The sequence below is a fragment of the Octopus sinensis genome, linkage group LG18, assembly GCF_006345805.1.
Source record: "Octopus sinensis linkage group LG18, ASM634580v1, whole genome shotgun sequence".
In the NCBI taxonomy this organism is placed as follows: domain Eukaryota; kingdom Metazoa; phylum Mollusca; class Cephalopoda; order Octopoda; family Octopodidae; genus Octopus; species Octopus sinensis.
The window spans coordinates 40,544,885-40,616,973 of record NC_043014.1 but is presented as its reverse complement, the minus strand read 5'-3'; the positions used below and the strand labels follow the sequence as shown (position 1 = coordinate 40,616,973).

General features: G+C 36.1%; 3 protein-coding genes across 4 annotated transcripts in view; 2 read left to right on the top strand and 1 right to left on the bottom strand.

Moving 5' to 3' along the window:
• The window catches only part of LOC115221199 (serine/arginine repetitive matrix protein 1), a 200,128-nt gene extending 198,054 nt beyond the window's left edge, over positions 1-2,074 (top strand). Inside the window, exon 8 of the mRNA XM_029791359.2 lies at positions 2,020-2,074. Coding sequence (XP_029647219.1) covers positions 2,020-2,069 — 50 coding nt within the window. The 3' untranslated portion in view covers positions 2,070-2,074. The remainder of the gene's footprint in view (positions 1-2,019) is intronic.
• Positions 2,075-16,343: 14,269 nt separating this feature from the next.
• On the bottom strand, positions 16,344-32,918 carry LOC115221253 (DNA replication complex GINS protein PSF2-like). The gene is made up of 5 exons (XM_029791403.2): positions 32,482-32,918; positions 27,803-27,917; positions 23,001-23,100; positions 21,420-21,546; positions 16,344-16,514 (listed from the first exon to the last, which is right to left on the bottom strand). Exons 1-5 carry the CDS (start codon positions 32,590-32,592, stop codon positions 16,389-16,391), a joined length of 579 nt encoding a protein of 192 aa, XP_029647263.2. The 5' UTR covers positions 32,593-32,918; the 3' UTR covers positions 16,344-16,388.
• Positions 32,919-32,991: 73 nt separating this feature from the next.
• LOC115221477 (transmembrane protein 143) lies at positions 32,992-65,165 on the top strand. 2 transcript variants are annotated; one of them, XM_029791668.2, is made up of 7 exons: positions 32,992-33,215; positions 33,671-33,910; positions 42,194-42,372; positions 48,065-48,224; positions 53,760-53,954; positions 62,528-63,128; positions 64,842-65,165. In XM_029791668.2, exons 2-7 carry the CDS (start codon positions 33,788-33,790, stop codon positions 65,081-65,083), a joined length of 1,500 nt encoding a protein of 499 aa, XP_029647528.1. In that variant the 5' UTR covers positions 32,992-33,215; positions 33,671-33,787; the 3' UTR covers positions 65,084-65,165. The 2 variants fall into 2 exon arrangements, with proteins under 2 accessions (XP_029647528.1, XP_036366801.1); XM_036510908.1 differs by lacking the exons at positions 32,992-33,215; positions 33,671-33,910 and adding an exon at positions 34,080-34,282.
• Positions 65,166-72,089: the final 6,924 nt, after the last annotated feature.

Genomic DNA, 72,089 nt, shown 5'->3' with positions numbered 1-72,089 from the left:
TGCCCTTCCTAACACCAACCACTCAGCAGAATGGACTTAGTGCTTTTTATGTGACATAGGCACAGGTGAGGTGAGTAATACCATAGAAACAGGGTAACTAGCCTTATGAGTTGTACGGCTCAGGAATTATTTTTTATAAAAAAAAGTATTTTTGATAATATTGATTTCAAATTTTGGAACAAGGCCAGCAATTTCAGGGGAGAGATAAGGCAATTATATTAAACCCTGTGTTCAACTGGTACTAGTTTTTTCAAACCCAAAAGGATGAAAGGCAAAGTTGACCTCAGCAGAATTTGAACTTAGAACATGAAGAGGGGTGAAATGCCAGTTCACTGCTCTAACCATTTTTAGTGATTATCACCATCATCATCATTTAACATCCATTTTCCATACTGGCATTGGTTGCTCATTTTGACAGGAATGAGCTGGCAGAAACATTAGCACGCCGGGCGAAATGCATAGCCGTATTTCGTCTGTCGTTACGTTGTGAGTTCAAATTCCACCAAGGTCAACTTTGCCTTTCATCCTTTCGGGGTCGATAAATTAAGTACCAGTTATGCACTGGGTTGATGTAATCGACTTAATACCTATGTCTGTCTTTGTTTGTCCCCTCTATGTTTAGCCCCTTGTGGGTAATAACGAAATAGGAACTGACCATATGAAGAGCTGCCTTGGCCCCGTGTCTGTTTTGACATGATTTCTACAACTGGGTGCTCTTCCTAATGCCAACCAATTTACAGAGTGTACTGGGTGTTTTTACACAACACCAATGTGGATGCATTTATGTGGCACCAGTACAGTGCTTTTTGCATGACACCAACATGCATGAGATCTCAAGGTTAGGAATGCTCAGCTGGAGGGGCATGCACAGGACAGCCTGAGTGCAAGGACAACCAAGGACAAAACTACTAACCACACAGCCATGCCTGCACTTATTTAACATAAATAAAATCATAAATGCGCTCTTTTAAAGCCTAGCCAGGCTCATGGGCCCGGTTTCCCGGTTTCTATGGCATATGTGTTCCCCAGCAAGACGGGATGCCAGTCCATTGCAGCGTTACTCATTTTTGCCAGCTGAGTGGACTAGAGCAACGTGAAATGAATTGTTTTTGTCAAGAACACAACACGTCGCCTAGTCCAGGAATTGAAACCACAATCTTATGATCATGATGCTGACACCCTAACCACTAAGCCATGTGCCGCCACAAATAAATGCACCCTTTTAAAGCCTAGCCAGGCTCATGGGCACAGCTTCCCGGTTTCTATGGTATATGTGTTCCCCCAGCTGGACAGGATGCCGGTCCATCGCAACGTTACTCATTTTTGCCATCGGAGTGGACTAGAGCAACGTGAAAGGAAGTGTTTTGCTCAAGAACACAACACATCGCCCGGTCCAGGAATCGAAACCACAATCTTAAGATTATGATGCTGACACCCTAACCACTAAGCCACGCACCTCCACGCTTATTTAACATAAAGAATTAATTTTAATTGAATTACAATTTTATTTTCAAACAAAAATCAAGTGTCTTTATGTTTTTAAATAATATACCTTTTAATATGAAAGGCAATTAGATCTTAAATTTGATAAATTAACATGGTCCAAGGTTCAGTCTCACTGCATGGCCCCTTGGGAAAGTGTGAGAAAGTGTCTTCTACTATAGCCTCAGGCTGACCAAAGCCTAGTAAATGGATTTGGTAGACAGAAACTGGAAGAAGCCTATCATATGTGTGTGTGTCTTTGTGTCCACTTTCACTGCTTGACAACTGGTGTTGGTGTATTTACATCCCTGTAACTTAGCAGTTTGGCAAAAGTAGCTGATAGAATAAGTACTAGGCTCTAAAAAAATAAGTACTAGGGTTGATACATTCGACTAAAATGGCAGCATCTAATGGCTGAAATATATAAGATAAAAAAGACCCTAATTTTGGATCTTTATAATTCATTCTCTGTACAATAGTTTCTTTCACTTTAATAAACTAAATAATTCTTCTTTTTTCTTCTTCGTTTTTTTTCAGAGAAACAAAGGTTGTTGAAAGAAAACATCCTGCATTCAAAAGACAACTGAATCCCCAAAATGACCATGGTGCCAAGCAAGTTGTACTAATATGTATATATATATATGTATATATATATATAATATCTAAGTTCTTCATCTTGCTTTTTTTTATAAAAGAAAATATAGTTATTCAAATTCTTCAGTTCTAAAACCTTTCTTCGACCTTCAATCTGTCAAAAAGAATCTTATCTATCTTCAGCTTTTTTTCATACTCTCTCTTAAAATTGTTCTCTCTTAATGTGAATATTGTTCGGCCACATGGATATTAGTAGCATTTGCAAGTGAATATTGGTATTATTCTTGTAGTATATGTAAACCCAAGTTGAAGTCAGTAGCATAGAGATATATGATCAAACTTTTCTTCCCTCTTCTATCAGTAAATTCCAAATCAGCCAATTGCAAACACATATGTGTGTGTAAGTCTGTGTCTGTGTTTGTTGTGTATGCAAGCGTGTGAGTGCATGTTGATGTGGGTCAGAGCATGCAAACAAGATAGTCTATGTGTATAATGTGTGTGTACATATATTTAATATATATATGTTGCCCGCTCTGGGATCTTTCTTTCCTCTCTCTTCCTTCTTTATGTTTCCGACGAAGAGCTCCGCTCGAAACGTCATACCTCCCTGCTTCCTTTTCCTGAGCGCCTATTAATAATAATACTGTAATTGTTCCATTGTTGTTGTTTTTTTGTTTCCCGTTTGGATTAAAATTATATATAATATAATATATATATATAATATTTGGCATATATTATATGTACTATGTATATGATACTATGTATATGTACTATGTATATGATATATATATATGTATGTATATTAAATATATATATGTATGTATGTATATATGTGTATGGATATGTACATATATATGCATATATATATATATACATGTATTTGTAAATAGAAAATAGTAAAAGATTACTATACATGCATATGTATGTATAGTAATCTATACGTAATATATATATATGTATGTATATATGATATATATGTAATATATATATATCTGATTTATATATATATATATATATATATATATATATATATATATATATATATATACATATATATATATATATATATATACCTATATGTGTGTGTTGATTGTACATATGTATGCATGTACATATATGAGTGTATAACGTATATAAGTAGTATATATACATACATATATATGGATATATATATATATACACACACACACATATGTAATATGTATATATATGTGAGATATGTGTGTGTGCATGCCTCTATTTGTATGTATGTATGTATGTATGTATGTATGTATGTATGTATGTATGTATGTATGTATGTATGTGTGTGTGTGTGTATGTATATCTTCTTTGACATGTTAAACACTGTCACTTGTTTGTACTTAGTAAACAAAGCGTAGCTGTTCCTACTGATGATTTTGTCATCCCTATATTATTTTTTTGTCTGAGCCTCTCTTTTCTACATTTTACACCTTACTGAATCATCAAACGAAAATGGGAAATATTACAGTAGAAATGACAAATATTTATTGAACATCCATATCATAGACTATGTTTATAACATGTATATTTTATATGCATATCTTATGATTCTATTAAAACATATATATATATATATATATATATATATATATATATATATATATAATGTATATATCAAATAAGTATATAAAATAATATATAACTATATACATATATATATATATATATATATATGTAATAGTATATAATATTATATATAATGTATACATAGTGTATTTATATATATAATATACATAATATCATATATGTTATGTATACATATATGTAAATATATATATACACACACAGATATATGTATATGTATATATATATATGTGTGTGTGTATATATATATATATGTATATATATATATATATATGGAACACATAAAATTAATTGACAGAACTTGTAAACAGATATCTCTATCGCAATTAGAAATTCATTCGTATAAAAGTTCTTTCTTGAATTTAGTCCCTATTAGGAATTTTGAATTCTTAATGTCATATATGCAAATAATTGTATAACTGGAACTAACTTGCATAAGTTTGTATATCTTAACTGATGTACAAATATTTTTCAAATATTTTTTCAAAATTATAACGATGAACATTGATGACGACTTATTTTTCAGTGTTTGTACCCAATGCAAGACACCACAATACAAATCGTTCTCTTCTTGTATCTATATACTGTTAGTAATAATTTATTATGCAAAGCAGCATATGATATCTAATTTAAATATCAAAATGTCTGAGATGAGTTTTTGCCATAAAACTCAAGTATTTTGAAATAGATCGCAACTTTAGAAATGAAATTTTTTTTTTTTCCTCAATATTTATATCTCACTATATTTTTATTAGCTTATCTCTGATCATCATCCTGTTTGTGCACATAGCACCAAACTAGGTTTATACGAGATTCAAAATCTGGTCTGAATCTAGCCTGGTGCTATGAATGAGATACTCGATGACAATCTGAGATGAAACTTCTCAAAACATGGTGTAGATGTAAATATTACATTTCTTTTCATCTCTAAAGATGAAGTCAATAGTCCAAACAAATTTATGATATCTAATTTGTTATGAAATTCATAATCTCTTTTGATCATTGGATTAACAAGTTATTAAAAAAAAAATGCCAAAAAAAAAATGATCTCTGGCGATGGATTTTATTTATTTATTTTATTTTTTGGCTTTCTTTTGGTTTATTTAAAAGTTACCTTGTTAATAGTGCAAACAACACTATTTTCTTTCAGCTGAGGCAGCTATATGGTGTTAAACTGTGATATAACTAGATCTGAAAAAAAAGTGTGTGCACATAAGAGTTATGTACATGTCTATACATGCAGTTAAAAACTCTCTCCAGTTATATGTTTAATAAACATGAAGATGTCGTTAAACTGGAATGGAGAATATTTATAGAAATAATATCTAACATATGTAAATATCTTGGTGAGATATATTATATTATATTTATATATTCAGAATTTCAAAACTCTATTAAATTCTATTTTTTTGTTTGTTTGTTTGTTTGTTTTGATTTAACCTTGTTTCACTTTCAATTTCCTCCTGACTTACTTAACTGATCATTTCTCTAATGGTTTGAGTATCAGCCTAATCTATAAAGATACTGATATTGTAGTTCTGTTTTGTTGATATTTTGATGAGATTCTGAATACAAAGTAATCTATGAGGCTAAATGAAAATCAATAGCAGCAGCTAATAGATTGTAACACAACTTAGACTGATTAACCAGCAAATAGATTTTTCAACAGAAATATCTTAAACTTTATAAAAATAATGTATGAAATATATACATATTATTTGCACACTTTTCAATGATGTTGAAATTATTTCAGGAAAAAGTAAAACTAAGGCATTGTAATTAAACATAAGTGTAGAACAGTTACATTAGACCGACATTCAGTTTCATAAAACTGAAACATGGAACATGGACGTTAAATGATGATGTTGATGATGATGATGATGATGATGATGATGATGATGATGATGATGATGATGAATTAAGCAATCGGCAAATTGCAAGTCACATGCAGATGTCTTGTGTTCAGTGTGCATTATGCAATTTTAATTACAAATATACACCACTTCAGTTTTGGGGGTTTTTTTTTTTCCAATTATTTAGAATCATCATATGCAGCTCTTTATAGCACATAACAAGTGCACACACACACACACACACACATGCACACACACACACACATATGCATACACACGCATTCATGCACACACACACGCACGCACATATGCATGCACGTACACACGCATACGAGTACACACATGCATAGTAAAACTTTTCTTCTTAGGAAATAGAATCTAAGCAGGAATTTTAAAACTGCCTTATAATTTTATTATCCCACTTCACAGGGGCAAAATAATAATAATAATAATAATAATAACAATAATAAAAATAATAAAATAATAATAATAATAATAAAAAAAAATTAGATAACAGTATTGACTCTGTGGTTTTATTAGTGACTGTTAGCTGTTGATATATGTCAGCGAGTGAATGTTGTAATAAGTTCAATTTCAACCCATTAGTTATTTGATCTTTAAGCAACTAATTAGTTGGTTATGGCAGCATATTTGTAGCTGTTATTGTTACTGTTATTGTTTATTATCATAAATGACTAATTAAAACTGGCTGTGTCCCCAGATTTCTCAAACCGGAGAAATCATTAACAAAGTTGCTGTTTCCATAAAATAAATTCTGTTTTGTGTCCTTATTCTCAACATAAACATTTACTAAATTTAATAATTAAAAAAAAAATGCAAAGAAGAGTAAATATTCTTGTCTTTGATACAGTGAAGGACAACAACAACAACAACAACATCAGGTTAATGAGAATGAGCTGAAAACCCTAATTAAAATTAGGTGAAAAGTTAGACATTTCAAAGAACATTGATTATAAATTAGAATGATAAATTATATGAAAAAAAATTGTTTTATAGTAATAACGAAATATGTTTTACAATTTTTAATCTTTAAAAAAAACCAAATGGAAGAAATTTGTGATATAAATTCAATGCAAAACAGAAAGAAATTGTTAAATGGAAGAAAGAAGAATATGTTTTGGAAAAAAAAAAAAATTATGTTTGAAGGAAAAGGAAATTTAACAAGAAGGAAGTTCTTGATTTACAAAAATGATTTCTGAAAAGCTCAACGTTTTTTTTTTTTAATAAAGAACACTAAAGCTGAAGATATATAATATTGCTGAAAATTTGATTAAAAAGTGGAACAATCAATGTTATCTATAATGATGACTAAATACATGAAGTTTGACAGCATCAATTTCTCTATATAATTATCCACAGATTTAAAAAGGACATTTCTTTCTTTTTTTTTTTGTATTTTTTGTTTTTGTTATTGCGAAGTCTATTTTAACAGGCTTTCATAAAAAATTTTTTGTTGTTCTGCGAGAATTATTGACTCTAACATAATGTCATCACTACTTGACCTTATAAAACACTATTAATGAAAGTGACATGTTGCAATATTGGTAGACACTTCAGCCAGATGCTATGGTACCTTGTGGCTCTTAAATTCAAATCTTACAAAACTGGAAATACAATTATACAATTACATTGATGAAAATATCAGAAAGTGAATGTATGCAACTACGGCACAAATGAAAAAAAAAAAATTAAAAATCAAAAATTAAAAAAATAAAATATTTTAAAAAATACTTTATCTGTGTGACATTTCTAAAGATATTGATGATTGAAAAAAATTCTAAAAATTAAAAAGTGCTGTAGTAAAAAACAGATTAAAATAAAAAAAAATATTAAAAATTCATATTAAAAAAATATGATTGGGTTTAATAAACTGTTTCCATTTAACCCTTTCTCTTGGTAAACTAAATCAATATATTAAATATCACTGGACTAATTCACATATATCCGGAAATGGAAGACTGTTTCTTCTGACCCAGTGCTGGTGGATAACATTTTTATTATGAAAGAGAAAAAAGTCCATGTTTTAAAGAATGGGGACACAGATTTAATGATTTTGTAAATTCTTGCTAATTTTACTCAATACCTGTTTTGAAATGATTTCTTTTAATAATCAAGGCCAGGTATTTTTGCTGTCTTATGGAAATATATGTGTAAACAAAAATTAGTCTTATGAGAAAATAAATTTATTACATTACAGGTTTTTTGTATCATTGTTCATATTATATATATATATATATAGCTTATATATTAGTACTATTCTAGTCTAATAAACCAAGATGTTTTTATAAAACAAAAACCAGTTGGGCTTTGAATGAAATTGGTTTTTACTTCATGAATTTTAAATATTTTCTTTGTAAGTAAATGAAGAAGAAAAGTTCTTTATTGTAAAATGGCAAAAAAAAAAAAAAAAGAAATCAAGAATAAAGATTCTGAAAATTGTATTATGATATGGTTTTATAAAGAAATAATATGTATTAATGTCAAAGTTTATAAGAAAGTACATGGGAGATGTTTTGAACTACTGCTGCACAATAATATTTGTTCCCTGTGCTGATATTTCTATGAAATTGCTTGCGCTTTTAATGTATATTTAACTATTATGAACATGTTAATATATATATATATATATATATTAGAAGGTTTGGAGGTGAGGTATAGGTATTATATATTAGAAAAAATAAGGTACTCAGAAATCTGGATGTTTGTACATTTACAGATTTTTATTAATATGTCACATGTTTTATAAATCATATATTAGCGCTTGCATCTACTCTAGTAGATTCTTCAGAAGAATCTACTAAAGTAGATGCAAGCGCTAATATATGATTTATAAAAACATGTGACATATTGATAAAAATCTGTAAATGTACAACCATCCAGATTTTTTAGAACCTTATCTTTTCTAATATATATATATATATTATATATATATATATATACATACACATACATATATACATACATACATGTGTGTGTGTCATATATATGCCAGCAAAAATGTTTTTAAATGATATTTGCAATCATTTTTTATTTTGCAATGTTTTATAAATTTATAGTAGAAATATATAAATATATATAAATTTGAAATTAAAGATGAAACTTTATTTTAGGCAAAACAATAGGGTGATATCAAAATATTCAAATACTAAGAGTGAGTGTGGTACCTTTCGGGTGTATGTGTTTAATGAAATTAACTACTATCCCCTTCAAGGAAACCTGAGTACAACTATCACTCATACTCATCTATTTTGACTTTTAAAGTTCTTTTATCAATACACTTCTCCCTCCTCACTGTAATGGATTTTCTGATCTTCTAAAGTGCATTTGTAGGGGCATTTTTAAATATATCAGTCAAAAATGTATATGATTTAAAACAAATACATGTATTTGTCTTTTTTTTTTTTTTTTTGATGAAGTATGTTATAGCAAAAATAATAATAATTACAAGTACTATCATCATTATTGTTGTTCTTTTGTTTCCAGACTTTATTATTATTATTATTATTATTACTATCATTTGATGAAATTTCTCAGCTTATTTTGCTGGGTATGATGGAAAGTGTCAGCTGTCAATAGCCAAGAGACGAAGGTGACACTTGTTTATAATCATGCTTCAAAAACTTTGCAGAGAACTCTTACAGTTTAATGCAATGCTGATTTTTTTGCACGTGTTCTACTTTCACATTTGTATCAATCTTTCAGAGCCATGTTGGTTGAGTGCTAATACTTCAAACACAACAATCACTATTGGTATCCTGTCCACTCCCTTCATTGCCCACAACCAGCATATATCCCACTTCAATTCATCATAGATAAACAGCACATGACCTTGCAGGTGAGGCCCAGTTAGAATTTTCTTCTGGTCGAGTAACCCATCCTGCTCAAAAGGTTCCTGAATAAGGGCTGTTTAAGGATGTTGAACAAAACATCCATGTTTCCAGAGGTGAATTATCCAAACCCCAAAGAATTCCTCTCAACACATGGCTATGATGCTCCCCCACTACTTCTGCTCGTGATCAGAGATGCACATATCGTCAGCCACTAAGGGACATGCTCAACTGGTTAAGGTCAAACAACTGACTAGCATATCTGTGGTATTGGGCAGAGTATTTGCTGTAGCCCATCTTTTATACCGAGACAAAACAATGTACATGATAACACTTCCAATCAGTTAAGATCAAAAGCTACGAGAGCCACTGTCTGGTACTGCATCAGGGCATTTTATTATTATTATTATTATTATTATTATTGAAGTAAGATGCCAGAATAATTAGGGTATAAGGAAAAAAAGATGTTTTGTGATATTTGTCCTGGCTCTTAAATCTTACCAAAGTCAACTTTGCAATCTCATCCTTCGGCAGCTGTAGAAACCATTACTTGTCTTAAGATGGTTCTCTGATAGATGATTATCTCTTACAGAAATAATAGAAATATTAAAATTACTAAGTCTCTATAAAAGAGATTATGGCAGTGTTTACTGGAAATTAATTGTTATCGCCATATTAATATGGCATTCTTGTTCGAAGGTTATAATGGATACAGATCGTGTATTAATAGCTATCTTGATGGCGGTGGCCTCATGGAGCTGACCATGGCAGCGATTATTCTTATATATATGATGATGATGATGATGATATAAGAATGCCATATTAATATGGCGATAACAATTAATTTCTTACAGAAATAAAATGGAGGAATAAGGAGAGAATAAAATACTAAGGTAGTAGGATATAAAAATAAATATTAAATAAGTCTATGGTACAGATACAATGAATGATATATGCAAATGTTCTCAATGAATTAAAATTTTCATTTTTCAACAAGAAATATCTAGTTGCAGTCAGTGACACGGAAGGGGAGATAATTTCAATAAAGCTATATTTAGAAAATTTGTGTTGACAAACGGAAAATCTAACATTTATTTATAACAAGAATGAACATATTTCGGTATAATTTGACGTTGTTGACAAAGAGTAGACAACACAATATCTACTTCATCAATAAACGTAGGTGTTTATGTGTAGGAAAAGATATAATGAATAATTTGGTGCACCAGTTATTTACAATTACGTAAAAAAAAAGTAGCATGAGTTATTTCCCTTAACTCAATTTTTGAATTATATATTACGTTTTTAATTTAATTGACGTTAAGTCACAAAGTAACTCAAGAGTTTCATGCATTGGTCTCCATAAGACTTTTTTTTCTTTTCTATATCATAAAAATATAGTAAATTGATCTAAGTCAATAAAATAAATTTACATAGAATAGAAGTTTGAAAAGAGGCGGCGAGCTGGCAGAAACGTTAGCACGCTGGGCGAAATGCGTAGCCGTATTTCGTCTGCCGTTATGTTCTGAGTTCAAATTCCGCCGAGGTCGACTTTGCCTTTCATCTTTTCGGGGTCGATTAAATAAGTACCAGTTACGCACTGGAGTCGATATAATCGACTTAATCCGTCTATTTGTCCTTGCTTGTCTCCTCTGTGTTTAGCCCCTTGTGGGTGGTAAAGAAATAGGTATTTCGTCTGCTGCCATGTTCTGAGTTCAAATTCCGCCGAGGTCGACTTTGCCTTTCATCCTTTTGGGCTCGATTAAATAAGTACCAGTTACGCACTGGAGTCGATATAATCGACTTAATTCCTTTGTCTGTCCTTGTTTGTCTCCTCTGTGTTTAGCCCCTTGTGGGTAGTAAAGAAATAGGTATTTCGTCTGTCTTTACGTTCTGAGTTCAAATTACACCGAGGTCGACTTTGCCTTTCATCCTTTTGGGGTCGATTAAATAAGTACCAGTTACGCACTGAGGTCGATATAATCGACTTAATTCCTTTGTCTGTCCTTGTTTGTCCCCTCTGTGTGTAGCCCCTTGTGGGCTGTAAAGAAATAAGAAGTTTGAAAAGAAGTGCATGTTTTTCTGGAATGAAGTTTAAGTTGTGACTGACGATCAATTGCTGTGGTAGTTAAAATAAATAAACAGAAATGATGAGATACAAAATATATTTGAAAAAAAGTTAAGATACTTAGGAAAGAAAACAAAAGAGACATTTTAACTACTTAGCATTCGGATTTCCTTGTCAAGTGTATTGTTTATTTATTCACATTGTTTTGGATTAATCATAAACTATCTTGCAGTTTCAAGATTTCAATGGTGCGTTTGAGTATTTTTAGCATGACATTGTGGGCTAGGTGTGAGAGGTTGGATGTGGTCATTTTAACATAAAACTGGCAGAATATTTTGCCAGATATGACCGGATTAAATAATAAAGGGTTAAACAATTTGATTAAGAGAGAATTATTGTTTATTAAATTAACACTCAACAGTCGTGGCCAAAAGATTGGAACATATTTTTTTTTTAAATTAAAATTGTTATGCCCAAGTACAAATCTATTCAAATATGTACAACGTATATATATATATATATATATATATATGAGCATTTGATATAAAAATTCTAATTTTCAGACCAATGTTCTAAATTTTTGGCCAAGTGTGGTAAGTAGCTTGCTTACCAACCACATGGTTCCAGGTTCAGTCCCACTGCATGGCACTTTGGGCAAGTGTCTTCTACTATAGCCTCGGGCCGACCAAAACCCTGTGAGTGGATTTGGTAGACCGTCGTGTATATGTATATACATATGTGTGTGTGTGTGTGTGTGTGTTTGTCCCCCCCACCAACATCACTTGACAACCGATGCTGGTGTGTTTAGGTCCCCGTAACTTAGCGGTTCAGCAAAAGACCGCAATAGAATAAATACTAGGTTTACAAAGAATAAGTCCTGGGGTCGATTTGCTCGACTAAAGGCGGTGCTCCAGCATGGCCGCAGTCAAATGACTGAAACAAGTAAAAGAGTAACCACATTGCAAATTAAATATAACTTTGGGCATTTAATATAAAAATTAATTTTCAGACCAATGTTTCAACTTTTGACCATGACTATAAGCTAGTGAGGTTTTAGGGGTTAGCTTTTTAAAATTCTAAGGCAGTGGTTCTAATATTTTTGTTCCAAATTCCAAGGAAATGTTTGATTAATTTTTGTACTCTCCTGCTATAAAGAGTATGATGAAGTGGTACCCATTCAGTGGAGTGTTGTCATTTCAGTCATGAGTGGCTGTGTGGTAAGTAGCTTGCTAACCAACCACATGGTTCCGGGTTCAGTCCCACTGCGTGGCATCTTGGGCAACTTTCTTCTGCTATAGCCCCGGGCCGACCAATGCCTTGTGAGTGGATTTGGTAGACGGAAACTGAAAGAAGCCTGTCGTATATATGTATATATATATATGTGTGTGTTTGTGTGTTTGTCCCCCTAGCATTGCTTGACAACCGATGCTGGTGTGTTTACGTCCCCGTCACTTAGCCGTTCGGCAAAAGAGACCAATAGAATAAGTACTGGGCTTACAAAAAAGAATAAGTCCCGGGGCCGATTTGCTCGACTAAAGGCGGTGCTCCAGCTTGGCCGCAGTCAAATGACTGAAACAAGTAAAAGAGTAACCACATTGCAAATTAAATATAACTTTGGGCATTTAATATAAAAATTAATTTTCAGACCAATGTTTCAACTTTTGGCCATGACTGTAAGCTAGTGAGGTTTTAGGGGTTAGCTTTTTAAAATTCTAAGGCAGTGGTTCTAATATTTTTGTTCCAAATTCCAAGAAAATGCTTGATTAATTTTTGTACTCTCCTGCTATAAAAAGTATGATGAAGTGGTACCCATTCAGTGGAGAGTGTTGTCATTTCAGTCATTTATACACCAATCTCTATCCCACCCACACTTTCAGGTCCTTGGATCCTCGCCACCCTTCTGTTCACCTCAGACTTTGATAGTCCACTGAGATACCTCATTGTTGTTATTTTCATCTCTTCCCAACAGCCACATTATGTGGGTGTTGGACAGGAGGGTGTATTTCACCTCTCCTTTTCATAATTTTTATGAACTGGATTGACATATGTAGTCATTGTGGAAGTGGTATCACAATTGGTAGGTGTAGGATTGGTCAGCTGATATTTGCAGATGACATGGTTGTTCCTTCTCAAGCCATGCCTGGCTCATAAGGGCCAGTTTCTTGGCATATAGGTTCCCCACCTGGACAGGACGCCAGTCCATCGCAGGTGAGCTGCAAGATGCAGGAGGAAAGAGTGAGAGGAAAGTTGTGACAAAAGAGTCAGCAGAAGTTTCGCCATTACCTTCTGCCGGAGCTGCATGGAGCTTAGGTGTTTCGCTCATAAACACACACATCGCCTGGTCTGATTCGAACCCGTGATCCCTCGACCGCGAGTCCGCTGCTCTAACCACTATGCCATGTGCCTCCACAGATGACATGGTGCTGCTTGGTTCATTAGGTGATCTCCAGCAAGCAATGAATGGGTTCAATACCAAGTGCTGCTACAAGGGTGAGAGTTAGGGTTGCGAAGACTGAGACATTGACCCTCTCAGGAAAGTCTTCCCAGTGCATTCTGCATGTTAGTGGAGAAGTTTGTGACGGGAAGTAGGAGTTTAAATTGAATGCTAGAATTACTGGTGCCAGCACAGTAATATGCCAACTCTAGTATTCAATCTTCAGAAGAGGACAGGTTGGTGAAAAACCTTAACTCACCATTTAATTTAGTTTTTGTGCTTACCCTAAACTATAGTCATAAATATTTTTTTATTTTTTATTTTTCGCCCATTTCAAGCCTAGCCAGGCTCATGGGCCCAGTTTCTATGGCCTATGTGTTCCCTATAGCCGGATGGGATGCCAGTCCATTACAGCATTACTCAAGAAACAGGAAGAAAGAGAGAGAGAACGTTGGGGCGAAAGAGTACAAGTGTCGCCACCACCTCCTGCCGGAGCCTTGTGGAGCTTTAGGTGTTTTCGCTCAATAACCACACACAACACCCGATCTGGGAATCAAAACCGCAATCCTCCAACCACAAGTCTGCTGCCCTAACCACTGGACCATTGCACCTCCAGTCATAAATATTAGTACAATACAATTGTCAACACAAGTAGCTGAAATGAGGTTTCTTTAAAGCATCTTTGGAATAATGTTACTGCATCATTTTGGTTTGAACGGCAGTTTTTAACATAATTTCAAGGTATATAAAAAATTTTAAACTTTGTACACTGGTAGAATGTGTTTATAAAACATCTTTTTCTCTTGGCTTTATTGAGAAAATTCTATAGTTTGTAAGATATTTGTTGTTTTTTTCTTCAATTTCAACCAATCACTGACGTCTATTGAGGTAAAAAACATTGTGCCATATGAATATGTCCCTCGTTTAAGAAACAGATTGGGTTTATTTACATTTGTGAAGAAAAAAAGATGCCCTTCCTCCCACCCCTAACCTTAAAACCGATTGAAATGCAATAGATCGATACTAGGGTCATAATTATGGGTGACAATTTCATATGACACCGCTAGAAAAAACTGCCATTCAAACCGAAAAGATCCATGTTACTTGACAGGGTGCACAGTTCAGAGGTCAGGGAGTCTCTCCAGGTCAAGCTGCTACTCATTAGCATTGAGAAATCACAGCTCCAGTATTACAGACATGGGATTAGAATGCCACAGGAAAGAACCACAGAAATATTCTTGAAGCCAAGCCAACTGGCAGGAGACCTCAGGGTGGGTCACAGATGACATGGTTGAGTAATATCTATACTCTCAGTTGGTCATGCTTGAGAAAGTCTAATGCTTCCTGAGATTCGCCAACACCACACCTGATTTTCTCCCCTCCATACGCACGCAAGCATGTATCTGATTCATACACTATTCACTTCCCAGACATTTGTACATTACTGCATATGCTTTATACACACTTTTGACAAGTGTTGGTGCACCTGAGCACTGTATACAATAATTTCATTATTATAAAACACTCATAGATAGCAATTTGATCAACAGTTAGAAAATATAATTGTAGGATGCAGCTCACATATTAAATCCAGCATGGATTATGGCAGTTGTACTTGAGCCTGTAATTTTTTTCTAACAAGCTTTTGACAAGTTGTGGTGCACCTGAACACTGTATACAATAATTTCATTATTATTATTATTATTATTATATTTGCTTCTGATGATACTATGGTGAAGGAGCCTTAGGGCTCTACTCCAACAACTTTCCTAGGTGGCAAAAATGGGTAAATGGATGAACCACCAGGCTCAAGGTGAAAAATAAATGTTAATTGTAATGCCATCCATTGAAAGAGGGACTGAGTTCTCACTTAATCTAGCTTAACAGACTGAATACAGCATGATTAACTTCATCATCATTGTTTAACGTCCGTTTTCCATGCTAGCATGGGTTGGACGGTTTGACTGGGGTCTGGGAAGCCAGGCTCCAGTCTGATCTGGCAGTGTTTCTACAGCTGGATGCCCTTCCTAACGCCAACCACTCCATGAATGTAGTGGGTGCTTTTTACGTGCCACCGGCACAGGTGCAATGTGAAGCTGGCAATGGCCATGATCGGTTGATGCTTTTTACATGCCACCGGCACAGAAGCCAATCAAGGCAGCGCTGCCATCGGCCACATTCGGATGGTGCTTTTTACGTGCCACCGGCATGAGTATCAAAACTACAATTTCCATTTAATTTTTGATGTTGATGTACTTGGCTCAAAGGGTATCCTCAAGCACAGGGTTGAAACGGTGTTTCTTTACTTACCACCTTGCACAGGAGTCAGTCCAGTGGCACTGGCAACGACCTAGCTCGGATGTTTTGTTCACGTGCCACCGGCACAAGTGCCAGTAAGGTGATGCTGGTAACAATCATGCTCAAGAAACAATATCAAACCATAACAAAAATGAAAACAGTAAGAGAGATGATTTGTAATTTTATTAATCAACTTTATTAAATGTTTATATATCTTGTGAATTTCCTGTATATTTTGTATGTACGTTACTTCTTAGTACGTTTATATGGTTCATGGTCTCAGTGAGTACAGCACGGATAGTGTTTATTTCCATAGGGGTCAAATGATTCAGCTGAAAAGAGAGAAAAAAGAAAAGGCATCTTAAATAAGAAACACCTCAATCATGTATCAAAAGGAAGCATTACTGTAAGAGTTTTGTGGTTCTGAAGCTTTTGTGTAATCCATTCTTTTTTTGACAGGTTTTGTTTTTATCTTACTAACTTTCTAACAACCATCCTCACCCATCTAACTTGTTAACCCTTTCGTTACCAACCCGGCTGAAACCGGCTCTGGCCCTAAGTACAAATGTCTAATTTTCATAAGTTTTGAACAAAAATCTTCCACCAAACCTTAGACACAATTTATATATTCCTAACACTAGCTGAATGATCACTAAGTTATTTTACTAAATTCTTGTTTATATTTAAAGTAATTGAAAGAAAAACAGAGAATCTCAAAATAAATACAGTAATGAAAGGGTTAAGGGTGTCAGTTTAGTCACTAGTGACCAAACAAAGCAACAGGTTGTACTAGATTACATGTTACCAGTGGCATCTCTGGTACAAAATAGAAAAATAAGGATGGATCAACTCAGCAATGGTCACAATTATGGAACATGGAACCATAGAAATGCACAAATTTATTTCTTCACTGCCCACAAGGGGCTAAACATAGAGGGGACAAACAAGGACAGACAAACGGATTAAGTCGATTACATTGACCTCAGTGCATAACTGGTACTTTATTTAATCGAGCCCGAAAGGATGAAAGGCAATGTCGACCTCGGCGGAATTTGAACTCAGAACGTAAAGACAGACGAAATACCTATTTCTTTATTACCCACAAGGGGCTAAACACAGATGGGACAAACAAGGACAGACATAGGTATTAAATCGATTACATCGACCCCAGTGCGTAACTGGTACTTAATTTTTCGACCTCGAAAGGATGAAAGGCAAAGTCGACCTCGGCGGAATTTGAACTCAGAACGTAACGACAGACGAAATACGGCTACGCATTTCGTCCAGCGTGCTAGCGTTTCTGCCAGACGAAATACCGCTAAGCATTTTGCCCGACGCGCTAACGTTTCTGCCAACTCGCCGTCTGGTGACCAGGCAACCACACTGTAAATCTTTCGGAGAGATGGATTACTAGTTTGATTCAGAACATCTGTCTAGCAGGGTCGCAGTCAGAGTTCCTTGGCTGTGATGATAGCGACCTATCTGCACTACCCAGATACATTGTGGATGAGACTAGGAAGACAAAGGTCAAGGGAGTTCACTCATCATCATCATCATTTAATGTCCGCTTTTCAATTTGTGATTGGGTCAGGACAGAATCTATAGAAACAAATTGTCCATGATCTACCACAGGCCCCATTAAAACACTCTGCTTCACGCATCTTTAACCCTTTAGTGTTTAAACCGACCATATCCGGCCAAAATATTCTACCTGTTTTATGTTCAAACAAGTCAGATATGGTCATTCATAGCTACCTTATTGTGTCATTTTAAAAATAAACAATCACATCATTGAAATCTCAAAGCCATGAAATGATGCAAGATTAATTTTACATGGTGTGAATACATAAGCTTTACATTTGACAGAATAATCTGAATGCTAAAGGGTTAAATATTTTATTCTTCTTTTACAAAACAGTCTTATTCCTTTATTTAACTCACAACACTTTTTAAAAATCTACTTTGGTAATTTTCATTAACACCTTGTGCTGGTGGCACGTGAAAAAACATTCGAGCGAGGTCGTTGCTAGTGCCGCTGGACTGGCTCCTGTGCAGGTGGCACATAAAAAGCACCATTTGAGTGTGGCCATTGCCAGTATCGCCTGACTGGCATTCGTGCCAGTGGCATGTAAAAGCACATACTACACTCTTGGAGTAGTTGGCGTTAGGAAGGGCATCCAGTTGTAGAAACTCTGCCAGATCAGATTGGAGTCTGGAGCAGCCATCTGGCTCGCCAGACCTCAGTCAAATCATCCAACCCATGCTAGCATGGAAAGCAGACATTAAATGATGATGATGATGATCCTATGTTTAACCTTTGTATTGACTTCTCTTCCTATGTAAAAGAGTTTGAGGAGCTAACAAAGGAAGCAAGCCACTGTGAAGTTAACTCGACAAGCAAGAAATAGCAGCCAAATCTCACATTACACCTCACCATCTTAACAAACAAATGGACACATTCATTAATGTAGTTTCACATATACACAGAGATGGGATGATCAAGACTGGCATGGTTTGATCAAGGTTAATTTGGGACTAAACAATAATAAGTGAGCTTGACTTTCTCATGTAGTAAAAAGCTTTTTATATCATTGACGAGATCTTCAGTAGAGATTATATAACTTTAAGGGACAATCAGTCATCATCATCATCATCATCGTTTAATGTTTGTTTTCCATGCCTGCATGGATCGGATAGTTTGACAGGAGCTGGCCAGCTGTCTGGGTTCCATTTGTCTGTTTTGGTGTGAGTTCTATAGATGGATGCCTTTCCTGACACCAAATACTTTACAGAGCGTGTTGGGTGCTTGGTACACAGCACCAGCATAAGTGCTTTTTATGTGGTGCAGGCGTGAGTCCTTTCTATGTGGCACCAGCACATGTGCCTTTCACATGGTGCTTTATACATGGCTCCAGCACAAGTGCCTTTTATGTGGTGCTGGCATGCGTCCTTTCTTTGTGACACCAGCACATGTGCCTTTCACATGGTGCTTTATACATGGCACCAGCATGAATGCTTTTTACATGGCTCCAGCACAAGTGCCTTTTATGTGGTGCTGGCATGCATCCTTTCTTGTGACACCAGCACATGTGCCTTTCACATGGTGCTTTATACATGGCACCAGCATGAATGCTTTTTACATGGCTCCAGCACAAGTGCCTTTTATGTGGTGCTGGCATGCGTCCTTTCTATGTGGCACAGCACATGTGCCTTTCACATGGTGCTTTATACATGGCACCAGCATGAATGCTTTTTACATGGCTCCAGCACAAGTGCTTTTATGTGGTGCTGGCATGCGTCCTTTCTATGTGACACCAGCACATGTGCCTTTCACATGGTGCTTTATACATGGCACCAGCATGAATGCTTTTTACATGGCTCCAGCACAAGTGCCTTTTATGTGGTGCTGGCATGCGTCCTTTCTATGTGACACCAGCACATGTGCCTTTCACATGGTGCTTTATACATGGCACCAGCATGAATGCTTTTTACATGGCTCCAGCACAAGTGCCTTTTATGTGGTGCTGGCATGCATCCTTTCTATGTGGCACCAGCACATGTGCCTCTCACATGGTGCTTTATACATGGCACCAGCATGAATGCTTTTTACATGGCTCCAGCACAAGTGCCTTTCTATGTGGAACCAGCACATGTGCCTTTCACATGGTGCTTTATACATGGCACCAGCATGAATGCTTTTTACATGGCTCCAGCACAAGTGCCTTTTATGTGGTGCTGGCATGCGTCCTTTCTATGTGACACCAGCACATGTGCCTTTCACATGGTGCTTTATACATGGCACCAGCATGAATGCTTTTTACATGGCTCCAGCACAAGTGCCTTTTATGTGGTGCTGGCATGCGTCCTTTCTATGTGGCACCAGCACATGTGCCTTTCACATGGTGCTTTATACATGGCACCAGCATGAATGCTTTTTACATGGCTCCAGCACAAGTGCCTTTTATGTGGTGCTGGCATGCGTCCTTTCTATGTGACACCAGCACATGTGCCTTTCACATGGTGCTTTATACATGGCACCAGCATGAATGCTTTTTACATGGCTCCAGCACAAGTGCCTTTTATGTGGTGCTGGCATGCGTCCTTTCTATGTGGCACCAGCACATGTGCCTTTCACATGGTGCTTTATACATGGCACCAGCATGAATGCTTTTTACATGGCTCCAGCACAAGTGCCTTTTATGTGGTGCTGGCATGCGTCCTTTCTATGTGGCACCAGCACATGTGCCTTTCACATGGTGCTTTATACATGGCACCAGCATGAATGCTTTTCACATGGCACCAGCACAAGTGCCTTTTATGTGGTGCTGGCATGCGTCCTTTCTATGTGGAACCAGCCCGTGTGCCTTTCACATGGTGCCGGCACATGTGCTTTATACATGGCACCAGCATGAATGCTTTTCACATGGCTCCAGTACAAGTGTATTCTACATGGCACTGGCATGAGTGCTTTCTACATTATGCTGGCACAAGTGCTTATCACATAGCACCAACATGAGTGCCTTTTACGTGGCACTGACACAAGAGCTTTTTACGTGGCACCAGCACAAGTGATTTTTACAAAAGGCCAGCACAAATGCTTTTTATTACATGAAGTTACTCAACAAGCAAGAAATAGTAGCAAAATTGTATCAGTCTGAATACAATTGTTATAAATATATAAAAATAGTTGCTGAAAAGGCCAAGTTGAAGGCCCAACCTTCTGAGTTCTTTTACAGGGCTTAGAGAAAAACTGAAGGACCGCTGCAATAAGTGTGTGAATCTAAGAGAAGAAATGTGTTGGATAAAATCATAACTAACTGATAGCCCTGTGTTTTCTTTTACCGTAGAAATCAGCATAGCAATTACCGACTCTATATACTACTAGCAGCTAAGCCCGGTTTCACCCGGTCTGTTTGGATGATGTGGCTATCATCGTTTTCAGTTAGGCATAATCTATAACAGCATTTCTCAGAAAACAGCTTCTAAGCAACTGGTTGTTTTAATGGTGGAAGAAAGAGGGGAATTCCATTAGAAAAAGTTTTAATCGATTTTCTCGGTAAGTATGGGGGCTAGGAAAAAAATACAAACTGCATTCCAATCTATGCACCCGTCTCCATATGTGTGCCATTTTTCATGCAAATCCACCCAGCCGTTTAGCTGTGAACCTCAAGACAAGAAAGAATACAATGATCACCCATGTCCAATTTATATTATAGATAAATTATGCAAAGAGTTACCTTAGCATGTGTGGCATCACTTTTGATGAAAGTATCAATACTGCTTCGTAATTTTGCTTTGCGCAAGTCCCAGATGTCTTTAATAAGAGTTCGTAGTTCATCAGCTTTGGGGATATCTTCAGGAGCACTGAAACATGAGTAAAAATCACTTATTAGCCATAGTTATGTTTGCTATTTAACCCTTTTGTTACAATATTTTGTTACTATTAATCTTAAAAATAACAAAGAATTTAGTAAAATAACTGTCTTTATTAACGTATATTTGCCATTTAAATATGGCTAACCCCTAAGGGTGGATGCTACTGTAGTTTGTAGCCCCAGGAGGACACCTCCTCCAGCTGGCTATAGACACACTTTCTGTGCCCTATGTGTTGCAGCTACTGCTTATAACTCGCTTAAGATTTACTATTGTTATTATTAAGCTGATGGTTTAAAAAAGCTGGCAAAATCTTTAGCATTTCAAACAAAGCACTTAGCAGTATTTCATCTGTCTTAATGTTTGTAAGTACCAGGTTCAATGTAATAGACTTACCTACTACCATGAAATTGCTGGCCTTGTGCTAAAATTCGAAACCGTTATTAAGCTGATGTTTAGAATATAAGAGAGGGTACTGAAAAATTTCTGGCTTTAAGGGTATCGTGAAAGGCCTGGTTGGAGGTCCAACCTTCTATGTTCTTTTACAGGGCTTAGAAAAACTGAAGGACCACTGCAATAAGTGAGAATATGAGAGAGGAATATGTTGAATAAAATCATAGTTAACTGATCCTTTTGTATTTTCTTTTACTCAAAGCCAGGAACTTTTCAGTAACCTCTCATAAATAAAATTGACTTTTGATGGGATGTTTTTAGATCATTTTAAAAACAGGTAGATTGTATCATTAAACCTGCTGGATAGATATTTAAGCACCATTAGAGATGAACCCCATCTCCCAGGAGATACACAACGAGCACAAACTGACTCAAACTCGCTCCTACACATGTCAAAATTAAACAGAGAATACAACCTGGCAACCACACCAGACTCTTCGACTTGGCCTGAGCATGGACTCAAACTCAAATGAAATGAAATGAAACCTGGAGCTGTTTTATCAAGAGATAAGAGGCAGAATAACAGAGAGATTGAAGTGCAAGATACACTAATTCAAGACTATGACTCTTGTTGCTTTTATGTTAAACTGTTGTATGTCCAAAATTGGCCAAATGCGTTTTTTTCAATATTTAATTTTGTTTGCAATAGTCAGTTCTTTTAGTCAAACTATTGTATCTCCAGCTGCTTCAGATGCCAAGATATCAAAATTGTTAAAGTGTAGTACAACGGTTTAGCATTTATGCTTTTGTTTTGCAAGTACTTGGTGACCCTGTAAGCACAGGTGCCACTTAAAAACACCCAGTCCACAATGTAAAGAGGTTGGCGTTCTGAAGGGCATCCAGCTGTAAAAACCTTGCCAAAACTGACTTCGCCTAGGTTTCCTTGTCAAATTTTCCTATAATTCTAAATGCACATAAAATTGCACACTAAAATGTTCAACATGATTCAAGGCAGAATCTAAAGAACTGTTAATGAACCCAAAGTGACTTACTTTTTGAGCAAAAGTTGTGTTATTTCAATATAATATCGAGATGGCATTTCTGTGAAGAGTTTGTTCTCAAGTTCTTCTTGCTTTTTCAAATTAAGGTCGTCTGAAACACGTCAAAAAAAAATTTCCAAGTGAAATTTTGATTTAAAGTATGAAGTTATTAAATAACATACAAAGGCATGTATGTGCAATACGATGGATGGAAGCGCTCCGACGGTTACGACGACGAGGGTTCCGGTTGATCCGAATCAACGGAACAGCCTGCTCGTGAAATTAACGTGTAAGTGGCTGAGCACTCCACAGACACGTGCACCCTTAACGTAGTTCCCGGGGATATTCAGCGTGACACAGAGAGTGACAAGGCCGGCCCCTTGAAATACAGGTACAACAGAAACAGGAAGTAAGAGTGAGAGAAAGTTGTGGTGAAAGAGTACAGCAGGGATCACCACCATCCCCTGCCGGAGCCTTGTGGAGCTTTTTTAGGTGTTTTCGCTCAATAAACACTCATAACACCCGGTCTGGGAATCGAAACCGCGATCCTATGACCGCGAGTCCGCTGCCCTAACCACTGGGTCATTGCGCCTCCGTATGTGCATATACACGCATAATATATATATATATATATATATAGAGTCCACAGTGATCCATATGTAGGAGAAGTGCAGCCAGAGGGTAAATATCCAAACGAGAATCTGTAAAAGGGTAGATAGAGAGTCCAGTGGAGAAGTTCGTGCGTGGTAAGAAATGACAGGATCAACATGCGTGACCACGTGAGAGGGTGATATATAGGGAGAGTTTACGAAAAAAACAAAAGACGAAGACGGGTGGTGTACAAAACAAACAGATGTATTAGTATAACGCTCAGGAATAGAAAAAAGTCTTTTACGTTTCGAGCCTATGCTCTTCTACAGAAAGGGACACAGAAAAAACAAGAAGAGAAAAAAAATGTGTGTAGTGGCTAACGATCTACACACACACGCATCTACGTACATCTATACCTACATACAAATAAATAAATAAATATATATATATATATATATAAAAATATATATAGGTGCAGGAGCGGCTGTGTGGTAAGTAGCTTGCTAACCAACCACATGGTTCCGGGTTCAGTCCCACTTCTACTATAGCCTCGGGCCGACCAATGCCTTGTGAGTGGATTTGGTAGACGGAAACTGAAAGAAGCCTGTCGTATATATGTATATATATATATATATGTATGTGTGTATGTTTGTGTGTCTGTGTTTGTCCCCCTAGCATTGCTTGACAACTGATAGAATAAGTACTGGGCTTACAAAGAATAAGTCCCGGGGTCATTTGCTCGACTAAAGGCAGTGCTCCAGCATGGCCACAGTCAAATGACTGAAACAAGTAAAAGAAAATATACACAGGAGATAAAAACAATTGGGAAAATAGACCCTTTGCCATACTTGATGATGAATACATATTCCACTTGTTCAAACAACTGAAAAACTTACGTATTCTACAGACACACTTCAAAAGTAGAATTGGTGTGACATAATGTACAATAAGGTTGCCCCTTTGAATTTTTTCTTTATCTTTGAGCTGGTCAAAAAAGGGGGCTACAAGTTATGCTAGGTGTGCTGTCTGATTCTGAGGCAGTCCAGAGGCAGCCAGATGAGGGTTGGTCATTAAGGAATCATTGAATCTTGTATTGGTAAAACCACATTTGATATTGTTCGGTAGTACAGATTGACTGCATCCCGGAGGACACCGATGTCATTGTGAGCTGAAAAAGCCACTGCCATCCTGAAGTCACAGTCCACAAAAGGCTCAGATGTGTTAAGGAGAACCTTATGGATAAGTGTAAAGCTGGGAGGAAGATGGCCCAACAATGTCAAGTTGAGTGTTGAGCAAAAGCCAAGGTTGCCAAGCCTTTCAAGAAATTCAAATTAATGGCAGCTGGTGCCATCGAAAATGTTGTTGATGAATTCTGCTCAAGAGCAAAAACAAATTTGTCAAGATGTCCTAATGGAAAATAACATGGAACCCTGGAGAAATTCTGGGAGAGTGACACAGTTCTTAGAGAGAAAAAGGTTTGGACAACATCAATCAGGCAGAATATGTTGGTCATCCTAACCAGGTTCTCTTATAAATGCAATCTAGTTTTTCTCACTTCATTATCTGGCCAACTTTCTTCTAGATAAACCCATTCAACAAACTGGCACCATTTTTCACTCCAGTCCCAATATTTGCAATAATTATCTTTATTTTGGGATTAAATATTTATTTTAGGCACGGATACATTGAAACTCTGACATCTGGCAGCTGACTTGGCAGACACCCATAAAATTATTAACCATCTTGCAAACAATAACTCTGAGCACCTTTTCAAACTCCACCTGTCTAACACCCGTGGATATGTTTACAAAGTCAGAAAATAGCACAGCTCACCTGACTTTCGGAAACATTTTTACACGCTATGAGTTGCTGAAGTATGGAACAAACTGCCGGCATCAGTTGTTAGTTGTCGGAGCACTGCATCCTTCAAAACTTCCATGCTTCCTGAGATTTGCCAACACTACACCTGATTTTCTCCCCTCATACACTCATACACTGTTCACTTTCCAAACATTTGTACATTACTGTATATGCTTTATACTCACTTTTGACAAGTTGTGGTGCACCTGAGCACTGCATACAATAATTTCATTATTATTATAATAAGTAAAATATGTGTTTTCCAAATCATGATCTCTGCTTGTTTTGGCTTTATAAAATTCTAAAACTTCAAGTGCTTTTGATGTAAATTCTAGGTAATAAATCTAAGATACTTCAGGATATTGGAAAGGCAGAGAGGTAACAGTCTCATTATAAAAGGATGTTGAGATGAAGTTGAAGTTTTAAAAAATATCAAATAAAACCATTTGGTGCAGAAATAATTCACTAACATTAAAGATTTTCTTCATAGGTTCCAATTATCAGATTTACTTTCAGTAACCAACAGTGAAATAATGAAACAGACTGGACATGGAAATTTATCAATTCCTTCAGAGAGCCTTTTAGCTTCATGCAGAAGCAATGATATCTTTGTGGAGGCACGTAGCCTAGTGGTTACAGCAGTGGACTTACAGTCGAGGGATCGCGGGTTCGAATCTCAGACAGGACGATGTGTGTGTTTATGAGCAAAACACCTAAGCTCCACGCGGCTCCGGCAGAAGGTATTGGCGAAACTTCTGCTGACTCTTTCGCCACAACTTTTCCTCACTCTTTCCTCCTGCATCTTGCAGCTCACCTGCGATGGACTGGCGTCCCGTCCAGGTGGGGAACCTATATGCCAAGAAACCGGCCCTTATGAGCCAAGCATGGCTCAAGAAGGAACAAACAATGATATCTTTGCATCAAGCAGATTTATCTCATTGAAATTTGAAAGAACAATGTGTTATCTGGGTTAATGCTGTTTAACCCTTTAGCATTCAAACTGGCCAAAATATTCTACCTGTTTTATGTTCAAACTGGCCAGATTTGACCTCTCACACCTATCCTACAATGTCATTTTAAAAATAAACAGTCATATCATCGAAATCTCGAAACTATATGATAGTGCATGATGAATTCAAAATAATGTAAATCAATAAGCATTACATTTGTTAGATTAATCTGAATGCTAAAAGGTTAAAGAAAAAGTATTTTACTGGATAAAGCCAAAAGGCTTTTCATAATAAAATTCTTAATTTTAGTTCTTTCTTTAAAAGAAAAAACACAATTTTCCACCATATATTACTTACTAGTCAGTGTTTTGTATTTGAGGTTATAATAATCTAATACTCTGTACTCTCTTTACTCTTTTACTTGTTTTAGTCATTTGACTGTGGCCATGCTGGAGCACTGCCTTTAGTCGAGCAAATCGACCCCAGGACTTATTCTTTGTAAGCCTAGTACTTATTCTATCGGTCTCTTTTGCCGAATCGCTAAGTTATGGAGATGTAAACACACCACCATCGGTTGTCAAGCGATGTTGGGGGGGGGGGGACACAGACACACAAACATATACACACACATACATATATGTATGTATATATATATACACACACACATATATATACGATGGGCTTCTTTCAGTTTCCGTCTACCAAATCCACTCACAAGGCTTTGGTCGGCCTGAGGCTATAGTAGAAGACACTTGCCCAAGGTGCCACCGTAAAAATAAAAAGATTCTTGATAATCTTTTAATAAAATTAATACAGAGAAAGAGAAAAGATTCATGGTTTATATTCTGAAAGCAATGATTTCAAATCAAAGGCTTTGCCCTAATTATTTAGATTTGCAGCAGATATGCCCAACCTATATCAGAAAAGAAAAAAACCCTAAAATATAGGAGTGGCTGTGTGGTAAGTAGCTTGTTTACCAAACCACATGGTTCCGGGTTCAGTCCCACTGCGTGGCACCTTGGGCATGTGTCTTCTACTATAGCCTCAGGCTGACCAAAGCCTTGTGAGTGGATTTGGTAGACGGAAACTGAAAGAAGCTTGTCGTATATATGTATATGTACATATATATGTGTGTGTTTGTGTGTCTGTGTTTGTCCCCGCAACATCGCTTGACAACCGATGCTGGTGTGTTTACGTCCCCATAACTTAGCAGTTCGGCAAAAGCGACCGATAGAATAAGTACTAGGCTTACAAAGAATAAGTCCGGGGGTCAATTTGCTCGACTAAAGGCGGTGCTCCAGCATGGCGACAATCACATGACTGAAACAATTAAAAAGTAAAAAAAGTAAAAGTATATAAAAACACAAAAAGGTATTGTATAAGCATCTTGATATCAACAGAGAAATCCTTTACCTATATTCATCCATGCTGGAGGAATAATTCGACCACGACATCTCTGTTTTAGATTCACCGCTAACCACAAAGGAACTGAAGTTGGTATTCCAGCTTCAAAAGGACCAAAATCACCCTATGTAGATAAAAAGAAGAAAAAAAATAGTACACAATGCTTTTTATTACATGAAGTTACTCAACAAGCAGAAATAGTAGCAAAATTGTATCAGCCTGAATACAATTGTTATAAATATATAAAAATGGTTGTTGAAAAGGCCTGGTTGAAGCCCAACCTTCTGAATTCTTTTACAGGACTTAGAAAAACTGAAGGACTGCTGCAATAAGTGTGTGATTCTGAGAGTGGAATATGTTGAATAAAATCATAATTAACTGATACTCTTGTGTTTTCTTTTACCCAAAGCCCCACCGTAGAAATTAGCATAGCAATTACCGACTCTATATACAATAAATTGTGGAGGTGCAATGGCCCAGTGGTTAGGGCAGTGGACTCGCTGAAAAGGCCTGGTTGAAGCCCAACCTTCTGAATTCTTTTACAGGGCTTAGAAAAACTGATGGTCTGCTGCAGTAAGTGTGTGAATCTGAGAGGGGAAATGTGTTGAATAAAATCATGGCCACAGCTTTATGGCTGAAATGTATAAAAAAATTAAAGGATAGGGATTTTTCTGTGTTTCGTTAATTTGTTATGTTAAAAACTATCTGTTACCCTCTGCACCTAAGCAAAAGTAGGGTATTGTATTCACTTGTCCTTGTTTGTCTGGGTATTTGCAAAATTACTGGAAAATGGCTACACAGATTTTCACCAAATTTGGCAGAAATACTCACAAGTTCTTCAACACAATAACTGATACTGGTATTAAAATATGAAGGCGGCGATCTGGCAGAAACGTTAGCACGCCGGGTGAAATGCGTAGCCGTATTTCGTCTGCCGTTACGTTCTGAGTTCAAATTCCGCCGAGGTCGAACTTTGCCTTTCATCCTTTCGGGGTCGATAAATTAAGGACCAGTTACGCACTGGGGTCAATATAATCGACTTAATCCGTCTGTCTGTCCTTGTTTGTCCCCTCTGTGTTTAGCCCCCTGTGGGTAGTAAAGAAATAGGTATTAAAATATCAAGACAAACCAAGTTATCAGCATAAGGCTCAGTTTTTAGAGCATCGGGCTCACAATCATGAGATAGTGAGTTCAATTCCCAGACTGGGCTGCATGTTGTGTCCTTGAGCAAGACACTTTATTTCGCGTTGCTCCAGTTCACTCAGCTGTAGAAATGAATTGCAACATCACTGGTGCCAAGCTGTATCAGCCCTTGCCTTTCCCTTGGATAACATTTGTGGCAACTTCCTAGATGCAATCCCATGGTCATTCATGACCGAAGGGGGTCCTATCGCAGATGGTTAACACAAACTTATGAAAAACTGCTTACAATACATTGGCAGCTATGTGGGGGAAGTCACATCTCGTTATATCAGCTGCTTTAGCATACATAACCCATACGTGATATGTGTCTTCCTCTCTCTCTCTCTCTTTCGGAGAGGCACTGAGCAGCTATACGCACACATACACACACGGCAGTAACTTCCACCTACCGAATTCAATCAAAGAAAGCTTCGGTCGGCTCGGGGCTATAGTGGAAGACACTTGCCCAAAGTGCCATGCAGTGGGACTGAACCCGAAACCATGTAGTTAGGAAGCAAGCTCCCTAACCACACAGCCATGCCCGAGCCTAAATATATTTAAGAAACATGTTTAGCTTTCATCCCACCTGTCAGGTATTTGCAATGAGTGGATGACGAGTGGATGACAACAAAAGCATAGCAGTGGAGTGCCACCCTGGTGGCTGATCAGTTACATACAGCACAACCAGAAATACAAGCTTTACATCTTATGTGGCAATTCTCCTGATCAAAATATAAACAACTAGGCACAGGTGCGACTGGGCGGTAAGAAGCTTGCTTCCCAACCACAAGGTTCCAGGTTCAGTCCCACTGTGTGACACCTTGGGCAAGTGCCTTCTACTATAGCCACAGGCCAACCAAAGCCTTGCGAATGGATTTGGTAGGTGGAAACTGAAAGAAGCCCACAGTATATATGTATATATATTATATATATATATATATATATATATATATATATATATGTATATATGTATATATATATATATATATGTATATATATGTGTATATATGTATATATATATATATGTATATATATATGTATTATATATATATTATATATATGTATAATATATGTATATATATGTATATATATATATATATATATATGTATATATATATATTATATATATATGTATATATATATATATATATATATGTATATATATATATATATATATATATATAATATATATATGTATATATTATATATATATATATATATATATATATGTATATATATATATATATATATATATTATATATATATTATATGTATATATATGTATATATATGTATGTATATATATATATATATATAGTATATATATATATATATATATATATATATATGTATATATATATATATATATGTATATATATATATATATATTATATATATATATATATGTATATATATATATATATATATCTATATATATATATGTGTGTGTGTGTGTGTGTATACGTTTGTGCCTGTGTTTGTCCCCCCCAACATCACTTGACAACCGATGCTGATGTGTTTACGTCCCTGTAACTTAGCGGTTCGGCAAAATAAACCGATAGAATGAGAGTACTAGACTTACAAAGAATAAGTCCTGGGCTCGATTTGCTCAACTAAAGGCGGTGCTCCAGCATGGCCACAGTCAAATGACTGAAACAAATAAAAGAGTATGCTGTATTCAGTCTGTTATGCCTTGTAAGTGGATTTGGTAGGTGGAAACTGAAAGAAGCCCGTCGTATATATGTATATATATCTATGTGTGTGTGTGTCTTTATGTCTGTGCTTGCACCACCACTCCCATGCTACTACCACCACCACCACTACTGCTTGACAAGTGGTACTGGGGTGTTTACATCACTGTAACTTGGTGGTTCAGCAAAAGGGACTGATAGAATAAGTAGCAGGCTTATAAAAAAATAACAACTGGGGTTGATACATTCAGCTAAACTTTCAAGGTGGAGCCCCAGCATGGCCACAGTCTGAAATGAGTAAACAGTGAAAAATAAAAGTATACAGTTGATCCGAAAGAAAATAAAGTTGAAAGACACAACTCCCATAACATACTTTTATTTGTTTCAGTGCTTTGACTACAGCCATGCTGGAGCACCACCTTGAAGGTTGTTAGCAGAAGGCATTAGCATTTCGCCCGGCATGTTAATGTTTCTGCCAGATCGCTGCCTTCTGCTAATGTTTTGGGGTCAACAGATTGACCCCAAAACTTATTTTTTAAGCCTAGTATTTATTCTATCAGTCTCTTTTGCTGAACTGCTATGTTAAGGTGACATAAACAGACCAACACCGGTTGTCAAGCAGTGATGGAAGGACATCATCATCATTGTTTAACGTCCGTTTTCCATGCTAACATGGGTTGGACGGTTCAACTGGGGTCTGAGAAGCCAGAAGGCTGCGCCAGGCCCAGTCTGATCTGGCAACGTTTCTACGGCTGGATGCCCTTCCTAACGCCAACCACTCCGTGAGTGTAGTGGGTGCTTTTACGTGCCACCTGCACAGGTGCCAGACGAGGCTGGCAAACGGCCACGATCGGATGGTGCTTTTTACGTGCCACCGGCACATAGACACAAAGAGACACACACTCAGATACACATGCATATATACACATCATCATCATCATTTAATGTCTGCTTTTTTTAACGTCCAATTACATTGGATGCCAGAATTAAAATAGCTATCGTAACAAGGAACACGTCTTTTTATATATAAGATTTTATTTATGTTTAATGAATCTTTATTACCCCACTAGGGGTAATTTAACCCGGTTCACCGACCCCCGCCCAAGACTATTTTTGAAGTTTTCTCAAACATGCTGGAGTACATTAGAGTGATCTCCCGTCGAATTTATAACTTAAATGCACTTAGAATTTACAGAAACAGCAAAACCGTTTCATTAAGACCCGATTCATAAAATATCTCATAATTGAATTTAAAATCAATCGTTAGAAATAACAATAAAGGGCCCACATAAATAAGTTGGTGGAGGTAAAGAATACGCACGCCACTCCCATCTTCGACGTAACCCTATCCCTAACAGCCGAAAAAGATGGTGTGCGTATTCTTTACCTTAGTCAGTAAATTTACGAAATTATAACATTTTAATGGTTTTCGGGGGAAAAAAATTAGCAAATTTATCAAAAAAGATTACTTAATTTCCCTCATTTAATTTCCTTTTAAAAAATAATTAAATATTCATTCATTTATTGATTGCTAAGTTGCTGGAAACGAGTATTTCTTCAACAGAGGAAAAGAGAAAATCGCTCATCCTATTTCTTTATTACCCACAAGGGGCTAAACATAGAGGGGAAAGGACAGACATAGGTATTAAGTACATTACATCGACCCCAGTGCGTAACTGGTACTTAATTTATCGTCCCCGAAAGGGTGAAAAGCAAAGTCGACCATGGCAGAATTTGAAAAGTGAAAAACGCTCATTCTGTCAACAAAAAATCCGGAAAATAATCTAGAAAAACAAAACGACAACGATCGACTTACTTGGATTAAATAAATATTAGAATATGTAAAATTAGGCTCAAATGAAATTAGTTCCTTCTCCGCAAGAAATTCTATTTCTGCGGGCGACATACGGATAGCAGCACCTGCCATTGTTTGTAGAAGTTAAATTTTCGCGGCAAATTTTGACACATTTTTATCTTCCGGTTTAAGGAGGTCAACGAACTTATAAATTTTTTCGTAGCAAATTTGCTCCCATAATTTTCAAAGAAAAATAAAATCTTTGAATTTTATTTAATCTAAAAACAAAGTAAAAAATATAAAATGCATACGGAGACCATTGGATTACGCAGACACGTACTATTATAAGTAGTTTTTACCGTTCTACTAATTACATCGAGTCAATGAAAACATCAACAGGGTCGCTTTATTTGCTAGAAATAGCAACCGTATTTTCATCGAACCACGGCCGAATGTCTTCAACAACAAAATAAAAGAAAGGAAGAAATTAAGTGGCACTCTAAATCATAGTCATAAACGCACTATCTGAAAAAAAAACTGACAATTACGGCTGGAATACCTTTGAATGAAGCCGACTTGGGTTATCAGTAAAAATATGCTAGAACATTCAAAACGATCAAAATTTGTAAATCCTTGACATGAGTATGCCACTGCTAAGAATAAACATCGTGTCCGATATACAATTATTTGGCAAACATCACCGATCATTGGTGAACTGCCAAATAATGACATGTTTTCATAGGAAATAAAATAAGCTATTCTATAACCAGTGTTTAAAATCAGAGAGACTCCCCAAACACACACACATCTATATATATATATAATATATATATATATATATATATATATATATATATAAATACATAGAAATATGAATAATATATAGTCTAATGACTAATTCGTTTTTGTGCTAGGCTACTGGTAATAATAATTTCTTATTACCTATTGTTATATATATATATATATATATATATATATATATATATATATATATATATATATATAAAAATGCAAAATGGGACAAGAACGCAAAACACTCAAATAGACGACACAAAAAACGGACGGGTCATTCGAAGCCTCTAATCTTCAGTCAAGAATCGGATCATCCTTGCAATTTCGGCTGAACATATTATATATATATATATATATATATATATATAATTAAATATGAACAATTGCTAACAATTATATGCAACAATGAAAAACATTCCTAAGTCTCCATACAAACAAACAAGAACCTGTTAGTAATTATAATTGACTTATATTAAGTTTTAGTATTCGAGAGTGGCTTCCCTTTAAAAAACAATCTACTAAATCTCAGCCTGTAATGGCGAACTATTTTGTCCATTCGTCCAAATGCACGAGACATTGGATATTTTCTGCCGCTCGGATTCCTCACTATAGCAGTAATCAACATCCGAGATTAAGTCCAAAGCGATGTCTTTTGTTGGTATGTATCAGCGGTAATTTCTTTTGCTTTACTAACCTAGTTATCTTGTTTATTTGGCAGTAAGTTTCGGCGAACCGAATCGGCCGATCTTGTTCAGGTTCCTGGTTTCATTAACATCAGTCATATGTTAAATATTTTTTTTTTTTTTAAATATCGCTGTTCGTTTTGACCATTGGCTTCTAAAAATATCTTACACATTACAGCCACTGAACTGTGGTCAAAATTTAATGTGAGCAAACCAAAACAAGTGCTTTTTATGAATGGAAAATAAATGGATAAATATTCGTTGGATTTCCGCTATATTTCTGCGGCACCTGCGACCGGCTTGTTTCGCTTATCGGAACTTCTGTGGGAGCGGCCGAGTATTAATTAGTTTGTTTAGGCTGAAATTCAGTTTGTTTTTTATTATATATATATATATATATATATATATATATATAGAAAATTCCACCAGAATAGACGAAAGCGTTAATATATGAATATGATGTATAAAAACATGTAATATACAAATAAATATCTGTAAATATAAAACCATCCGAATTTCTGAGTACCTCATTTCTTCTTATATAAAATACCTGTACATCATCTCCAAACCTTCTAATATATATATAATATATATATATATATATATATATATATATATATATATATATACATACATACATACATACATACACACACACACACACACAACACACACACACACACACACACACACACACACACACACACACACACATGTATGTATATAAATATTTTTCAATAGCCTGAGATCAAATAACAAAAAATGAGGTAAAACGGCCGGAGATTAAATAAGAGGAAGTGTTTAATTCCACCCAATGACAGTTTATTTAATGGTCGAAACGGAAATAAAATATGAGACATTTTTCAACTGCATTCAATTCTTTTCAAAGGCAGGTGGTTTTAACAAATTGATTCTCGAGGCTAAATCTTTCTCACAAGGGGACGAAGTGAACCTAAACAGCGAGTTCGAAAGGAAATTAGAAGTTTTCCATTTCGGAAATTTCGATTTCTATCAGTATTCTACGAGGTGACTCTCAATCAATTGTTCCTTTGTACCTTTCGCTGTCCTGATCAACCTTGACCTCATTTATCTTCGACCGTCCCCCAATGTTTTGAATGTGAGTTTCAATGTCAGGAGCAACAAAATACTAATTAATGTTTTAGCCCATCACTTTCATTGATATTAGTTTCAAATTTTGGAACAAGGTCAGCAAGTTTAGGGGAGGGCATAAACTAATTATATCGATCCCAGTTTTCAACTGGTACTTATTTTATCAACCCCGAAAAGTTGAAAGTCAAAGTCGACCTCGGCGGAATTCGAGCTCAGAACGTGACAGACGAACTCTAACCCTAACCATTCTTCCAGCGTGCTTAACGATCCTGCCAGCTCGCCGGCTTATCACTTTCATTAATATTGCCGTACACAGTCCAACTGTTCTCACCATATCATTTACAAGGTACAATAATCTGCCAAGTTATTGGCATCAAGTTAAGAAAAGCACGCTTTGTTGACTATTTTCTTAAAGGTCACATATAATAACAACAATTAGCAGTGAGTAGTTATGCAGTTGGTCGACTAGTTTTGGCTGATCAGTTGTAAGTCTTTTGCTAGTCTTCAATCTCCTAGAAGCATCTTTCCTCAATTGTATTTCCTCTTCCCATGCATAAGTACTTCCTCATTCTGAAATACAAACAAAGAATAAGGCATGGAGCCCATTGGTTCTAGAATCCATTTGTCCAACCATATTGCACTTCCTCATGCAGAAATCTCTGATAGTGTTGAACAAGTTTGCTTCTGCACTTTAAATCATTGTTAATCCGGTGATCCAAGATTTGTAATATCTTTAAGACGGCGAGATGGCAGAAACGTTAGCACGCCGGACGAAATGCTTAGCAGTATTTCGTCTGCCGCTACGTTCTGAGTTCAAATTCTGCCGAGGTCGACTTTACCTTTCATCCTTTTGGGGTCGATTAAATAAGTACCAGTTACACACTGGGGTCGATATAATCGACTTAATCCGCTTGTCTGTCCTTGTTTGTCCTCTCTGTGTGTAGCCCCTTGTGGGTAGTAAAGAAATAGGTATTTCGTCTGTCTTTACGATCTGAGTTCAAATTCCGTTGAGGTCGACTTTGCCTTTCATCCTTTCGAGGTCAATAAATTAAGTACGAGTTGCGTACTGGGGTCGATCTAATCGACTGGCCCTCTCCCCCCAAATTTCGGGCCTTGTGCCTCGAGTAGAAAAGATTTGTAATATCTTTACTGGAGAGAGCTTTGAGTTAGTTCAGTTGGAATGGTCATAAAGAGACAAAATTCTTTGGTTCAAAGACAGAAGCTTGTCCAACAAGAAATTATATCAATTAAATTTCTTATCGTTGACCTTTCATTTTGGGAAGTTAGGTTTCTGTTTCTTCAGGCTTTAATGGAAATTCAATTCAGAAGCAACATGAAATACATAAGTTAAATTTTACTTGGTAATAAAAAGTTTTAATATATTGATTACCTAATTATCAAGTGTTGGTACAAACAAGCTTAAACAAATTTTGGCTTCTTCCCAAAGCCATATCAATAACATTCCATTTCTTAAATCAGGAAAATGTAGACTGGAAATTGATACAATATATATTCAGTGCATGGAGAGCACATAGTTTTGTTCTTAAACATGGTCATTAGCTTCTTAGTTTGCAAACATGCAAAATTAAAACAGCCATCTATGTATCACATTTAATGTATATACATCCTTGGTAGACAAGTTGCTGCGGTTTTTGTCCGAGATAAAATCTCTTGTGAGTGTGATTTACTCAAGAGTACAGTGCACTACCAGTTGTGGAAATCAAAGCCACAATCTTGTGATCGTGAGAGCAACACCATTACCACCAGTCTACTGGGTCGAAAAAGTATGTAATAGTTGAGCAATGGGGTCGATGTAATCGACTCCTTTCCTCCAAAATCGTTGGCCTGGTATCCCAAAATGAAACAATTATTTGGTGTGAAAAAGGTGGAATGCCTTGCAGCATTTCTCCTGGTTTTACTTCTGAGATGAAATTCCACAGAGGTTGACTTTACCTTTCATCCCTTCAAGGTCAATAAAATAAGTTCCCGTTTTCACTGGGGTCGACGTAATTGACTAGGCATTTCACCTATAATTGAGAGGATTATTATAAGGTGGCAAGCTGGCAGGATTGTTAGCGCATCGGAGAGAAAGCTACACAGCAGTTCTTCTGGCTTTTTACATTCTGAGATCAAAAGCCACCGAGGTTCACTTTTATCTTTCGTCCTTTCGAGATCAATGAAATACGTACAAGCTGAGCGCTGAGGTCGATGTAATCGACTGCCCTCTCCTTTGGAAACTACTGACCAAACATTAGAAAGGTTTAGGATCTTTTTGGTTTGAACGGCAGTTTTTTCTAGCGGTGTCATATGAAATTATCACCCATAATTATGACCCTAGTATCGATCTATTGTATTTCAATTTGTTTTAGGGTTAGGGGTGGGGGAAGGGTATCTTTTTTTCTTCACAAATGTAAATAAACCCAATCTGTTTCTTAAACGAGAGACATATTCATACGGCACATAATGTTTCTTTTACCTCAATAGACGTCATTGATTGGTGGAAATTGCAGAAATTGAAGAAAAAAACAACAAATATCTTACAAACTATAGAATTTTCTCAATAAAGCCAAGAGAAAAAGATGTTTTATATACACATTCTACCAGTATACGAAGTTTAAAATTTTTTAGTAACCCAATCTGTTTCTTAAACGAGGGACATATTCATACGGTACAGAATGGTTTTTTTACCTCAATAGACGTCATTGATTGGTTGAAATTGCAGAAATTGAAGAAAAACAACAACAAATATCTTACGAACTATAGAATTTTCTCAATAAATCCAAGAGAAAAGGATGTTTTATAAACACATTCTACCAGTACACGAAGTTTAAAAGTGTTTAGTTATGTGGAAATTATTTTAAAAACTGCCGGTCAAACTGAAAAGATCCAAGGTTTATTAGTAATTGACTGGAAATCAATACAGTTCAAAAATAAGCGTGAAAAGTTAGTTCAGTGGTGTTGGCAGTTAGCAGTTTTCTTGATAATTTTTCTCCGTTAACGAAATATTGATCGATATATCATATATGCTTCCTACCCTATTTATCTTTTTTTTTTATCCTTTTTATTTTTCAACAACAGAAATTGTGATTTCGAGTGGGTGGGAAGAAAATGAGCATTTTTAAACATTTTAATTTCCCCCACATTTTTACTTTTCACTCTATTTTTTTTACCATTTTCTCTGTTCTATTTTTTCATTTAATTATATATTTTTAATTTTATTTATTTTTACTCTTTTACTTGTTTCAGTCATTTGACTATGGCCATGCTGGAGCACCGCCTTTAGTCAAAGAAATCGACCCCAGGACTTAATCTTTGTAAGCCTAGTAATTATTCTATCAGTCTCTTTTGCCAAATCGCTAAGCTATGGGGGCGTAAACACACCAGCATCAGTTGTCAAGCGATGTTGGGGGACAAACATACACACACACACACACACACATATATATACATACATATATACGACGGGCTTCTTTCAATTTCCGTCTACCAAGTCCTCTCACAAGGCTTTGGTCAGCCCAAGGCTATAGTAGAAGACACTTGCCCAGGGCGCCACGCTGTGGGACTGAACCCAGAACCATGTGGTTGGTAAGCAAGCTACTTACCACACAGCTACTCCTGTGCCTTGAAATAAATTCAATATTTAATCCTTTCACTGAAGGATGCGAAGATAACTTCTTGTTAATCTTGAGCCCCCTAAGAAAAATACTAATAATCTTTATCTCCTGTTATTCATGATAGTATTATGAAATTTAACTCATTCTTCTTCTCATGTGTTTTACTCCTTCTTGAATCAAACTGCATGATGTATTATATACTTTTACAATTATTATTGTTATTGCCCACTGTATTCTGTTACATTGTTAATCAAATCTACATCTCTGAATTCATTTAACCATATAAATCATGAAACAGTGATTAAAGCAAAGAAGGATTTCTAGTCAAAATACGTATATACTCAACAACAGTATAATATGAAAACAAATGACTTTTTTGTTATATTTTGGGATATATTTTCTGGGGTTTTATTTTTGCCAAATAACCACAAGCACTTTATATTCGTTTATTCTTATTTTAGTGTCCTTTGTCTGAAATTTAGAATGGACTAAACAAAACTGGAGGAGACACGTGGGATGGAGAGTTGTTGAAGAGGTCACAGGACATGTGACAAAAGATTTCAGACAAAGGACTCTAAAATAAAAATAATAAATCTGAAGTGATGAACGAGTATACACTATGTGAAGTTGTTTGACAAAAAATAAAAATTAAAAAATGTGACCATCCCCGACTATAACAATATCTGTTTCAACACACGACTTCACACCAGGAATCTTGCAAAACAAATTCATAAACATGAATTATTTTTTATTTTTCACTTTTTTTAGTCATTAGACTGTGGCCATGCTGGGGCACTGCCTTGAAGAACTTTTAGTCAAATGAATCAATCCTAGTACAAATTATTTTTGCTTTGTTTTTTTTAAAGCCTGGTGCTTATTCTATCAGTCTCTTTTTGGCAAACCACTAGGTTACAGGGACGTAAACACACCATCACCGGTTGTCAAATGGTGGTGGGGTCAAACACAGACACAAAGACACACATCATCATCATCATTTAACATCCGTTTTTCATGCTGGCATGGGTTGAATGGCTTGACAGGAACTGGCAAGGCTAAGAGCTGCACCATCTCGCATAATCTATTTTGATTTAGTTTCTACTATCAGATTCTTTTTCTAATGTCAAGCACTTTATAAAGTGTACTGGGTGCTTTTTATGTGGAACCAGCTCCACTGCTTAATACATGGCACTAGTGCTATTTATGTGACACCAGCTCCAGTGCTTTTTACATGGCACCAATGCCATTTATGTGACACCAGCTCCAGTGCTTTTTACATGGCACCAATGCCATTTATGTGACACCAGCTCCAGTGCTTTTTACATGGCACCAATGCCATTTATGTGACACCAGCTCCAGTGCTTTTTACATGGCACCAATGCCATTTATGTGACACCAGCTCCAGTGCTTTTTACATGGCACCAATGCCATTTATGTGACACCAGCTCCAGTGCTTTTTACATGGCACCAATGCCATTTATGTGACACCAGCTCCACTGCTTTTTACATGGCACCAATGCCATTTATGTGACACCAGCTCCAGTGCTTTTTACATGGCACCAATGCCATTTATGTGACACCAGCTCCACTGCTTTTTACATGGCACCAATGCCATTTATGTGACACCAGCTCCAGTGCTTTTTACATGGCACCAATGCCATTTATGTGACACCAGCTCCACTGCTTTTTACATGGCACCAATGCCATTTATGTGACACCAGCTCCAGTGCTTTTTACATGGCACCAATGCCATTTATGTGACACCAGCTCCAGTGCTTTTTACATGGCACCAATGCCATTTATGTGACACCAGCTCCAGTGCTTTTTACATGGCACCAATGCCATTTATGTGACACCAGCTCCAGTGCTTTTTACATGGCACCAATGCCATTTATGTGACACCAGCTCCACTGCTTTTTATATGGCACCAGTGCTATTTACGTGACACCAGCTCCAGTGCTTTTTACTTGGCACTAGCACCATCACCAATGCTGACAGTCTTTTTAAGTTTCCCTCTACCAAATCCATTCACAAGGCTTTAGTCAACCTAAGGCAATAGCAAAAGACACTTGCCCAAGGTACCGCACAGTGGGACTGAACCCGGAACCATGTGGTTGGGAAGCAAGCTTCTTACCATGTCATTTTTTTTTATTACTAAGCCAAAAGAATGCAAGTTCTAAGAAATAATACAAGTTGATAGTTTGTACCTTCACCTTGTATTTTAATATTTCTGTGTTAGGACCCATTCTTCTGGAAATCTTAAAGAAATGGCCAATCAGTTCACATCACCATTTCATCAAAGATTTCTTGAAGAAGGGGTCCTGATCGTGAAATGCTGACATACAAAGTAAAAGTGCAAACTATCAACTTGTATCGTTTCTTATAACTTGCATTCTTTTGGTTTTATATAAAAAGAAAATGACAATTAAAGACATTTATTATATCAGACAATGCTTCATGCAAACTATACTACTCAAATATAAAAATGTTATTTAATACTTTAGCATTTAAACTGGCCATATCCAGCCAAATTATTCTTCTCGATTTTATGTTCAAACTGGCCAAATTCAGCCTTTCACAACTACAATATTCGTCCAAAAAAGATACAGTCACATCATGAAAATCTTGAGGCTACAAAAAAAATGCAGGATAAATTCAAACATTGTGAATAAATAAGTGTTACATTTAATAGAATAATCTGAATTCTAAAGGGTTAAACTGACTCAGATATTCTACTTGTTTTATGTTTGAACTGGCCAGAACCAGCCTCTCACACTTACCCTACAATGTCATTCTCAAAACACACAGTTACAGCATCAAAATATGAAGTCACAAGATAATGCATGATTAATTCAAAACAATGTAAATAAATAAGCATTATATTGGGTTGTCCGGAAAGTTCGTGCCGATTTATGCAGCTTACCTTTTGACTTATTTTAGAACATGGTTGAGTCCATAAAATAGGATTTGACTACACCTTCATTTAGAGTACAGTTTAAGCTATCTTTTCGTGGAAGAAGGTTTATGTTCCTATAACCTGTGTTAATTCTGTAACCCTTTGAAATGGAAGATAAGAAAGTTCATTTTCGGCACTTGATGCTTTGGGAACCAGACAAAAATTGCTGCAGCTCGGCTGGGATGTGTTACCCCACCCTCGATATTCACCAGATGTTGCTTCTTCAAATTTCCACTTATTCAGGTCTCTGCAGAATAGTCTTAATGGTAAAAATTTCAATTCCTTGGATCACGTAAAAAGATACCTTGATGAATTCTTTGCCATGAAACCACCTCAATTCTGGGAAGAGGGTATTTTCAAGTTAAAGGAAAGATGGAGACGCATTGTACAACAAAATGGTTCATATTTGGTTGATTAAAAATGTAATGGCAAATATTTATTGACCTTTTTCTTTCCTTTAAAAATCGGCACGAACTTTCCGGACAACCCAATATATAAGAGCGTAATCTGAATCCTAATGAAATTCACCCTTAAGACATCATTTTAGATATGTATATATATTTTTTTATTTTATTTTGAAGGCAGATAATATCAGTATCATGACTGGCACCCATGCTTGCAGTAAACCAATTTTTATTTCGAGTTGTTGCACATTTACTAATGCAACCAGAAACATTCATTCAACAAATTTCTCACTGCCTAGCATCATCACTGCACGATCTTTTTGCACAGATACCAGTTCTTCATCTGAATGCTACAGGTATTTTTTTTTTTATCTTACTTGATCATTCTTTGTTTCTATTCTTTGGTTTTTGTTTTTGCATAATTCATTTAGGAGAAGGTGCCCCTGACCTTCGCACACATTCCTCCCTGCTTCACAAGATCGGTAAGTTTGATGCAGTTGATGCTGACTTTGAACATCTGCAAGTCAACATCAACAGAAAAACACGTAGGCTGCAAGGTGATTCTAGAAAGTTTACAGGCATAGCTATGTGGCTACGAGGCTTGCTTTTGCAACCATGGGGTTTGGGGTTACCTTGAGAAAAAATATCTTCTACTATGGCACTAGGCCAAATGATGCTTCGCGGGCATCAAAAAATGTCTGTTTTCCATGCTGGCATGGGTTGGACAGTTTGTAAGGAGCTGGCAAGCCACAAGGATGCACCAGGCTTCCTCTCTGTTTTGGCATGGTTCTTACTGCTTGATGCCTTTCTAATGCCACTTAACAGAGTGGTCTGGGTGCTTTTTATGTGGTACCAGCAAAAAAAAAAAAAAAGAAAGTACTTCGGTTGATCTCTTTAAGATGGTGCCATCGTATGACCACAATCCAAAGTCTTTTTACTTATTCTAACTGCCCCTTTTGCCAAACTGCTAAGTTAGTTATGTGGCCCATAAACTAACCAAAACCAGTTGTTAAGTGATGTTGGAACAAAACATACTTACATATATATATATATATATATATATATATATATATATATATATAAAAAGGGTAAAATTAATTAATCAATTAATAATTAATAATTTTACCAAGTAGTTTGGTATGTTAAAAGAACCATTACCGGTAACCTTATACAAAAATTCTATAATTATAAGCATAATTATAATTAGAGTTCAGCAAAATTGCTTCAGGAGATACCTTATGATAGTAGAATAGTATTTAACTGCTATTTCTAAATTTCAGTATGTGGTGAAGCAATTTTGCTGAACCCTAATTATAATTATACTTATAATTATAGAAATTTATGTATACATATATATATATATATATATAAATATATAATAATAATCTGAAGGAATATTATTTCAAACTTACAGGGAAAAATTCAATTTAGAAATACTAAATCAAATTTCACAAAGTAAATATATATATAAATTAGAAAAAAACAACCTTTTATCAATTCAAAAAGAAAAATTAAAGTACACCATCTAGAAAATTACATATAATAGAAATATTAAATATAAAAAAATATACCGATGATTAAATAATGTAAAATAATAAATAAAACGTATATATTTACGTTTATTTAATATATACGTATATACATTTATAATATATAATATTTATAATATATATAATGTTTAATATAATATATATAATATTATAATATTGTTCTAGATGGTGTAATTAATTTTTCATTTTGAATTGATAAAAGGTGGGGTTTTTTTCTAATTTATATATATATATATATATATAATAATAATCTGAAGGAATATTATTTCAAACTTACAGGGAAAAATTCAATTTAGAAATACTAAATCAAATTTCACAAAGTAAATATATATATAAGTTAGAAAAAAACAACCTTTTATCAATTCAAAAAGAAAAATTAAAGTACACCATCTAGAAAATTACATATAATAGAAATATTAAATATAAAAAAATATACCGATGATTAAATAATGTAAAATAATAAATAAAACATATATTTACGTTTATTTAATATATACGTATATACATTTATAATATATAATATTATAATATATATAATGTTTAATATAATATATATATATATATATATAATATTATAATATTGTTCTAGATGGTGTAATTTAATTTTTCATTTTGAATTGATAAAAGGTGGGGTTTTTTTCTAATTTATATATATATATATATATAAGGTCTAAAATACCTGGTACCTGGCTGTGTTAGCAAGAAGTCCTGTACCCAGCAGCAGTAGTGTTAAAACCAATCCTTCTGGTGGTGTAAAGCATTCATGGTAGTGCCACATAAAAGTGCCTGTGTAGCGCCATGTAAAAGCGCCTGTGTGGTGACACATAAAAGCATTCGTGTGACGACATGCAAAAGCATCCATGTGGTGCCATGTAAAAGCATCCATGTGGGGACATGTAAAAGTGCCCATGTGACAAAATGTAAAAATCACCTGTACAGTGCCACATAAAGTCCCTATGCAGTGTCACATAAAAGCACCTGTGCATTGACATGTAAAAACATGCAGCACACTCTGTAAAGTGGTTGGTGTTAGGAAGGGCATCCAGCTGTAGAAACCATGCCAAATCAGATTGAGGTTTGATGCAGCCTCCACCACCACCACCACCACCACTTGCCAGCTCTGGTCACACCATCCAACCCATGCCAGCATGGACAACAGACATTAAATGATGATGATGATGATGATGATATATACACAAGCTTCCACACAATTTCTTAATTCTTTTTTATTTCTTTATTGCCCACAATGAACTAAACATAGAGGGAACAAACAAGGACAGACAAACGAATTAAGTCGATTACATCGACCCCAGTGCGTAACTGGTACTTAATTTATCGACCCCTGAAAGGATGAAAGGCAAAGTCGACCTCGGCGGAATTCGAACTCAGAATGTAGCGGCAGACAAAATGCCTATTTCCTTACTGCCCACAAGGGGCTAAACATAGAGGGGACAAGCAAGGACAGACAAACGGATTAAGTGGATTACATCGACCCCAGTGCATAACTGGTACTTAATTTATCGACCCCGAAAGGATGAAAGGTAAAGTTGACCTCAGCGGAATTTGAACTCAGAATGTAACGGCAGACGAAATACCTATTTCTTTACTACCCTCAAGGGGCTAAACATAGAGGGGACAAACAACGACAGACAAACGGATTAAGTCGATTACATCAACCCCAGTGCATAACTGGTACTTAATTTATCGACCCCGAAAGGATGAAAGGCAAAGTCGGCCTCAGTGGGATTTGAACTCAGAACATAACAGCAGATGAAATACTGCTAAGCATTTCGCCTGGTGTGCCAATTTTTCTGCCAGATCACCACCTTAGCTTCCACACATTCATTCACAAAGCATTGGTCAATCCAGGGCTATAGTGGAAAACATTTGCCTAAAGTGCTATGCAGTAGGACTGCACCCGAAACCATGTAGTTCCAAAATAAGCTTCTTAACTACACAGTCATGACTGCACCTATATCATGTTCTCTCTCTCATACTTTGACTGGCAGAGATACAACACGATGGGATAACATACAATCTATTGATGTCTGTTACTTGTCTTCATCAACATTCATACTTTTATGTTTGCAGAATTTAAATTCACATAAGCTCCATTGCATTTCTGAATTCCTTTCACAGTCTTGCATTTTCTTTGCTGCTATCACTAGTTTCTGTAGCTTTATTTAGTCATATAATGCTGGTGAGAAAGGCATGCTGTTTTGCTTCTATGAATCTGAGGTATCAGCTCCATGAAAAAAATTGTATATCAACACTTTGTCTGACCAAAGCATTTTCATAAGTTTGTACTCAACATTGTCCTCCTTTTCAGATTTTTAGTTACCTCTTCTGGATAATATAAGGCTTTCCTTTCATAAGTCCCATGTTGCTTTGATGGTTGAAACAAAAGTGGCAATATGTATCGTATATTTTGTGCACCTGAGCAGTTGTGGTGCACCTGAGCTCTGTATACAATAATTTCATTATTATTTCATTTTTATAATTTTTTTATATTATTAACTAGCAGTATCGCCCGGCGTTGCTCGGGTTTGTAAGGGAAATAACTATATAAGCATTTTTAGAGAGTTACTTCCCTTATATAAACCGAGCAAAAAATGCATTAAAAATGCGGAAAAATGATGGTAAATTTTTTTTAATCGTAGACTCATCGTAGACACGCGCTAATACCCAGAAGGGCTCGATATGAATCACGGCTATAAGATACCCGCCTTTGGTTAAACTGCACCGCAAAATGTGGGAGTAGTTAGGAATCTAAATCGGAGTTGACAGACACACACACAACTTCAGTTTTATATATAAAGATTAACTATATGATTCATAAATGCCAGGGAAATATTGTCCAAACAGCATACTTTTTGTACAGAAATAAAATTAGGGTTTTCTTAAAAGTGGCCACTGCAAGTTCTGTACAGTGATGTGACTAAAGGATTGATGATGACAAACTAATAATGAGTTTTCAGTAATATTTCTAGGGTCCTATTGACAACCAATGCTGGTGTGTTTACATCCCTGTAACTTAGTGGTTCAGCAAAAGAGACTGATAGAATAAGCACTAGGCTTACAAAGAATAAGTCCTGAGATCGATTTGCTCGACTAAAGGTGGTGCTCCAGCATGGCCACAGTCAAATGACTGAAACGAGTAAAAGAGTAACAAATAAATAATGAGGATTTACAGAGCTACTGCAACCCATTCAATCAAAGAAACTAAGTGATAAACTGTTGGATTTGTTTACAATGATACAGGCATTCATCATCATCATCGTTTAACGTCCACTTTATATGCTAGCATGGGTTGGACGATTTAACTGGGGTCTGGGAAGCCAGAAGGCTACATCAGTCCCAGTCTGATCTGGCAGTGTTTCTACAGCTAGATGCCCTTCCTAACGCCAACCACTCCATGAGTTTAGTGGGTGCTTTTTACATGCCAGACGAGGCTGGCAACGGCCACGATCGGATGGTGCTTTTTACGTGCCATATGTAAACAAGAATATATATGATCACATATATTAATTGCTGTTGTAGTTTGTCATTGTAGAACAACTTCTCTTTTCAAATGAATGTGTTTTCATAACACACTTGATTCATAAGCATAAGGAGACTTTGGGACGCCCTGGGTTTCGACTTCATTGTGTCACCTCAGCCAAAGCTACCCTTGATTAATGAATCTAACAAGAATTTGTGACTCTTATTTATGCATTCAGCAAATAGTTTATTTTCCAATACATCCTTATATCTGCCAAGTGATAATCAGAGAATCAGATGTGTATATGCTATCAAATGTGTATATGGTAATCACTATTGTATTTCACTTCATCACAGGAGAACAACTTCTCCTTTGAGGTAAATGTGTGTTCATAATACACTTGATGCATAACATGAGGAAAAATCACCTCCCTCCGACAAGTCATCCTAACAAGACATCTGTGTTGGCTGGGTCATGTCGTCAACCAGGAGAATTCATCGACGAAGCAATTGCCCTAGCTCCCCTTCAGGGTTGGCGAAAACAATGTAGTGGACAACGAAAAACCTGGCTGATGACAGTCAAGGCTGATCTGGAACCCAACCTAGGCCCCCATATCTACGGCATTCGCCACTGGAATAGGGAGTGGTTGGAGATCACGTGGTCGTTAGCCTCAAATCGCCAGGCCTGGTCAGCGTTTGTGAGAGATGCAGCATTGAGGATGAATGAAGCCAGCTCTACCCACCCCGGGTGAATGCTGTCTCAAGACAAGAAGAAGACTTGATTCATATGAGTAAGGTGACTTTGGGATAGTGTTTCAACCTCATTGTATCTCCTCAGCCAAAGCTATTTAGAACATTTAGTTTTAAAGGGAAAACTTTTTCAGCTCTCCATCTATTTGAAGCTATTTAAATGTAGTTTCTTTTTGTTTCTTAAAATATTACCATTTTAATTTTAATTTGCTCTAAATTAAAAAAATATTGGTTTAAATTTGTTATGAATTCTGTTTTACTTTTTTAGAGAACACTATATCCCAATTACACGTTACTCTGTCATTCAACATCTTATGCACAATGGAAACCTCCTGCAAGCTGATGTTCATGAAGAATTTGTAGAATTTTCTCTAGCCCTTGATAATGTCATCGTTACTAAATATCAAGGTGTTTTGCAAGATATTAAGGTAAATAAAACATCGTTTTAGATTATCAACATTATTCAAATTTCTATTCTTGTTTTTCTTTTTTTTTTATTCCCAAATTGGTTGGTGATATCAGTAATGAAACATTCTATGTCTTCTCATTTTTGATGCAATCTCTTCAAGTCTGATATCATATCATCTCAAGTTTTCTTTGGTATACCTTGGCCTATTCTTGCATCATTCATATGTAAGGTGACCACATTTTTTTAATACACAACCAGAACAGAAAACAATCTCAGTTTACAAACTCAAAAACATGCAAATGTACAGAGACATGCATATATATATATATATATATATATTATATTAATATAATATATCCGTAATAATGAAGGGTGAAATTAATTAATTTGGAAAAATAATCAATTACACCAAGTAGTCTTCGGCATGTAAAAGCCTCATTCGAGAAAATTTAAGTAATACTAAGCAATAAGGGTTTAGCAACGAGTTGCCTTACCACATACCGAATTTAGAAATAGCAGTCAAAGGGTTATAGCTATTTCTTCTACTAAAAGGGAGATCTCAGTAAAAACAGCATTTGGAAGGCAGACACAAACAGGTAGAGAGAATGAATTGACTGCAATCTATCATACATTTTTTTAGTTATCCACGGACGTACGTTTCGAAATCAAGTTTTTAGGAAAGCATAAGAATTAAATATTAAATATTAAATAATTCTATCTTACCGAAACTTCTTTTCTCTTCAGCGTAGAATACTATAATCATAAATGATTATATATTGAATTTTGAGATACCAGAAGGCACCAACTCAACTCAGTATCAGAGCGAGCTAGAATCCGCAACTGGTATCACCGAATTCAATTTGTGAATGAAACGACTGTGTCAACAGCCCCTTCCCACCCGCGTGTAGCCAAAACAAGATGCTGTGGTCATCTACTGAGATAAAATATGGTTATCCGTAATAATGAAGGGTGAAATTAATTAATTTGGAAAAATATCAATTACACCAAGTAGTCTTCGGCATGTAAAAGCCTCATTCGAGGAAAATTTAAGTAATACTAAGCAATAAGGGTTTAGCAACGAGTTGCCTTACCACATACCGAATTTAGAAATAGCAGTCAAAGGGTTATAGCTATTTCTTCTACTAAAAAGGGAGATCTCAGTAAAAAGCATTTGGAAGGCAGACACAAACAGGTAAGAGAGAATGAATTGACTGCAATCTATCATACATTTTTTTAGTTATCCACGGACGTACGTTTCGAAATCAAGTTTTAAGGAAAGCATAAGAATTAAATATTAAATATTAAATAATTCTATCTTACCGAAACTTCTTTTCTCTTCAGCGTAGAATACTATAATCATAAATGATTATATATTGAATTTTGAGGGTGGGAAGGGGCTGTTGACACAGTCGTTTCATTCACAAATTGAATTCGGTGATACCAGTTGCGGATTCTAGCTCGCTCTGATACTGAGTTGAGTTGGTGCCTTCTGGTATCTCAAAATTCAATATATAATCATTTATGATTATAGTATTCTACGCTGAAGAGAAAAGAAGTTTCGGTAAGATAGAATTATTTAATATTTAATATTTAATTCTTATGCTTTCCTTAAAACTTGATTTCGAAACGTACGTCCGTGGATAACTAAAAAAATGTATGATAGATTGCAGTCAATTCATTCTCTCTTACCTGTTTGTGTCTGCCTTCCAAATGCTGTTTTTACTGAGATCTCCCTTTTTAGTAGAAGAAATAGCTATAACCCTTTGACTGCTATTTCTAAATTCGGTATGTGGTAAGGCAACTCGTTGCTAAACCCTTATTGCTTAGTATTACTTAAATTTTCCTCGAATGAGGCTTTTACATGCCGAAGACTACTTGGTGTAATTGATAATTTTTCCAAATTAATTAATTTCACCCTTCATTATTACGGATAACCATATTTTATCTCAGTAGATGACCACAGCATCTTGTTTTGGCTACACGCGGGTGGGAAGGGGCTGTTGACACAGTCGTTTCATTCACAAATTGAATTCGGTGATACCAGTTGCGGATTCTAGCTCGCTCTGATACTGAGTTGAGTTGGTGCCTTCTGGTATCTCAAAATTCAATATATAATCATTTATGATTATAGTATTCTACGCTGAAGAGAAAAGAAGTTTCGGTAAGATAGAATTATTTAATATTTAATATTTAATTCTTATGCTTTCCTTAAAACTTGATTTCGAAACGTACGTCCGTGGATAACTAAAAAAAAGTATGATAGATTGCAGTCAATTCATTCTCTCTTACCTGTTTGTGTCTGCCTTCCAAATGCTGTTTTTACTGAGATCTCCCTTTTTAGTAGAAGAAATAGCTATAACCCTTTGACTGCTATTTCAAATTCGGTATGTGGTAAGGCAACTCGTTGCTAAACCCTTATTGCTTAGTATATATATATATATATATATATACATAAGGGATGTCTTAGCATGACTGCAGCTTTCAAGTTGAAACTAGTTAAAGAGTTTATATATATATATATATATATATAGGCACAGGAGCGGCTGTGTTGTAAGTAGCTTGCTTACCAACCACATAGTTCTGGGCTCATTCCCCCTGCGTGGCACCTTGGGCAAGTGTCTCCTACTATAGTCTCAGGCCGACCAAAACCTTGTGAGTGGATATGGTAGACGGAAACTGAAAGAAACCTGTCGTATATATATATAAAAAAAAACCTCTTTCTAACTTCATCTTCAAAATTAAAGAAATTTTTCTGTTTTCTCTCCCAAAACCACAACAGTCCTTGATATCTGATCCCCCACTTCTCTCCCTTCCATCCTTCATGATTAATATTAACGAAACATTGGCATATTTTTATATGTTTCATCTCTTTGTTTCTTTCTCATATAGCTCCAATCTTCTTCATAACTGCTTTTGTAAGTACATTGTTTGTTTTTTTTTTAGGTACTGTAGTGAATTAATATTCATTTGTTGTGAGGTAAAACATAAAACTGACATTGTAGTATTTCTGTGCTAGAAATAGAAGTCGAATGACAAACTGGAAGTTCTGTTCATTTCATTTAATTCAACTAGTTTTATTCTCTAACAACAAAACAATAATTTCTCTTATATTCTAACAACACAAAAGTTTATTAAATTATAATTATCGACAGGTTAGTCCACATTACTCCATAGGGAACTTAGGGATGATTTCCCAGTTTCTCTAGTGTGTATATTTGTCCCTGGATGGGACGCCAGTCCATCACGATGCATTGATTGGGTTCCTACAGCCGGTCTTCATCATCGTCTGAATCACCAGCCCCTCCCTTTGGTGCTTTTACACTGGGCCATTGAGCCCCCACCATATATATACGTGCCACACACACACACACACATACACATACATATTAAAAGTCAAAGTCTGGCTTGAATCAAAGGCTCATTTGGCTGGAGCTTATTTCTGTTTCTGTTGTATTTAAGCTACTGAGAGTACAAGATCCATCTCCTCCAAATGGAATGCATGTCCATCACAAAGTTATCCTTCCTCTTCATCCACCTTCAGTTGTTGTGGATTTTCTGTTGTATGGACTGGAATATCATGAAATAAAGTACCTTCTGAACCACATAGCCATGCCTGCATGTACAAGTACATACACCAACACCATTAGCTACAATGATCCACTTTTCTTTAACCCAGTACCACACTCTCACAAGTAATGCATTTGTCATATACCACAATCACCGTTGCTATATACCTAACCCATCTTCATAGCTAGTGCACCTGTTGCTGTGATTTCTGTAGTGATTATAATAGACTACATTAGCAATGTTGGTGTTAGAGATTGTTGTGATAGTTGTAGTGATGTTGGTAATACTAAGTTGGAGGTGAAGACGGTGGTGCAGAGAAAGTGAATTCCTTTGTTTATTATTATGATAGTGGTTCTCCTTATGCAGAATTTGACCACCTCCTGTACCTACACCTTAGCACCATCATGGCATCTGATGTAGCTTTTTAAACCAGACAATGTTCTGAAAAGACACCCACATAGATTGCACCTCTGATTTGGATCACCAAAAGCTGCAGATAAGTTCTGCTCTTTGTGGATCTTAAAATGTTTTTTGGGGCCTCTGTTGGATTTGCAAACCTTATGGCATACACTGCATTCAAAGGTGTGCACAGACATATAGTCTGAATAGTTGGTGGAGGTTCATTTTCCATGTGTTCGCAGATGAGATTTTAGGCCAGCAAAAGACAGGCATGGTCTGTCACAGACTGTGCACATAAAAAGGTCATTGTCATTCACATACATACATACATGTGTGTACATGTATATGTATATATATCTATATATATATACATAGGTATCATCATCATCATCGTTTAACGTTCGCTTTCCATGCTGGCATGGGTTGGACGATTTGACTGAGGTCTGGCGAACCAAATGGCTGCACCAGACTCCAATCTGATCTGGCAGAGTTTCTACAGCTAGATGCCCTTCCTAATGCCAACCACTCCGAGAGTGTAGTGGGTGGTTTTACTAGCCACCGACATGTTGTTATATATCTGTTTCAACACACGGTTTCACATCAGGAATCTTGCAACACAAATTCACAAACATATATACATGTTTATATATGTATGTGTGTATGCAAAACAAGTTTTTTGCTCAGCTTTTGTTAACCAAATTCCTCTCAAAAGGCATTGTTTAATCTGTGACTAAAGTAGAAGATATTTGCTGAAGGTGCCACACAATGGAATTGAACTTGCAATGGTTGCACAGTGAATTTCTTAATCACAAAACCACATATGTAAAAAAATGTTTAATTTTGTGTGCATCAGACTAACACCTTACCCTTAAATATGCCAAAAAAAGATTTATAAATTTATGTATTTGTTTTGCAAGATTTTTGATGTGAAATCGTGTGTTGAAACAGATATGGTATTTTGGAATGGTCATTTTGCCAGTTTAGGCAATAAAAACACACGCACTATATATTTGGTGTTACTTTGTTTCAGCGTTATTCATTTTTTACATTAATCTTAATCTTATTTTGGCCAGAGTTCTTTCGTCACACTCCTGTGACCTCGTCAGTGGTCCTTTGCTTTCTTCTTTCTTATTTGTGTCTCTCAGTCAGCTGTTAGTAAGGAGAGACACACAAATAAGAAAGAAGAAAGCAAAGGACCACTGACGAGGTCACTAACAGTCAGCTGTTAGTAAGGAGAGACACAAATAAGAAAGAAGAAAGCAAAGGACCACTGACGAGGTCACAGGAGTGTGACAAAAGAACTCTGGCCGAAATAAGATTAAGATTAATGTAAAAAATAAATAACACTGAAGCAAAGTAACACCAAATATATAGTGCGTGTGTTTTTATTGGCTAAACTGGCAAAATGACCATTCCTAAACACAACAAGATTTATAAATATTGATGGTTTTTGGTGTTATTAGGTTAAACCTTTACTGAACTTATTCCTTCTTATGTTGTCTACTTTTAGTCTCTTCAACTTTTAGCAATTAACTTTATTAAAATATACTTTGCTTTTAATATCTTTGTTTTATTTTATTTGTTGCAGAGACTTTTTGATCCTATTAATCCCGACAAAGACACAATTCAAACAAGGAATTTAAGTGAGGAAGAAAGAATTGACAAAGAAGAACTAGTTATTCAACATTTGGACACCCTCCTGAAGAAAGCCAACTTCCACAAACTTTCAGATAAATTGGTGGAAAAATCCCTAATGGAAAGTCCAATTAAAGGAGGATTAAGGGTAAATAAGGCTAATTGTATTTCTATGCTTTCTGCTATTGAGATCCTTAATATAAAACTTCTAAAATGTCTAGATTATGATTAATATAATAATATGATAATTTGTAATATTTATCGAAAATGCTAATTAAAATATTTCTGTCATCATAATCTTTTAAAAAGCTTTTCAGCTAATATTTCTTCTGCTTATATTTTGTGCTTTTACATGATTTTATTCCTCTTGGTCATCTTGTATATGCTTACCTGCTTTTATCCCCCTTGATCCCTCTGGTCAATCTGGTCCTTTTGTGTGTGCTACCTGCTTTTATCCTTTTTAGTCATTCTCATCATTTTGTGGGTCCTTACCTTTTTTTTTTATTCTCCTCAGATCATTCTGGTCACTTTGTGGATCCTTACCTATTGTATTCCTTTTGATCATTCTGGTCATCTTGGATGTCCTTGCTTATTTTATTCCCCCTTGTCATTCTGTTCACCTTGTAGATCCTCACCTATTTTATTCCCTCTGATCATTCTGGTCATCTTGGGTGTCCTTACCTATTTTATTCCCTGTAGTCATTCTGTTCAACCTGTGGTTCCTTACCTATTTTGTCCCCCTCTGATCATTCTGGCCATCTTGTGTGTGCTTACATGCTTTATTCCCTATGGTCAATTTGGTCCTTTTATGTGTGCTTACCTGTTCTTAACCCAGCTGGCTACCTTGTGTGTGCTTACTGGCTTTTATTCCTTCTGGTCATTCTGGTGACCTTGTGTGTGTCCCCTGGTCATCCTAGTCATCTTGTGTGTGCTTACCAATTTTATTCTTCTTCCCTATTTTCAGTCCTTTGGTCATTCTGGTCATCTTGTGTGTGATTATCCTATTTTATCCCCTCTGGTCATTGTAGTTATTTTGTGTGTGCTTACCTGCCTTTATTCCCTCTGGTTAACTTGTGTGTGCTTACCTGGTTTATATTCCCTATGCTCATTTCATATGAGCTTACTTGTTTTTACAATTACCATATTTATTCGTATGTAATCTATATTTATTCGTATATAATGTGCACCATTAATTATGTCCCATAAAATCTCAGAATTAAAATCTCATGTATTATACACGTTAATTCTTTAGTGTTATAATGTATAGAAAAAGGAAAGTTTTAGTTCGGTTTATTAAAATTATATTATAAAACTTTATCCTAAAAACAATAAGGAATTTCGATATTTTTAGGTGTAGGCTGTAAAAAATATCTCTATATATATAAATGGCAAAATGTCTGTGTGTGTGTCCTTTATACAAATCCACAATTTTTAGAGAGCTCACACTTTCTATGGTCATTCAAAACTGCCCAAAGGTGGTCGTGCACATCTTTACATTTCCGCAGTCGCCCCGCAAAGCCATTAAAAAATCAATAGAAGTGACTTTTTTGTGAATTTTCTATCCAAAACCCAATCAAAATGCCCGAAACTTGATACGCCAATTGAATGCCAGCTAGCTGTATGTGATTGGTCGGAGATTTGGTCAGTTCTCGCGTGTATGTGCGCACGCACGCAGCTGTATATGTGTGCACTAGCACTATGACCCGGCGTTGCCAGGTCATAGTGCTAGTGTAGTGTAAAATCAGTTGTGAATAGTCAACTAGTATGGAAAGAAATAAGTCATAATGCAGAATGTAAACAATATGATACCTTTGTTTAAATACCTAGATTATCAAGCACTTTCCATTATAACATAGATCAGTGCTTTTCAAACTTTTTGCTGGAGCGGAACCCCAAGGAAACATTCCACTGGCTTGAGGAACCCCTGTGCAATAATTTAATAGTCTTATGCACACATATCTGCACAGGAGAATTAAAAATTACTGCCGATTTTAGCAGTTTTGTAACTTCTTGCGGAACCCCTGGACTGTACTGGCGGAACCCTAAGGTTCCGCGGAACCCTGGTTGAAAACCACTGACATAGATAGTGATAGTTCACCTATAATAATGGGTGTAATAATTATAACATAACAGCTCTCAGAATTTCCTCCATCCTATTTTTATTCTAGCCATCACACTCTCCGTGCTTCTTCCTCCATCTATAAAAATGTGTGCTGGAGAAGAATGAATAAAAATTTAGTTCTCATGTATAATGTGGAGGCTCGTGGCTTAGTGGTTAGGGTGTCAGCATCCTGATCATAAGATTGTGGTTTCGATTTGTGGACCAGGCGACGCATTGTGTTCTTGAGCAAAACACTTCATTTCACGTTGCTCCAGTTCACTCAGCTGACAAAAATGAGTAATGCTGCGATGGACTGGCGTCCTGTCCAGCTGGGGAACACGTTCGCCACAGAAACCAGGAAACCGGGCCCATGAGCCTGGCTAGGTTTTAAAAGGGCGCATTTATTTTTATTTTATTTCTTATGTATAATACACATCCCTAATATTTAGATTTAAAAATCTGCACATTATACACGAATAAATACAGTGATTTGTGTTTCTGTTCATGACCTTCGTAAGACTTCCCTGATTGGTGAGATTGATGTCTGTGATGCTCATTTTGAATTTTTCTTGGTTGATGCCTGCAGGAAAAACACTTGCAATGAAAGAATTATAAATCTAGAAGATGAGACAGTTTATTCAGCAGGACAGAGGATGTTCTCATAGCAATAGAAGAGCTAAAGAGAAGCAGCTGCGCGTCAGTAAGCCAGGGGCTGTCGCATGTTGGTGAGCAAGTCTTTGTCAATTAGCTGTGTGGATTTAAAGACGTGATCTTGGATCTTTGTGTCAATGTGTGTGTGGAAGAGGCGGCGTAAGCCAAAGCATTGTGCCAGATATATGAGCAGTACTTAATGTTGGTTTGCACTTTATGGGCGAGCTGGCAGAAACGTTAGCACGCCAGGTGAAATGCGTAGCCGTATTTCGTCTGCCGTTACGTTCTGGGTTCAAATTCCGCCGGGGTCGACTTTGCCTTTCATCCTTTCGGGGTCGATAAATTAAGTACCAGTTACGCACTGGGGTCGATGTAATCGATTTAATCCGTTTGTCTGTCCTTGTTTGTCCTCTCTGTGTTTAGCCCCTTGTGGGTAGTAAAGAAATATTTATGGGGGATCACAAATCGATCAGAGTTGAAACGTTTCTAAATCTGGGAAAGAAAACTTCATCTTTGAGATGTAGCTTTCTCCAATCTTGTATTATGTGAGTATTTGTTGCCAACTTGAAGGTTTTATTTGTGTGTCGTTTATGTGTAGGTGAAATTTATAAAACTGCATGGATGCAGGCATGGCTGTGTGGTTATTATGGGTAACTGCTTTCTACATTTCTGCTACAGTCCCAATGCAACTAATGCTTTATGAGTAGAATTGGTTGACAGACACTTAACAAAGTTCATCACATGTGTGTGTGTGTGTGTGTGTGTGTGTTTATATATATATATATATATGTATGTATGTATATGTATGTATGTATATGTATGTATGTATATGTATGTATATGTATGTATGTATATGTATGTATGTATATGTATGTATGTATATGTATGTATGTATATGTATGTATATGTATACATATATATATACCCATTTATATGTATATGTATGTATGTATATGTATACATATATATATATATATATACACATTTATATTTATATATATATATGTATATATACATATGTTCATATATATGGAGGTGCAATGGCCCAGTGGTTAGGGCAGTGGAATCGAGATCATAGGATTGCTGTTTCGATTCCCAGACCGGGCGTTGTGAGTGTTTATTGAGCAAAAACACCTAAAAGCTCCACGAGGCTCCAGCAGGGGAGGGGGGAGTGATCCCTGCTGTACTCTTTCACCACAACTTTCACTCTTTCTTCTGTTGGCCTGCTCGCTTAGCCAGCGGGGTGGCATCTTTGAAGGCTAAAACAATGTGAAACGATTGTGACCAGCGATGTGTTGCAACATCTGATGGTCTGGTCGGTCAAATGATCACGTGATATATATATATATATATATATCGCTTGTTAAGGTTATCTCTACAGATATTCTATAGAAATTATAGCCAGCTCTGATATCTGTAGAAATAACCTTAATATGTGATGTAAAGCCCACTGTTAACACAGTAGAACATGGTATGACTTATAAAAGGTTTAATATACTTTATAGTATATTATGGTTGCTTAACAAAATACTGCAGGTCATTAATGTGTGTGTGTATGTGTGTGTGTGTGTATAAGTATATTTGTGGCTTTTTGTCTTGACATTATGTAACTGTTGTAAATGAACATCATTTCCAATATTCTACAAAATATTCCAATATTTCCAAAATTTCCAAATATTTCAAAATTTCCGAAATATTCCAAATATTCCAAAATTTCCAATATTCTACAAAACTTGCTCGGAAACTGATAAGGGTTGGCAACAGAAAGAGCATCCAGCTGTAGAAAATCCACCTCAGTAACTTCCACCTTACCCATCTAAAACGATGCTAATGATGTCTCGTTACTACAAGTAGCAATTATGTTGTTGATGTTAAAGGAGGGGAGGTTGTTATGTCCCAAATCATAAATACTGTCAAGATCTCTGTTTGTGCAAGCTGTATAAGCCTGGCATGTCACATACAGATGATGCCAGTTTGCAGAAGGTTAATAGAAAAATGAAGAGTAGTATCATTTTACTAGGAAGCATGTGTTTGTGCTGTTAGAAGTGACAGAAACAAGAAGGGGCGGTGAGTTGGCATAAACGTTAGCACGCCGAGTGAAATGCTTAGCCGTATTTCGTCTGCCGCTATGTTCTGAGTTCAAATTCTGCCGAGGTCGACTTTGCCTTTCATCCTTTCAGGGTCGATAAATTAAGCACCAGTTATGCACTGGGGTCGATGTAATCGACTTAATCCGTGTGTCTGTCCTTGTTTATCCTCTCTGTGTTTAGCCCCTTGTGGGTAGTAAAGAAATAGATATTTCGTCTGCTGTTATGTTCTGAGTTCAAATTCTGCCAAGGTCGACTTTGCCTTTCATCCTTTCGGGGTCGAAAAATTAAGTACCAGTTGCGCACTGGGGTTGATATAATCAACTTAATCCGTGTGTCTGTCCTTGTTTATCCTCTCTGTGTTTAGCCCCTTGTGGGTAGTAAAGAAATAGGTATTTCATTTGTTTTTACATTCTGAGTTCAAATTCTGCCGAGGTCGACTTTGCCTTTCATCCTTTCGGGGTCAATAAATTAAGTACCAGTTATGCACTTGGGTCATTGTAATCGACTTAATCCCTTTGTCTGTCCTTGTTTGTCCCCTCCGTGTTTAGCCCCTTGTGGGTAGTATAGAAATATATAGATGGTTATATTTCTATCAATGATTTAATGTTTCTTTTTCATTACTGTTCTGACATATATAATTACATCCTTCCTGATGGCAACTTAATTAGTGATAAAGTTTACTGCGTAAGTGACATTAATATCAATTGAAATACAGTTTTGTTGATGTTCATTTACATTTGTAAATAGGCCATGCAGTTGGGAAGTAAATATATTAAATACATAGGCGTAGGAGTGGCTGTGTGGTAAGTAGCTTGCTAACCAACCACATGGTTCCAGGTTCAGTCCCACTGTGTGGCATGTTGGGCAAGTGTCTTCTGCTATAGCCTTGGGTTGACCAATGCCTTGTGAGTGGATTTGGTAGACGGAAACTGAAAGAAGCCTGTTGTATATATATATGTGTGTGTGTGTGTATGTGTTTGTGTGTCTGTCCTTAAAAATAAATCCATAGAAAACTAATATTTGCTCTTTTCTCTTCCTTATCTGCAGGCATTTTCTGAGTAACTTTGTTCTTGTTCAAAAACTTAAGCCATTTCATTTCATGAAATGAAAACACCAACAAGCAGTCACTTTGAAATCATTGACTACTGTGTTTGCTAACCTTTTGGCTTCCAAAAAGATCCCTTCATAATCTTCACATATTTCGTTTCTTTGACCTAATATCCATTGTTTAAAGTTTTCTTCTTAGGCGCAGGAGTGGCTGTGTGGTAAGTAGCTTGCTAACCAACCACATGGTTCCGGATTCAGTCCCACTGCGTGGCATCTTGGGCAAGTGTCTTCTGCTATAGCCCCGGGCCGACCAATGCCTTGTGAGTGGATTTGGTAGACGGAAACTGAAAGAAGCCTGTCGTATATATGTATATATATATATATATGTGTGTGTGTATGTGTTTGTGTGTCGGTGTTTGTCCCCCTAGCATTGCTTGACAACCGATGCTGGTGTGTTTATGTCCCCGTAACTTAGCGATTTGGCAAAAGAGACCGATAGAATAAGTACTGGGCTTACAAAGAATAAGTCCCGGGGTCGATTTGCTCGACTAAAGGTGGTGCTCCAGCATGGCCGCAGTCAAATGACTGAAACAAGTAAAAGAGTAAAAGAGTAAAGAGTAGAATGGCCGTTTTTGCTGGTACTGTACAGCAACTATACTTCTGTTTATTCATTTTTTAAAGAATTCTTCCTCCTGTTTCCTCCACTGGTTTAATCAACTTTTCAGTAGTTGGTAGTCTGAGGTTTTTTTCTGCTGCCCTGTTCCTTGTTCTTCGGCTTATTGCACTTCTCCAAATTTAAATACAATATTATATTTGTCTTCTTGATGCTCCTGCCATAGATACGGGGAGATAATTTCTAGGACTAAAATTGGCTTGACACCAGTGAAGGTTCTAGACATTCACGTGTGACAAAAAAAAATTCTTGTTCATTGAGTTGAGAAGTATAGGAGTGGCTGTGTGGTAAGTAGCTTGCTTACCAACCACATGGTTCCAGATTCAGTCCCACTGCGTGGCTCCTTGAGCAAGTGTCTTCTACTATAGCCTTGGGTCGACCAAAGCCTTGTGAGTGGATTTGGTAGACAGAAACTGAAAGAAGCCCATCGTATATATATATATATATATATATATATATATGTGTGTGTGTGTGTGTGTGTGTATATGTTTGTGTGTCTGTGTTTGTCCCCCCAATATTGCTTGACAACCAATGCTGGTGTGTTTACGTCCCCGTAACTTAGTGGTTCGGCAAAAGAGACCTATAGAATAAGTCCTGGAGTTGATTTGCTCAACTAAAGGTGGTGCTCCAGCATGGCCACAGTCAAATGACTGAAACAAGTAAAAGAGTAAAAAAAAAAAAGAGTAAGCCTACTTTTCACAATTTCATAATTGCAGCAAGGGCAGTGTAGCTGCAGCAGAATTTTAAAATCTATTTTTATTTACTGAGTAATTGTAATTGAATATATATCAACAATATTAGTGAAATCCAATGGTTTATGATATAGAAAATACTTGCAGCTGCCAAGTAATGAAATTACCTTTGTAAAGAGCTTGTTTCAGTTAATCCTAAAAAAAACCACAGCGCCAACTTCTCAACTAGCATCATTGAAGAAGCACTGTTTCCAATCTGCCATGAAAACATATCTGTCCATGGTGAAATATTACCTCATTTCAAAACATGTGAGGGTTGGCAACAAGAAGGGCATCAGGCCCAAGAAAATTTGCCTCAACAAACTCTACCCAAACCATGGAAGCATGGGGAAAAAATTGATGTTAAAACAATGATGTGGAGGAGAAGGAAGAAGAGGGGGAGGAGGAAGAAAAAGAGGAGGAAGAAGAAAATGAGGCAGAAGAGGAGGGGTATGGGGTAGGAAGAGGAGGAAGAAGAGGAGGGTGAAGGAGGAGGAGGAGTAAATGTTTCATTTCATTGCTGTCCATACTTAAGTGTTTTCCATATATGGAAGTACAAAAAGATAAAACATTGTTTATCCAATTAAGATTTTACTTCATATTTCTAGTTATTGTATAATTACATTTTTTTGCTCTGATATTAAATTGCTGCACAGAAATAATTCTTGATTTTATGTTTGTTGATTGTTGTTGTTATTATTTAGCCCAGGTCATCTCTGAATAGACCTATGATTAAAAGCATTCCAGCCATGTCCACCTAATTTTTTCAGGCAGTGAACTGCAGAGTCCGATGTGTCCTTCTTTTTCTAAGAAGGTAGGCTGTAATTTGAGGAAATTTGACTGCATTTTCTTATTTCTTTATTGCTCACAAGGGGACAAACAAGGACAGACAAAGGGATTAAGTCGATTACTCAACTCCAGTGCGTAACTGGTACTTAATTTATCGACCCCCGAAAGGATGAAAGGCAAAGTTGACCTCGGCGGAATTTAAACTCAGAACATAGCAGCAGACGAAATACCGCTAAGCATTTTATTTTTTTATTGCCCACAAGGGGCTAAACATAGAGGGGTCAAACAAAGACAGACAAAGGGATTAAGTCGATTACATCAACTCCAGTGCGTAACTGGTGCTTAATTTATCGACCCCGAAAGGATGAAAGCCAAAGTCGACCTCGGCGGAATTTGAACTCAGAACATAACAGCTGACGAAATACTACTTAGCATTTCGCCTGGCGTGCTAATGTTTCTGCCAGCTCGCCGCCTTGACTGCATTTTCTACCATGTCAAGCAGCCACATAAAATCTCCTTCATTGGCTTGTTTTATTCCTGAATTTCTATAAACGTGACATTTGTAGCTTCATAGCAATATTGACATTTTATTTTAAAGTCACATACAGTTTTTTTTCATTTCTTTTTCTTCTGTTATAGATTCAAGTCGATCCTCGTAAGTATGAAATATTACATTTTTGGGCGCTTGGCCTAAACACCGTGGTACCGAAAAAGAATTGGTACAACAGAATGTGGGAAATATTTCCTAAGTCTTCCATTCCGCATCCCGACTACTACAGGAGATTGATTGTGGCGTTACGTCGGAAAGGAGAAACCAAACTTGTATTAAAAGGCTTTAAAGATATGCCAACAGATGCTCTTGAAATGCTGCTTCCTGACTGCAGAATCAAGTTGAATCATTTAGATAAAGGCATTATCACTGCTTCGATCAGTATTGCTATCACTGGTGTGGTTGCCAAAACCCTCACCACGTTAGTGGAGTTGAACTTTCAGTGGTCGTTTGTGACTGCTTTGATATTGTGTTTGATAGCCATAAGAATATGGACGGTGTACAAGAACAGGAAAAATTCTTATCTGGTCAAATTGTCGCAAATGCTCTATTATAAGAACTTGGCCAATAATCGCAGTCTGCTGACGCTTCTGGTTGACAGAGCTGAAGACGAGAGTTTCAAGGAAGCAATGCTGATCTACACATTTCTCCATGCTAAACAGAGAAAAGAAACATCAAATTTGGAATTGGGTAAGAATATTTGTTTTTCTCTTTGCTCTTTTTACTGGATTGAGTTGTTAAGCTGTGGTCATGCTGGAGCACTTGCCTTCAAGGCTTTTTTATTGAACATGTCGAGCTTAGTTTTCTTTTTGAGTCTCATATCTACCGTAAATCTTCGAGTATAGTCCGCCCTTCAGTATAATACGCAGGGGATTTTTAGGGAGCTGTACTTCTGAAAAACCTAAACCTTGTGTATAATACGCACCCCTTCTGTAACTTGAGTCGTGCGTAATTAAGCCAGCAGCACCTAGTCGAACAAACACTTCCGCACATGTGTAATACAATAATTGTGATGTTCTTAACTGTTATATGGGAATGTAAATATATTTGCAAATTGTTTTTGTTACATGTTATTCTGTGTTCTGAATACTTTTATTTTAATAAATGTTGCTTACTGCAAGTTATGGATGATTCTTTTATGACTTCATTGCTTTTAGGCTTAGCTTAAGGTATTTTCGCGCCTGACATCACAAAATGCATCTGAATAAACATTGCCAGACAGCAAATAGAGACTCAGACATTGCTTAGAAAATAATTTTCAGTTTTAACCTCGTATATAGTATGCACTAGGGATTTTGACCATTAAATTTTGGGAAAAAAATGCGGATTATACTCGAGGATTTATGGTATTTCATCAATCTCTGTTTGTTGAACTATCAAATTATGGGGAATAAAGTGAAGCAGCATAAACACATACTGATTATTTTAAAAGTCAAGTTTGAATTAAGTGGCTAAAGTTGTATGAAGCAGTGTTGGATAACATTTATTTGTGTAAAGTTATATTTAACATGTTTGAATATACTTGGACATGGGGAGACCTTTCACTGCAGAAGTAGTCTCAAGAGAAAATTATTCTCCTAGCTGACATGTGCAAGAACATATTGAGCTGTGAATAACATCATTAGATCATAAAAAATGTGCTAATGATGTGTAATGTCATCAGCTACAAATACTTAATCAGCCTTCCTCTATCTGAAGAGAACAATTTGTTCTTATATTTGAACAGTGACTTGAAACCACGTGGTTGCTTCTCAACCACGTGGTTTCAGGTTCAGTCTTACTACATGGCACCTTGTGAGTGGATCTGGTAGATGGAAACTGAAAGAAACCTGTCATGTGTGTGTGTCTGTGTGTATTTCCTTGTCTTGACATCACATGATAGCTGTAATTGAGTGCCACTGTCATATTAGCAGTTTCGTTCATTTCTAATATTCTGAAAAATACATATTTGGTCATGGGGGAAATAATTACTTTCCTTGGAAACAGATAAGGATTGGTGACATGAAGGGCATCTAGCTGTAGAAAATCTATCTCAAATAAATTCTGTTCAACCCCTGTGAACATGGAAAAGTAGATGATGATGATGTTGTTGTAGTAGTAGTAGTAGTAGTAGTAGTAGTAGTAGTAGTAGCAGCAGCAGCAGTAGTAGTGGTGGTGGTAGTTGTAGTAGTAATAGTAGCTGCAGCAGCAGTAGTAGTAGTAGTAGTAGTGATGGTGGTGGTAGCTTCAGCAGCATTAGTAGTAGCAGTGGTGGTGGTGGTAGTAGCTTCAGCCGCAGCAGTAATTGTAGTAGTAGCAGCAGCAGCAGTAGTAGTAGTAGTGTATGAATTCTGTCTTAATATATATATATATATATATATATTATTAAAAAAAAAACTATTTTTCACCTTGTGATTCTTTCAGATGGGAAATCCAATAAAACGCTGGAGCAAGAAATTGAAAAATGGCTTTTCTCTGTAACTGGAACCAAAATAGAGTTTGATGCCAGAGGAGCAATTGCTTTACTAAAATCTTTTGATATTCTTCATTGTGTGAACAATCAACTAGTTGTTCAACCTTTGAAATTAGCTACAAACACACTTTACAAAAATTTCACACCAAATAAAACTTTCAGAGATAATTCATTGAAAATAAATATCTCGTAGAAGGTAACACTAGGAAGATTTTTTTATATCAATTTAAATTTTTTTGTAAATTATACATTTTATTAAAATGTTACTGATTGTTTTTAATTGTTGTGAAACTTTATTTTCTCATTTCAGCATTTCTGACATGGGAAATTACCAAAAGTATTTATCAGAAGATTTAAGTAATTATTATTATTGTGATCATCATCATTATTATCATTATTATTATCATTATTATTATCATTGAGTGAGAGAGCAGTGCATGCCATCAAAGTGACACTGGAGTAGAATATACGAAGCCCAGTATACCCATCATGACTACCCATCTGATAAGGGTACACTAGGCACATGCATCACAACCATATGTGCACGACATGGTGATCTCATATCAAGATAAACAGCGCATGACCTTGCAGGTGGGGCCCAGTTAGAATTTTCTTCTGGTCGAGTAACCCATCCCCCTCAAAAGGTCCCTGAATAAGGGTTGTTTAAGGATGTTGAACGAAACACCTATGTTTCCAGAGGTGAATTATTCAAACCCCAAAAAATCCCTCTCAACACATGGCAATGATGCTCCTCCACTACTTCTGCTCATGATCAGAGATGCACATATCGTCAACCATTAAGGGACATGCTCAACTGGTTACGGTCAAACAACTGACGAGCAAATCTGTGGTATTGGGCAGAATATTTTTATTATTATTATTATTATTATTATAATGCCAAGGTTGACTTTGCCTTTCATCCTTTTGGGGTCGATAAATTAAGTACCAGTTGCATATTGGAGTCAATCTAATTGACTGGTCCTACCCCCAAAATTTCAGGTCCTGTACCTAGAGTAGAAAAGATTATTATTATTATTATTATTATTATTAGTTCATCAAGGTTGACTTTGCCTTTCATCCTTTCAGGGTCATTAAATTAAGTACTAGTTGAGCACTGTCCCAAAGTTGCTGGTCTTGTGTCAAAATTTATCATTATTATTATTATTATTATTATTATTATTATTATTATTAAGGCAGTGAGCTAGCAGAATCATTAGCATGTGGGGCGAAATGCTTAGCTGAATTTCGTCTGCTGCTATATTCTGAGTTCAAATTCCGTTGAGGTTCATTTTGCCTTTCATCCTTTTGGGGTTGATGAAATAAGTACCAGTTACGCACTGGGGTTAATATAATTGACTAGCCCCCTTCCCCTCAAAATTTTCAAGGCCTTGTGCTTAGGGTAGAAATAATAATAATAATAATTATTATTATTATTGTTATTATTATCAGGTGCTTGGCCTAGTAGTTGGGGTGTTGCACTCATGCAATTGTGATTTCTAATCCTAGACTGGGTGGTGCATTGTGTTCTTGATCAAAACACTTCATCTCACTTTGCTCTGCAACCACTTTGTCACCTGATGTGTGATACACTGCACACCTGTTCAGACAACATCGATTTGGTGGAGAGAGTGAGCTAATGTACAGCACACACATTTGATCACTACAAACAAAATCATTTGTGCAGGTTGTTCAGACACTCATACATTGTCTTTGATGGGAGAGTCCATTATTATTATTACCATCAAAGGTGGGGAGCTGGCAGAATCATTACCGCAGTAATTCAATTACTTGTGCTTATTCAATTGATCCTGAAAGGATGAAAGACAATAGTCAACCTTGGACAAAAAGCCACTAAGCATTTTGTTTGGCTTGCTAATGATTTTGCTAGTTTGCCATTTCAATGATTATAACTAATAATTAGATTATTAGTGGTTAGGGCATTCGGCTCATAATCGTAAGGTTGTGAGTTCAATTCCTGGCGATGCATTGTGTCCTTGAGCAAGACAGATTATTACACGTTGCTCCAGTCCACTCAGCTGGCAAAAATAAGTAGTACCTGTATTTCAAAAACGGGCCAGTATTGTTACACTGTGTGTCACGCCGAATCTCCTTACGAACTATGTTAAGAGTACAAATGCCTGTGGAGTGCTCACCCACTTGCAGGTAAATTTCATGAGCAAGCTGTTCCATTGATTGGATCAGCTGGGACCCTCATCGTCGTAACTGACGGAGTGCTCCTACTATATACAATCAGGTGCATTAAATCATTGGAAAGCAAAGAATGAGGGAACAGAAAGCAGTAATAAGTAAAGAAAGCTAGCAACTGTAGTCAAAAGTGCATGCATATTATATAGAATAAAACAAGGCGGCGAGCTGGCAGACACGTTAGTGCACCGGGCGAAATGCTAAGCGGTATTTCATCTGTCGTTACGTTCTGAGTTCAAATTGCACCGAGGTCAACTTTGCCTTTCATCCTTTCGAGGTCGATAAAGTACCAGATTCGCACGGGGGGGGGGGCGATATAATCGACTCAATCCCTTCGTCTGTCCTTGTTTGTCCCCTCTATGTTTAGCCCCTTCTGGGCAGTAAAGAAATATATATAGAATAAAACGTGAAAAGACCAGAAGAGAAACAGCAAAAGTGCCAAAAAGATGAGAGGATGCTTAGGCACATCAGAAATAGTGTTGGCAAATTTCAGGAAGCATGAAATTTTTGGAGGGTTTAATATCCTGACAGTTAACAACTGACACAGGTAGTTTATTCCATGCTTTCATGATTCTGAGCATAGAAAAGTATTTCTGAAAGTCATGGGTGCTGTACTATCTTTTGATATTATAAGGATGTCCATAGGTGGTAGAGGTACTGAATTCAAAAGAGTAGCCAAATTTGTTGTTGAAAAGGTGGTGGATAATTTTATGGGATTCTACCAAATTAGCTACCTTATGTCAAAACTTTAGTATGTGAAATGTTCAGAGATGTAAGTTATTGATGATATGGTAAGTGACTTATGGAAAGAATTCATTTGGTTGTACATATCTGAAAAGACCGGTGATCAAAAGCAGTCCACTCGTGACCATTCAAGCGGATTATATAAGGTTATGCTAATATGTCTCCTTTTATTTTTTTCCCCCAAGGTGGTAGAGATTAAATTGATGGAGATTTTTGCTATCATTTCTAGCAGTGTTACCTTAATTTATCCCTGCATAATCTGATAGCAAATTTGTTAAAGGAAGGTAACTCCAAAATAATTCCAACGGGAAATAACTCTTATCTAACTTTCGGTTATTAATTTGCGATTTATGCAGACAACTTTTTTATCGGGGTAGGTCGTGTCCATGACTATTTTCAGCAACATTGACGCTAGGATATAGACAAATATGATTAATGGCACTAATATTCAATCTGAATTATTAGGGAGTAATGGGCAACTGGAACGGGAAGGAAGTTTGGAACTTTTCGGTTTGAAGGGCAGATTTTTAAAATAATTTCCATGTAACTAAAACATTTTAAACTTCGTATACTGGTAGAATGTGTTTATAAAACATTTTCTCAAGAAAGCCAAGAGAAAAAGATTTTTATAAACACATTCTACCAGTATACGGACTTTAAAATTTTTTAGGTACACAGAAATTATTTTAAAAATCTGCCAGTCAAAGTGAAAAGATCCTATTAAACATCAAATATGTTACAAACTATAGAATTTTCTCAAGAAAGCCAAGAGAAAAAGATGTTTTATAAACACATTCTACCAGTATACGAACTTAAAAACTTTTTAGGTACATAGAAATTATTTTTAAAATCTGCCAGTCAAAGTGAAAAGATCCTATTAAACAACAAATATGTTACAAACTATAGAATTTTCTCAAGAAAGCCAAGAGAAAAGCTGTTTTATAAACACATTCTACCAGTATACGAAGTTTAACATTTTTTAGGTACATAGAAATTATTTTAAATATCTGCCAGTCAAAGTGAAAAGATCCTATTAAACAACAAATATGTTACAAACTATAGAATTTTCTCAAGAAAGCCAAGAGAAAAAGATGTTTTATAAACACATTATACGAGTATACGAAGTTTAAAATTTTTTAGGTACATGGAAATTATTTTAAAAATCTGCCGTTCGAATCGAAAAGATCCGGAAGTTTTAATAGAGATGTAATTTTGCAAAAGACACTGTGATAAACTCTTTACTGTCTAGATCTTTTTTGTTCTTTATTTCCTCTTATCTTTTATTGTTTTTGGTCACTAAACCGTGGCCATATTGTGACAGTCAAACAAATCGACCCCTGTACTTATTTTTAAGACTGACATTTATTCTATCCGTCTCTTTCACCGAACCACTAATTACGAAAACGTAGATGAACCAGAACAGGTTGCCAAGCGGGGGATAATAAACACAAAGATACATACATAAATACATATATTGGAGGGGTGTATGTGCCAAATTAGTAATCGGTGTAGAATGAGTAATTTCTGATTTCTTGTTATTTTCTCCCAACCTGTTTGAAACTATTACATTTCAAGTATTACATCACCATTTTGTACTGTTGCATCATCTTTGGGAGTAAAAACTGGGGATCTTTTCGGTTTGAATGGCAGTTTTTTCTAAGGGTGTCATATGAAATTGTCACCCATAATTATGACCCTAGTATTGATCTATTGCATTTCAATCTGGTGGGAAGGGTATCTTTTTTTCTTCACAAATGTAAATAAACCCAATCTGTTTCTTAAACGAGGGACATATTCATACGGCACAGAATGTTGTTTACCTCAATGGACATCAGTGATTGGTTGAAATTGCAGAAATTGAAGAAAAAAAACAACAAATATCTTACAAACTATAGAATTTTCTCAATAAAGCCAAGAGAAAAAGATGTTTTATAAACGCATTCTACCAGTATACGAAGTTTAAAATTTTTTAGTTACCTAGAAATTATGTTAAAAACTGCCGTTCAAACCGAAAAGATCCCGTAGACGAACCAGCACAGGTCGCCAAGTGGGGGATAATAAATACAAAGATACATATATAAATACATATATTGGAGGGGGAGTGTGTGCCAAATTAGTAACCGGTGTAGAATGAGTAATTTCTGATTTCTTGTTATTTTCTCCCAACCTGTTTGAAACCATTACATTTCAAGTATTACACCACCATTTTGTACTGTTGCATCATCTTTGGGAGTAAAAATTGGTCAGCAATAGATAACAGAAAATAGATACCAGATCCTTTTTTTTTTTTTTTTTTTTTTTTTTTCCAGTTGTAATTGAAGTTGCTAATAAAAATATCTGGATAATTGTTTGGTGTTTAATAATTAATATTCTTTTCTCTGTTGGATTCCAAGTCAATTTTTTTCCCATACTAATATCTAATTTGATAATGTTCAATTCTCAAAAAAAATGTCTAAAATGGGGTAAAATGAGTAATGGCTGTTTCAATAATTTGTTCTGTTTAACTTCATGGTTCGTAAATATATCACAAAGTAGATACTCCAGCAGATCATGAAGCATCAATCATCATCATCATTGTTCGACCGTAGTCGAGACAATGGAATTTACTATGTTATGCCAGACTTCACGGTCCATCATAGTATTACGGAGGTCCTGTTGCTGGATGCCTGTATCCCTGGAGATTACATCAGGGTAGGAGAGTGTGTGCTCTCTGGTATCGCGAGCAGATGGCTTCCAAAGGAGAAGAGTAGAAATTACCTCGTTTTCAGCTCTACAACAATGTCCAGCAAACTGGACTCTTCTACCTTTCACAAGAGATGATACAGGTGGTAATTTCCCATATATTTGTACTTTGGTTGGATGACGCTTCCACGAGAGATTTTGAGCTCTCATAAGGAGGCGAGTGTAAGTTCCATCTAACTGCCTCTCAAGCTTCCTTGATAACGTCCAGGTTTCTGAATTGGTTCGACTGTGGCTTTAAAGATTTTAAATTTGAAATCTCTACTTAGATTTGATGACCAGATCTTATGCATATCATTACTGAAGCATCAATAGAGAATATCTTATGCTGAGTTTTTTGATTCAGTTGAATTTCATTAATTTCATATTGTGCAATTTTTCCACAAGCCTCTTTCAATTATTTTCAATATTTTAAAATTTTGTAGCATTTGCGATCCTTCTGATGACTAAGAATGGATAGTGATGAGTATGAGTCTGCCTTGAAATGTAATTCTGGAGAATTGAAGAGGCAGATTTACTGTGTCTCGTTTTACTCATTTTGCCCCAGCTAAATTTGTCTTTTATATGCTCAAAGAAAACGGTGATAATTTTCTGAAATGATGTTCTGAATATGTTATAGCGTTTTTAATGCATTTAGAGATAGCCGTTTGCTTATCTGATATAATTTTTGTAAGGTAGTGAACATTTGTAAAAAATATATTTTCTCTCAGAAGTGGCTGTGGTAAGTAGCTTGCTTATCAACCACATGGTTCTGGGTTCAGTCCCACTGCGTGGCACCTTGGGCAAGTGTCTTTTACTATAGCCTCGGGCCGACCAAAGCTTTGTGAGTGGATTTGGTAGACGGAAACTGAAAGAAGCCTGTTGTATATATATATATATATATATATATGTGTGTGTGTGTGTTTGTCCCTCCAGCATCGCTTGCCAACTGCTGGTGTGTTTACGTCCCCGTAACTTAGCAGTTCGGGAAAAGACACCGATAGATTAAGTACTAGGCTTACAAAGTATAAGTCCTGGGGTCGATTTGCTCGACTAAAGGCAGTGCTCCAGCATGACCGCGGTCAAATGACTGAAACAAGTAAAAGAGTCTCAAAGTAAAAAATGTGACAAAAACTCCTCACTGTGATCCCACCCCCACCTACACAGCAGGCCTCCGCACAGTTACTATCTACAAAATTCGCCGACAAGGCATTGGTCAGCCCAAAGCTAAAATGGAAGATACCTGCTCAAAGTGCCATGCACCAAGTCTGAACCTCAAGTCTTCTTAACTACACAGGTACGCTTGTGCTTATTTAGTCAAGAAGGAATCTATTGTACCTCTGACAGATTTTCAATATATTATTATCTGTCATTCACAAATATCTCTATAAAATTCAGTAAACAGAAAGAAAAGGTGATGTTCCTTAACAATTTTGTCACATTGCACACATAAGTGAAAGCAGGGTATTGTATTCACTCATCTTTGTCTGTTTGTCTGTGTGTTTGCAAAATTACTGAAAAACAACTGAACA

What these genes read in the sequence shown, in the direction of transcription:
- LOC115221253 (XM_029791403.2), bottom strand. Translation starts at nt 32,592, where the DNA reads ATGGCAGGTGCTGCTATCCGTATGTCGCCCGCAGAAATAGAATTTCTT. An exon ending in TCCAGCATGGATGAATATAG is followed by an intron (nt 23,101 to 27,802) that starts GTAAAGGATTTC and finishes GACGTGTTTCAG; the next exon opens with ACGACCTTAATTTGAAAAAG. An exon ending in GTGATGCCACACATGCTAAG is followed by an intron (nt 16,515 to 21,419) that starts GTAACTCTTTGC and finishes CTCTCTTTTCAG; the next exon opens with CTGAATCATTTGACCCCTAT.
- LOC115221477 (XM_029791668.2), top strand. Translation starts at nt 33,788, where the DNA reads ATGGCGAACTATTTTGTCCATTCGTCCAAATGCACGAGACATTGGATA. An exon ending in CAAAGCGATGTCTTTTGTTG is followed by an intron (nt 33,911 to 42,193) that starts GTATGTATCAGC and finishes TTTATTTTGAAG; the next exon opens with GCAGATAATATCAGTATCAT. An exon ending in AACATCAAATTTGGAATTGG is followed by an intron (nt 63,129 to 64,841) that starts GTAAGAATATTT and finishes TGATTCTTTCAG; the next exon opens with ATGGGAAATCCAATAAAACG.